The sequence below is a fragment of the Ahaetulla prasina genome, chromosome 8, assembly GCF_028640845.1.
Source record: "Ahaetulla prasina isolate Xishuangbanna chromosome 8, ASM2864084v1, whole genome shotgun sequence".
In the NCBI taxonomy this organism is placed as follows: domain Eukaryota; kingdom Metazoa; phylum Chordata; class Lepidosauria; order Squamata; family Colubridae; genus Ahaetulla; species Ahaetulla prasina.
In genome coordinates, this window is record NC_080546.1 from 75739269 (window position 1) to 75811357 (window position 72089).

The window sequence follows — 72089 nt, forward strand, 5'->3', positions numbered from 1 at the left end:
TAGCTTTGCAAGAAATATCACAGGTTGTCTACCATTAAATAATAAATATATATTAACTGTCTCAAACTATATGAGATGTAGGTAATGTTCCATAATCTCTTAAGATCAGTGGTAGGATTCAAATTTTTTTACTACTGGTTCTGTGGACATGGCTTGGTGGGTGTGGCATGGCGTGGCTTGGTGGGTGTGCCAGGGGAAGGATACTGCAAAATCCCCATTCCCTCCCTATTCCAGGGAAAGAATACTGCAAAATCCCTATTACCTCACCACTCCTGGGGGAAAGATACTGCAAAATCCCCACTCCCACCCCACTCCAGGAGAAGGATACTGCAAAATCCCCATTCCCACCCCACCCCACTAACCTGCTTTCCAGCTCCGTTCTCCTGTGCAGGGTGACAAAAAAAGACCCAGCTGATCAGCTGGGACTCGGGAGGCAGTGAATAGATCGGGGGGCAGGGCCACCCAGAGGTGGTATTTGCCGGTTCTCCGAACTACTCAAAATTTCTGCTAATGGTTCTCCAGAACTGGTCAGAACCAACTGAATACCACCTCTGCTTAAGATGCTGACCATGAGCTCAGGATGGATAAGCTGTGAAATATGCACAATCTTGAGTTGTAGGTGCTAAGTTAGAACTTTACAATTTTTCTTCCCCAAACAACACAAATTGAATGCAACAAGACCAGCTGATTGTCCCTCAACCCTTGAAATAGCTCCATTGGCTAGAATTTTATAGAAACCGTTGTACAGAAATTCCTCTCTGCTATTGCCATCACAGAATAAAATCAATAATTTCACATGAGGTCTTTGTTCCTGATTGAAGGAATTCTTTTTATTGATGGAAGTAAAGAGGTCCAGCTGTTCAAAAGAGGCAACTCAAGAGGGTTGAAGCTTTGTGATCTTGTTTCAGAGAAGTACTTTGATCTAAGCTGAATGAAATAAAGTAGCCTTTGATGATCTTCACAAGTTTGTTTGTTTTTTTGCTGCTTTTCCTAAACCAATACTCCAATTGCTTTCAGTTTCTCAGAAGCACCACCAGCAAACATGTACTTAGTATTGTTCTTGATAATTGGCTAAAAAAAAATAATCTCTGTTCATAAAAATGAAATTCAATAATACAAGACATGTTGGCATGTTATTTGAGAATTAGGACTCGGCCCTTTCTTTTACAAACTATCAACAATCTGGTACTCATTAGTAGAACCAGGAAACGTAACAGGATAGCATTTAAGCAAGTTGCTGTTGAGACTAGGAATGAGAGACAAAAAGTCAGTATAATTTTATCTAATCTTATTTCTCCTAGAGATTAACTTCTCCCACAACTCCCTCTTAAAGAAATCTTTCCTTGTTTATTATAATTACCTAGATATTTCATGACTTGTTTATTTATTACCCAAGGTACACTTTGTTATGTTTATATAAGTATGAATACAATTTGAGTTATGCATTTAATCATCTTCCTGTCTCAGTAAACCTCTTACATTCAAGTACAAGATGGCAAATATAATGCTATTTGTTTCTTTCATATTGGGAAACTTATTCTATTTAATATAGGCAACAATAACCTTTCAATCCTGTTGCCAATATGGTGTTCATAAATGCATCCCAGAATTTCCTATGGTGGAACCTATTATGTTATCTCCGGTAACATTGTACTGCAAACCAGGGCATACAAAACCTTTGCCAGACCAATTCTCGAATATAATTCATCTGCCTGGAATCCACACTGTATAATGGACATTAACACAATTGAGCGAGTCCAGAGGTATTTCACGAGAAGAATACTCTGCTCCTCTGCTCACAACAGAATACCTTATGCCACCAGGCACAAAATTTTGGGCTTGGACAACCTGGAACTATGCTGCCTATGGTCTGATTTAAGCATAGTACACAAAATTGTTTGCTACAACATCCTACCTGTCAATGACTACTTCAGCTTCAACCGCAATAATGCACGGGCAAACAATAGATACAAACTCAAGGTAAACCGCTCCAAATTCAATTGTAGAAAATACAACTTCCGCAACAGAGTGGTCAATACCTGGAATGCACTACCTGACTCTGTGGTTACATCCCCAAACCCCCATAACTTTAACCTTAAACTGTCTACTGTGGATCTCACCCCATTCCTGAGGTCTGTAAGGGGGCGTGTAGAAGGACACCAGTGTGCCTACTGTTCCTGTACTCATTTCATGTGCTCCTGTCCATGTTTATACTTATACCTGTTTATACTTATATGTTATGTTCATACTTATACTTGTTTTCTCATACACGCTTGACAAACTAAATAAATAAAATAAGTAAAAAATGTTACCACCATCATCCAGTGTTATTTATAAAGAATGGAAGGGTATCTTTCTTCAAAGCAAATTATCAAACAAAACAAATCAGAGCCCCCATCCCCCATATTGGAGGAATTCATATAAAATATTAGAGAGAAGAGGGGGGAAGGCAATGTCAGAGAGAGATAACAGGAAAGACCTCACCAGTATCTTCCAGGAAATAGATACTCTGCAACTACCCACAGCATCCATGACAGCCATGGAGTAAGGAAATTTTCACTTTCTGCAGACTTTCTTTCTAACATTTGAGGGAGTGGGGAGAGGCATAATAACTTCAATTTGGAACATGAATATTCAATATTTTATTTATTTGTATATGTGAGTACAGTAGTGGCCAAAATTGTGGAAACCTTTTGGGGAAAGTGTATTTTCTAAAACTAGATAATAACACCACTATTTTTGGAGGAGTACCATACCAATGGAAAGAGAATTTAATCAAGAATGTAATGCAATAACTTTTATGAAGGATTTGCTATTAGAATAGCAGTTACAGTATAAAGAAGAAAAGTGAAACATGTAGAAAAAATGAGATATACAAAAATTATCACCTTAGAAAAAACAAGATATACAAAAAATATCACCAGGTCAGTTAATACTTAGTTGGGTAACCTTTAGCATGAATTACGGCCTTACAACGTCTTCCCATGGAGTGAACCAAGTCTTTTAGTTCTTCAGCTGTTGTAATGTGAAACTAAAATTGAATGATTGCTTCTATTAACTGGGTTTTATTTCTGGGTCGCTTCTGACTAACAAGTTTCTTTAGTTGGCTCCATAGATTTTCAATTGGGTGAAGGTCTGGGCTATTTCCAGGCCATTCCGGTCAGTGGAATAGGATTATCTTGAAACTCCCCCCCCCAAAAAAAGTGGTGTTATTAGCCATTAAACCTCAAAAATACACTTTTCCCAAAAGGTTTCTACAATTTTGGCCACTAGTGTATGTTGCATTCATATTCCACCTTTTCTCCAGTCACAAAGTATAGTGAATGACTCTTGCTCTCCTATTTTACTTTCATCACAACTACATGAGACAATTATATCCTCTTGTCAGCATTGTCTGGAGTAGGTGAGGTGTCTCAGTCTGGAAGGCACTGGGGAAGGATGGATAATGTAGTTCCATCCCCCACCCTCTTGGTCCAGAAAAGTATGCTAAGTCTCACTTTATAATTCCCTCACATTCAATTAATACTCAGCAGAAAATTAGAGAGCTAGACTTTACCCAAGTTTCAAGACTATAACTAGTTTGAAATTTCACCGATCACTGGTGAGAATTTTTACTGCAAGGAAGAAGGAAACCAAATGAAATAGCTGATGGACAATTGCCAGTATGATTTTGTAAGCAACTTTGATAACCACAGTGCTTCAATCTGTATTTTTTTCTTCTTCCACAATTGACACAAATTAACATACTGTGTGAGACGACTTCCGGTATCCGGCGGCAACGGACATCTGGAGGTGCCTCTCCTGCCTCCAGTGTCCGAATCCGGCCGCCTCCGAGGCCCTTAGGGGCCAGGTGTTCCGAAAAGGACACCTGCCGCACGGACGGCTCGCCAGGGGTCTCCCAGCCGACATACAGGACTGGGGGGACCGATGCTGGCGCGTCCTAGGCTCGGAGGGGTTCGGAGGCCTCAGGCCCGGGCCATTAATTTGGTCGCCGCTGGGCCGCTCTGCCCGGTGACACCGGGGCTTTGGATTTATAATTGCAGCAGCCTGGTGGCGAACAGGGAACGGAGAAGAATTGAGGAAGGGAGAAGGGAAGGAGATATCGGCAAATGTGAGTGGAGTGCTCCGGAGTGCGGGGGGGTTTCTCTCCCCTGCGACTGGAAGGAGCACGAATCACTTTGGAGAGAGGAGAACTTAAAATAACAAGATTACCGGTTTTGTGGAGCTCTGGAGAGAAGAGGTGATGGAGAAATTTAGGAGGGAGGGTTTGAGGCCCCCCCTCCCTCTGGGGAACAATGGTGGCGTCCAGCTTCCGCCTTCACTATGAGAATCTTGATGACATCACTTCCCTTCGGCTTCCTGGTTGACTAACTGTACTCTGGACTCGTTGCTCCTGTGAGTGCCCCCTGGTGGATCCGGAGGAAATTACAAGGATACTGTGCTTGCCTGAGGATTTTAAAAAATTTTTTTAAATGGCAAAAGGTCAGAGACCAACTGCTGGAGAAATGGAGAGAATTTTGGAAAAGTTATCTAATATGGACAAGAAACTGGATGAAATAAGAGCAGAAATTGTGACTATCCAAAAGGATTTAAAGGACACTCAACAAGTCTCAGCAGAAAACAAGCAGAAAGTGGAAGGTCTGAGGAGAGATGCGGGCAGTGCAGAAAAGAGAGGAGACGACAGGCAATGCTGTGCTTGGACTACAGATGGATAAAATGTCTTATTTCCTTAGGTTTCAAAATCTGGAAGAAGTGGACCAAGAAGACTTGAGAGATGTTGTGACTAAACTGTTGGGAGAATTTCTTGGGAGAGGTGTTGACTTTATGAATTGGGATGTGGATCGAGCTTATAGAGTTAATTCAAAATATGCACGCACGCATGCAGTTCCTAGAGAGGTTCATGTCAAATTTGTGAGAAGAGAGACGAGAGATGAAATTCTTAGAAAACATAGGAGTGGGGCACTGACTTATAGGGGCAGGAGATAGCCATTCTGAGGCAGATTCCCAGACAGGTACGTGAAATGAGAAAGAAATATTACTTTTGTCAAGCAAATTGTACCAGAAGGAGTAGGCTTCAGATGGCTGATGCCAGAGGATTGATGATTTTCCGGGAGGGCATTACGAAAAAATTAGTACAATTATGGAGGCTGCGGCCTACGTGGAGGAACACAAAGCCCTCCTGGAATTAGATGACCCAGGAGTTGAAGAAGGGGAGGTTATAGACCATGGGGAGGAGGCGGCTGCCGCTGTTATGCCCTGGAGTTGGGTCAGGCTGAACCCAGAGTTCTGAGATCCAAAACTAGGAAGTGACAATGATATTTGGTATTGTGTTGGTTTTCCTTATTCTCCTTTGTATGATATTCTGATTATTCTTGACCCTTCTTTATTGCGTATGTAAGATTGATAAACTTAGCTACTTCGTATCACCTGCTTGCCATATGGCTGTTGTATGTGTTTAAAATTTTGAGTAAAATTCTTATCTTGTATAAGAAAAATGAAAATTTACCATACCTGATATGTATTTGTATAAACCTTTTTTGACCAATAAAAACTTTTTGGATAAAAAAAAAAAAAAAAAAAAAAAATTAACATACTGTGTGGCATTTGGTGGTCTTGAATTTGAGCAGTTGTTGAATATTTGCATAACTGCCTGCTATATCCTGAGAATTGCAGGCCCTTGGCGTACTTTTTACAAGTCCACATAAGCATCGACATGGTCACTTCAGAATTTATGCAAAATGGAAAATAATACAATTCCTTCTGCAGTTTGGAGGGGAAAAAACAATAACTGGAAGCTGATTCAAATGTTTGCATGCAGTGGAAACAGGATTTGCATTATAAAAGTTGCTTTCAGTACCAACGTTTAAAAAGTTGAATTACAGTCACTGCAAAACACTTTACATTCCAGGACACCTATGGCCATGGGAAAAAATATGACTTTAATCTCCAAATATAATGCACATATCTGAGTATTAAAAGCCTGCTATGAATAGTCAATCTAAAACAGAAAGTTTTAAAAGATGATAAATGTGAGAACAATGATGAAACAGAAGAATGCCATCAGTGGTATGAGAAAAATATTTAGGGGTATACTGTCAAAGAAATATTGCCTAATCAATGCTTGCAATGCATTCCAAAAAGTTTCTTCAGACCTCAGCATCCTTCTGTCATGGCTGTATCCAGGGGTGAGCTCCTGGGGGTTCGGCATGGTTCAGGTGATCCTCTAGTCCGGCAGTCACCAACTGTGGTCCGTGGACCACTTGTGGTCCGCAAGAAAATTTTGGTGGTCCACAGAGAAATTGTATGCATTTTTAATATTGCACTAAATCAGGGGTCCTTAAACTACGGCCCCTGGGATGGATACGTGCAATGAACGTTTGTGTTGCTGCAGAGAGTCTCCCCCTTCAGGGTCTTTTTGTGTGGGTTGGAGGGGGGGCAGAAATTCTGACTCGGGCTCTGCTTCAGCATCCTGGTACGGGGCTTTGGGCAAAGGCTGGAGGGAAGCGCCACTGGTGACGAATAGCTGGAGGGCCTTGTTCTAATGGAACTGCATCATGGCCTGGAACTGGCTGACCATCTCAGCCTGCTGAACCTCCAGGCACTGGTAGGTGGCCTTGCACTCCCACAGGTCTTCCCTCTGCTTGGAAAGCCTATGCTCCTAGTCCTCAGTTAGATGCTTCTCCTGAGCCTCCTTCTCGGTCAGATCCAATTTGAACTGAGCCGTTTTTGCCAATTCTTTCTTGTGGTGGCTGCTTAGCTCTGATGACTGCTTCCGAGGCTCTAAGGAGCCCGGGTGGGGAGATGAGGAGTTGGCCACACCCACCAATCACATGACCACCAGCCACGCCCACCCAGCTGGTCATTAGGTAGATCATATTAGTGGTCCGGGGATTTAAAATTATGAATTTAGTGGTCCCTGAGGTCTGAAAAGTTGGTGACCCCAGCTCTAGTCAAGGATTTGTAATTATATAGACTCAAAAGATCATCATGACAAACGGGGGAAAGAACCACAATTCAAATATTTAGTAAGAAACTTGTTTTCTTGACAAAGCAATAGAAGACGGGGCTTTCTGTAAATTAAAAGGCACCAGTAATAATGCTAGATACTGCAGGCAATATGGAAGGGGAGCCCTAGTAATTTCTTGTAATTTCTTTTTTCTACTAAACCAAGGTGTTCAGTGTTTTCAGTCTGTTTTCAGTGCCTTTATAAACATTTTAGTATGTGTATTGGCTGGATCATCAATCACTAGAGTGAAAGTCATGAGCTGTGGAATAATGGTAATGAAATGATAATAGCTTACTGTTCTGCCCTGGGCAACCATGTGCAGGGACTAATATAATATTGATCCTTTGAGGCAGTAATGCAATCAACTAGCAGGATTTCCTCTGAAATCAACATTTTCTGAGTTCACCAATTATTATTAGCAATTTTGAGTGCAATTATGTTAATTGCAGAAAGGTTCTTTTGAGTTTTCTAACTAGCTCTTTGCTCAGTAGTTGCTTGTTGTAGGATCAGGCATTCCTAATGATACCTCCCAAATTCAGGGACCCCACTTTTCCAATAATTTTGTCAAGCAACCATTCATCAGTGTCCTCTGTTTTTCCATATATCACAAGTAACTGCTTAATTGCCTATGCTTCAGTTACTCCCCAGTGAACCTCTTGTAAATAAAGTATATGGATTAATTATATGGATGTTATATGGAAACTACAATACTGCTTCAATGTTCATGTTATATGTAGATAGTATTTCTATTCATTTATTTCAAATACTTTTGTACTATCTTTTTCTCCCCAGAATTGTAACTTCTTAAATTTGACTTTTTTTGGATGGATGGTTTTACAAGTTAAAGATATAGTTAGACAGAGGAATTACTGAATCTGTCATCTGCACCTCTGTAACTGTCTGGTTTGGTTCTGCAACCCAAGAAGACAGACACAGACTTCAGAGGATAATTAGAACTGAAGAAAAAATAACCTGCCTACCAATCTGCCTTCCATGAGGACCTGTATATTGCATGAGTCAAAAAGAGGGCTGTGAAAATATTTACAGACTCCTCACATCCTGGACATAAATTGTTTCAACTCCTACCCTCAAAACTACATTACAGAGCACTGCACACCAGAAAAACTAGAGACAAGAACAGTTTTTTCCCCGAATGCCATCACTCTGCTAAACAAATAATTCCCTCAACTGTCAAACTGCTCTCCAAATCTGCACTACTATTACTATTAATCTCAGCGTTCCTATGACCTATCTCCTCCCACTTATGACTGTATGACTGTAACTTATTGCTGTATCCTTACGATTTATAGTGTTTCCTAGTATGATTCAATTGCTTATTTTTACCCTATGACTATCATTAAGTGTTGTACCTTATGAGTCTTAACGAATCTCTCTTTTTTTTTTATGTACACTGAGAGCATATGAACCAAAGACAAATTCCTTGTGTGTCCAATCGCACTTGGCCAATAAAGAATTCTAATCTAATCTTATTTTATCTAAACTAATCTAATCTAGATAAATCAGTACCACAGAGAACTCTTGCATGCCTAGTCACTAGCCAGTAGTGGGTCATATATGATCCTGAAAAGGAAATTTCAGAGATGATAGTAAACATATGATGCAGAAAAGGAAACAACTGTTACAGGAATATAGTAGTTCATTTGATAACATGGCAAAACTCCTGCTTATTATCTGGAAATGTGGAATACAAGTCACTTTGAATGAAAAAAAGATAGCAGTCGAATAAGACAGAACACTTATAAGAAACACCACTGGCTTCCAAGAAACTTTGAAGAAAATTGTAAAAGAAGGATAAAGTGAAATGAAGGTGCCTTATAAAAGCTTTAACAATTCTTTTTCATCTGTTCTTCACAGAACTGTCAAGAAAATAAGTTTATAAAGTTCTACCTCACATGTCTGGAAAACTATTAAACTTTTTTTTGTGCGTGATGGTGTTGGAAGAACAGATGGTATTCAATTTGAATAGAGTGTTTATATGCTTGTTGAAAGGGGACAAGATTTAAGAGCTTACTAACTTGTATAAAAGATTATTCATAGTGTTCGGCTAAAATAATGCATGTTATGAAAGCAGAAAATATGGTTTTTACACACTTTGGAATTGGCAGCCACAGCCTTTCATAAATAGTGTGTGGAAAATGATATTTATATGGTCTAATTTTACTTATGCATTTTCCTAATTAAGAGTGTGATCTTTAAATCACTTGCGTAGCACTGACACAGTCGAAATATATTGCATCATAAGAACTTTATTAGACACTTGCAATTTTGATCCTCTGTACCAGAGTTTTAGAATTGCAACTTACTGGAAAGGGCTTTAAGATCACGGCAATTGCATGTTGAAGATCTAGGAATCTGGCCTTGCTTTTACCATTCTCTCTAGAATACTTGACTGATCTGAAACCAAAGCAGCAAAGAATATAAGACATCCTAATTGAGACAATGTTTAAAACAGTTCAAAAATATAAAGATAACAATTAAGATATGAGATCTCTGGGGGCAGATGGTGGAGATTTCTACTTCAGTATTCTTTGGCATAAAGGTTTCCTTCTGCATGAAGGTCCCTACTTCTGTTTTCCTTCATTCCTTCATCAGCTGTGGTGGTGCAGTGGTTAGAGTACAGTAATGCAGGCTACTTCTCCTGACTGCTGCCTTCCTGCAATTTGGCAGTTCAAATCTCACCAGGCTCAAGATTGACTCAGCCTTCTATCCTTCAGAGGTGGGTAAAATGAGGACCCAGATTGTTGGGGAGGTAATATGCTGACTTTGTAAATCACTTAGAGAGGGCTATAAAGCACTGTAAAGCAGTATATAAACCTAAGAGGGGATTGATGGGGAACTCATCAAATTTGCAGATCAAGCTGGCAGGAATAGCCAACACTCCAGAAGATCTTGACAGACTTGAACATTGGATGCTATCTAACAAAATGAATTTCAATGATGAAAAAAAGTAAGGTTCTACATTTAGGCAAGAAAAATAAAATGCACAGGTACAGAATATGTGGTACCTTGCTCAATTGTTGTAACTGTGAGAGGGATCTTGGAGTCCTAGTGGACAACCATTTAAGTATGAGCCAGCCGTGTGCAGCAGCTGCCAAACAAGCCAAACACTTCTAGGCTGCATAAACAGAAGGATAGAATGAAGATCACGTGAAGTGTTAATATCACTTTATCATGCCTTGGTAAGGCCACACTTGGAATATGGCCTCCAGTTTTGTTTGCCACAATGTAAAAAAGATGTGGAGACTCTAGAAAGAGAGCAGAGAAGAGCAACAAAGACAATTAGGGGACTGTAGGTTAAAACATAAGAATGGTTGTAGGAACTGGGTATGTCTAGTTTAATGAAAAGAAGGACGAGGGGAGACCTGATAGCAGTGTTCCAATATCTCAGGGGCTGCCACAAAGAAGAGGGAGTCAAACTATTCTCCAAAGCACCTGAGGGTAGGACAAGAAGCAATGGGTGGAAACTAATCAAGGAGAGAAGCAACCTAAAACTAAGGAGAAATTTCCTGACAGTTAGAACAATTAATCAATGGAACAACTTGCCTCCAGAAGTTGTGAATGCTCCAACACTGGAAATTTTTAAGAAGATGTTGGATAATGATTTGACTGAAGTGGTGTAAGGTTTCCTGCCTAAGCAGGGGGTTGGACTAGAAGACCTCCAAGGTCCCTTCCAACTCTTCTATTCTATTCTATTCTATTCTATTCTATTCTATTCTATTCTATTCTATTCTAATCCAGTCTTCCACTCCACATTCTATTCTATTCTATTCTATTCTATTCTATTCTATTCTATTCTATTCTATTCTATTCTATTCTATTCTATTCTAAGTGGTATTGCTATTGATTCCAAATGGTTTAACCATGTTATCTAAAGCAAAAGCTCATATCTCTTTCTGGAGGTTCTTCCTTCTCTTCTTCTTTTAATCCTACCATTTTTTCTAGTTGCTACAGACCTTTGCAATTGATTTTTTTCCTTTCACACATCCTCCTATCACTTACCTGATGATTTTAATTTTATCATTTGCATACATGGTACTGTACCTGAGCCTTTATACTGATTTTCCTCTGAATAGCAATTTGCTTTGAGGATTATTCAAACTGAAATGGTGCCAAAGTCTCTATATTGAATAGAATAGTATCCTCCTTAATGTTGACATTTGCTCTGATTTATATTAAATCAAAGGTGCCATCCGAGTTTCAGTCTAATTTAACTATCAGTGCTGGAACTTGGGGATAATAGCTAATGAAGTAAGATTAATTCTGTATATGTATCACAATCACAACATTCAGAAATACAGAAATACATCTAGGTGTTTCGACTGCATTCATATATAAAAGACCTAGATGTGTTTTTAAATGATATACCATATTTTTTGGAGTATAAGTGTTGTGACTCCGGCTCCCAAGCCTGTCCTCATGGAAGAAGGTGACTCTGAAAGTGATGGGGAGGAGCTGACAAGGCCTCCCTCTCCAGGACCCTCCTTTCTGGCAACGCCTCAGGTTCCAGCTGAAGGCCAGGAGGAAGGCATGTCGGAGCACCCGCTAATAGGGAGTGATGAAGATCAATCTTGGATTGATCCCAGGCAGCGTTGGAGGGAGAGGCGTGCGCAGCAAAGGAAGAGGTGGGGAAGGGCCAGAGATTGCTGAGTCACTGAGCCATGCCCCACAGGGGATAAAAGTGGGTGGGGTTGCTCTGCAGGCTCTGTGATGGACAAAAACTGCATATCGTGAGTTTTGGATGGGAAATTTTTCGGAATTAAGGCTTGGACTTTGTGAATGACTTCTGACTACTCTTTGAACTCTTGGTTGCTCCAGCAATGGACTACAGATACGCTGACTCCTGTTTCTAGAGGTGATAGGAAACTTGGCAGGCATTCGGAAAGTAGCTGCCAGAATTTTTATCTGCTAAAGGGATTCAGGTCGGCTTGTAAAAATAAATTACTGGTAGACGTCGTTTGCTCGTGTGTCTTCCTATGTGAGGTGGGGGGACAGAACAATAAGATATACTGGAATATAAGATGCATTTTAGTTTTGGGGGAGGAAAATAGGGAAAAAAATCTGCCTCTGGCTACCAGGTATTCATCTGGCTAGTGTCCTTAGCCTGGTCAGCTTCAGCATATTAGTTCACTGATTGTGAGCACACACCTCATTGGGGCTGATAAGCAGCTTCAAAAGCACAGCTGATCGCCGGAGGGAGCTCCAGTGAGTAAAGCAGGCAAAGCGGGAAAGCAGCAAGACAAGGCAGCAGCTGTTCTGGGTTGCCATTTTGGGCTCTGCGCTTCGCGTTTTCAGCCTCCAAACACTCCGTTTGAGAGCCGTTCAAGGCTGTGTGGATCGCCAAAGCACATTGCTGCTGATCGCTGCCCGAAAATGTGATGTACAGAGGCCAAAAACGGCAATGCGCGAAGGCGGTGATCAGGAGCAATATGCTTTGGTGATCCCCGCAACCTTGAACAGCTCTCAAACTGAGTGTTTAGAAGCTGAAAATGTGAGGCGTGGAGTCCAAAAATGGAAGCCATTGTCTGTGGCAATTTCAGCAGCCAGGAAGAGGATGCTCAAAGGCCGAAGGGAGGGGGCCGGTGGGTGGGTGGGGCTACAATCAGAGTATAAGACGCACCCAAATTTTCAGCCTCTTTCAGGGGGGGGGGAGAATGTGCATCTTATACTCTGAAAAATACAGTAAATAACATTGTAGTTGCAAACAAAAGGTGAGAAATTGTTTCAATAATCAAAAATTGGCATGATTATCTTTTTGTATTTCATCTTTCCCTTAACCCTCAAAGGTTCTGTTTCCTCAATATACAACTTCCCCATTTAATTTCCTGTGCATGCTATATCTGCTTTCATTTAAAAGAAAACACGACCAAGGACTCTTTAATGAGTTTGGGAAAAAAAATGAATTCTTCAATGGAATTTTGTTAAAGCATATGACTGCTGGGGTAAACGTATTCTACATGAAAGATAATTTCTCATTTGTGGAAATAAACATGCCTTCTCTACTCAAGTGACATGTTTTCCTTTGAAAGCAAAAGGCAATTTCCACAGGCGAAAGCTGTAGCTTTAATGCAAATATGATTAGGTATTTCTATGGAAATAGCCAATTTTAGCCCGGAGCACTCCTACAAAATTCCAGCCTTCCTTAATTGCACCCAGAGAATCTAAATATGATCAACTTAAGTGCATTATTAAATAAATAAAATGCATTATTTGTGACAGAGTTTACACCTACTTTCAAATACAATGAAGTAAAAAACCATAATATTGTATATTGAGATGAAGATACTTTGCATGTACCCCATATTAACTCAAGTGTTTTAGCATAGCTCATATTATCCCAAGTATTGGAAATAAGTCAAATGTGTCTGGGTCTTTTAACATATTGCTGGGAATTGGTTTTTCCCTGCTGTCACTGACGTTTCTGGAAACCCAATAAATCTTCTTTCTTTGCAGTCAGCCTCCATTTTATTTAAAGCGCCTTTCTCCCGGTTTCTTCCCACACCATCCTCTGTATCTGTAATTGTGCCAGTTGGTGAAAGAGTACATTGTAAAGTGAGGGCAGGTAAGTTTTTCCAGAAGTTTTGTTGATTTTTTTTCAATCATTCTCTTACTCTTTGTAACTCACTCTGTCTCTCTAGCTTATTGACTCATTTTGCTCAAGAAAATGCAATGCCGCTTCACTTAGTGAAATGTGTTTGTGCTGTAGGAGGATGAGCCTTTGGTCAGGTTAGGGGTGGGACATTTATTACTGAACTGGAAAAGTTAGAACTGTGCTAATGGTATCAGAAATCCTGCTTGATTCTTAATGTTATCTAAAGAACTGACCTGCCCCCTTTTTTATGTTCAAAAGCTTTTAAAATGTTGCTTGAGGGTATTTTGAAGACACACCATTAACTCAGATTTTTGAAACTGTCTTTGATGATCAAAAATGGCAACTACAGGGGTATAGTACTCCTTAATGTTAAGATTAAATTACAAGGTCGTCTGCCTGAAGGCATAAGCAATTATTACTATGAGGCATAAGTACAAACCAATAAATATATATTCTGCTTCAAAAGACAGAGAAATATCCTTTGTCTGACCCTCAAGGCCTCCCATTTTCATAATGTGATTATCACTCGGGTCATATATAGTTTAGCTTTTATCCAGCGACATTTATTTATCAGAGTAGTTGTGTGCCTGTAGGATGAATAATTTACAACAGCATTTGAAGGGAAAGGGTTTTCTGGATTAGACTGATTATGGTTAGCAACTAATAATTACAATAGTTCTATGCATATTTCTTTATCACGGTAAGTGAGCAAAATAGAAAATGAGGAATCAATAGTATGGATTTTTTTTTAATATTGTGTCATTCATGTAGAATGAATACTGTAAAAGGAGCTGCAGTAAAAAGAGAACTTGGTGTTTACAATTGATCACTAAAGTTTTACGCTGCAATTATATCCATAACTGAGTTTTGTCGAAAGCAGTGGGGCTTAGGACTACATTTTTTAAATGCATTTGAATGGAACTGTGAAATTAAGTAGTAAGATCATATTGTGATTACTTGGCCATGGAAAACAGGTATGGATGTTGCCCAGGTTCATATATTAAACTAAGATGTAATATAAGTTGCCCTTCTAGTTCACGTTGGCTGATTTAGAAAAATAAGAAGGTTGGCCCTAGTTAGAACCATCTGGAACATCCATTAATGTAGCTAGTCTGGGAGATTTTTTTAAAAAAATCTCTCTCTCTCTCTCTCTCTCTCTCCCTCCCTCCCTCCCTCCCTCCCTCTCCCTCTCCCTCTCCCGCTCCATATCCATATCCATATCTATATCATCTATATCATCTATATCAGGGGTCTTCAACCTTGGTCACTTTAAGACTTGTGGACTTCAACTCCCAGAATTCCTCAGTCAGCTTTGCTGGCTGAGGAACTCTGGGAGTTGAAGTCCAAAAGTCTTAAAGTGACCAAGGTTGGAGACCCCTGATCTATATCATCTATATCATCTTTATCATCTTTATCATCTATATCAGTGGTGGCAAACCTATGGCACTCATTGCGCTCTCTATAGGCACCCCCAGCCCGCAGAGGGGAGAGAGAGGAGGAGGGAGGGAGGGAGAGGAGGAGGAAAAGAGAAATGAGATTACAAAAGTTTTTTTCTTTTTTATTGCTGCTAAATGGAATATTTCAAAAGGAGAAAAAAATGAAGGTGCATAAAAGTGCATTTATCAGATTTTTCTTAGAACAATTAGCTGAACTCTGCCTTGTTTATCATTATTTTAGGTAGTAAAACCTCATTATTCAGGTTAAATTGCCGTGTCGGCACTTTGCGACAAATAAGTGGGTTTTGGGTTGCAGTTTGGGCACTCGGTCTCGAAAAGGTTTGCCATATCATCTATATCAGGGGTCTCCAACGTTGGCAACTTTAAGACTTGTGGACTTCAACTCCCAGAATTCCTCAGTCAGCTTTGCTGGCTGAGGAACTCTGGGAGTTGAAGTCCAAAAGTCTTAAAGTGACCAAGGTTGGAGATCCCTGATCTATATCATCTTTATCATCTTTATCATCTATATCAGTGGTGGCGAACCTATGGCACGCATGCCAGAGGTAGCACTCATTGCGCTCTCTATAGGCACCCCCAGCCCGCAGAGGGGAGAGAGAGATGGAGAGAGGGAGAGAGAGGAGGAGGAAAAGAGAAATGAGATTACAAAAGTTTTTTTCTTTTTTATTGCTGCTAAATGGAATATTTCAAAAGGAGAAAAAAATGAAGGTGCATAAAAGTGCATTTATCAGATTTTTCTTAGAACAATTAGCTGAACTCTGCCTCGTTTATCATTATTTTAGGTAGTAAAACCTCATTATTCAGGTTAAATTGCCATGTCGGCACTTTGCGACAAATAAGTGGGTTTTGGGTTGCAGTTTGGGCACTCGGTCTCGAAAAGGTTTGCCATATCATCTATATCAGGGGTCTCCAACGTTGGCAACTTTAAGACTTGTGGACTTCAAATTCTGGGAGTTGAAGTCCACAAGTCTTAAAGTTGCCAACGTTGGAGACCCCTGATCTATATCATCTATATCTATATTAAACTTTCTAGACTTTATCTCAGTCTCCATACAGGCTGTAGCTGGACTCGTTATTTGTGGAAACAGCTGGCTGTCATTTTGCTCCCCCCCCCCCATCAGGACAGTCTAGTATCTGCTGTTTTCTCAGAACTCTTTGCAGGCCCCATTATAACCTCTCCAGATTGTTGGAAATGGAGGGGGGGATATTTTACTTACAAATCTCTTGCTAGCAAAGTGCTCATCAATTTTGGGTTGTTTTGCATTCTTCACTGGTGGGAGAGATCCCAGGCTGGTGTCATGGTGCTTCTTTCTTTTCCCCATGGCTTATTAGTCTTCAGCAGCCAAACTTTTGTCTGTGTTGTGGTCTATGCTGTTATCATCTCTGAAAAATATTATTTAAATAAAACGGATCCAATGGGTATACTAAAAAATTGATAAAATAAAATAAAACCAAGAGGAGCTGCTGCAAACACGTTCCGGCAGCAGTTTGCTTGGTGCCATTGGGTTTTTGTGCATTGGATGCCCCATCACCAGAATGCAAGTGTTTCTGAGAACAAATAACTATGCTAACCTTTATGCAACCCTCCCACTGCAAAATTGATCTTCCTGCATGGTTTCCTGTTGAAGTTTGAAAGTAGAGTTTTGATTTGCTTTTTTTCAACGTTGCCATTTTGAGCGCTCTTGTCCAATTGAGGTGGAACCATTTGCTTCCTTCCAGCCTAGGCCCTCAATTCATGTACTACTTTGACATGGACGGGATACAATACTTGTTTACCCAAATCAATGCTTACTATTAGTTCTAGTATTTTTAGACACAACTCCTGCAATATCACATTGAGTATAACTTTTGCTTTATTTATGTCTGACTTTCTAAGATGTGGAAATAAAATGAATACATTTCTTTTTTAATCATATTAGTTCTTCTTTTCCCCCTCATATGTTACATTTGTTTTGCATAATTGCAGACAATTGCCAATGGCACTCCTTATTTTTGCAGCAAATGGGGGAACTTGCAGGTTTTTATTTTACTTCTTAGAAGATTTCTTTAGCTGGTGAAATTAGTGAGAATGGAAATCATAAATGAATGCTATATAAGCTTGTGTTAGGGTCAGTAATCGATATGAGGATAATCAAAGATGAAATTTGTGAGAAGTCTGGATGCTGCCATCCAATTTAATATAAGAAGGAATCAAATGACTTGGCTTATATCTATAGCCCAATTAACATGCTTTAATATCTGGTTTATTACAAGTGATTTTTTTAAAAAATGTAAGGCAATTGTCCTACAGATAGTGTCTAGCAATCTGTATATTTTATTACACTATTAGTATTTGTTTTATAATAAGGAATCATGACAAAGGGAAGATAATACAAGATTGCCACTTTTCATTATATATTGGCTGGATGATACTTAGGCTATTGAGGAATATGAATTATATTAGACATTTCAGATAATGGACATTTTAGCTATTATAATTGATGAAGTAAAAGATTCAGGCAATATAAGACAGTGGAGATAAACTGAAGGACAAATTAATACTACATTAATTCTGTAATGATGTTTCTGTACAGTAGGAGTTGTGAAAATCCATCTGTGGGAATAATAAGAGAGCTTTAAAATTAGAATTTGATCCAAGGTCTGCAGTGCCTATGAGAATATGATATCATTTATATTCAGATAAGTATTTGTTTAATAATCTAATCTTAGATCATCCTTCATTTCACTGAGATCCATTTATTTCCAGCTCAGAAAGATAACCTGTGGAAGACAACACCTACATATATGTAAAACCTCAATTGTTTTAATAGAATGGATTCAGAGCACCTAACACACCCACCCTGGAAATCAATAAGTATAGGAAGTTTGAAAATGCTTTTTTGTCAACTATATTTTGAAAAAACAAGAGTTTGTTCAATAAGGCTATAAATCCTATTTATAGTCCAGGATGCTTTCTGTTCAGTTTACAGATCAGAATATAATAAGCTCAAAAAGATATGTTAGCTTGGGATATGCACATGGAAACTAAGCCACAAGTAAGTAAAAATTTAAGATAACCATACAGTTCCATAAATGTCAAAAATATTCTTGAGATCTGAAATTTGGGTACTTGGATTTTATCTTAAATGCTTCAGTATACTATTTTGTCAAAAGTACTGTATATACTTCTAAAATGTATATTTGTGCAAAGCCGTTGCTGTTAATTTTATATAATCATGGTAAGATGAGATGTAAATGACAATTTCCTTTCATTTATTTTCATTATAAACATATCACAGATGTATATCCTTAGAAACACTTCTATAAGGTAGAAAATAAAATTCAAGTTTTTTACTGATGTTGTTGGACTAGGCCTTAAGGCTCATGCTTAGATCATGAACACCATCATTCCAGACATTCTTCTAACTAAGCTAAACCAGCTAGCGGTATCTGAACACACTTGTAAATGGATCATAAGCTTCCTAAGAGACAGGAAGCAGCAGGTGAAGCTAAGCAGAATCACATCAAATACCTGTACAATTACCACAGGGGCCCCACAAGGTTGTGTGTTCTCTCCACTTCTTTTCTCTCTATATACCAATGACTGCATCACAAACAATACATTTGTTAAACACTGAAGTTCGCAGAAGACACAACACTGATCGGTCTCATTCGAGACAATGATGACTCTGTATACAGAAGGGAGGTTGAACAATTAGCCTCATGGTGCAACAATCTGGAACTGAACACATTCAAAACTGTAGAAATGGTGGTGGACTTTAGGAGAAACCCTCCCATACTACCACCTCTTACAATACTAGACAACACACTATCAACAGTAGAGACCTTCAAATTTCTAGGTTCTACCAATCTCACAGCCTAAAATGGACACCCAACATCAAAAATGTCATGAAAAAAGCACAACAAAGAATGTTATTTCTGCACCAACTCAGAAAGCTCAAACTGCCCAAGGAGTTGCTGATACAGTTCTACAGAGGATTTATTGAGTCTGTCATCTGCACCTCTATTACTGTCTGATTTGGTTCTGCAACCCAATAAGACAGATACAGACTTCAGAGGATAATTAGAACTGAAATAAAAACAATTACTACCAACCTGCCTTCCATTGAGGACCTGTATACTGCACGAGTCAAAAAGAAGGCTGTGAAAATATTTACAGACCCCTCGCATCCTGGACATAAACTGTTTCAACTCCTACCTCAAAAAACGCTATAGAACACTGCACACCAGAATAACTAGACACAAGAACAGTTTTTTTCCCAAATGCCATCACTCTACTAAACAAATAATTCCCTCAACACTGTCAAACTAGTTATTAAGCCTGCATTACTATTAATCTTCTCATCGTTCCTATGACCCATCTCCTCCCACTTATGATTGTATGACTGTAACCTTGTTGCTGGTATCTTTAAGATTTATATTGACTGTTTCCCTATGACTATCATTAAGTGTTGTACCTTATGATTCTTGATAATTCCTTGATAAAAGACAAATTCCTTGTGTGTCCAATCACACTTGGCCAAAAAAGAATTCTATTCTATTCTATTCTATTCTATTCTATTCTATTCTATTCTATTCTATTCTATTCTATTCTATTCTATTCTATTCTATTCTATGAAAACCAGAAACAAAAGAGTTGCATAAATATGCAAATATGGCATTCAAATTTTTTTTTTAATGTTATAAGGGTTATATTATTAATGTATAATGTATAAATTGTTCAAGTTGTATAATGTATAATAATGTTCAAGTTGGCTTGAAACTCAGCATTAAGAAAACTAAGATCATGGCATCCAGCCCTCTCAATTCCTGGCAAATAGATGGGGAAGAAATGGAGGTAGTGACAGATTTTACTTTCTTGGACTCCAAGATCATTGCAGATGGGGACTGCAGCCAAGAAATTAAAAGATGCTTGTTCCTGGGGAGGAAAGTTATGGCAAATCTAGACAGCATACTAAAAAGCAGAGACATCACCCTGCCAACAAAAGTGTGTATAGTCAAAGCTATGGTTTTCCCAGTTGCAATGTATGGCTGTGAAGGTTGGACCATAGGAAAGGCTGAGCGCCAAAGAATTGAAGCCTTTGAACTATGGTGCTGGAGAAGACTCCTGTGCGTCCCTTGGACTGCAAGGCGAACAAACAAGTCAATCCTAGGGGAGATCAACCTTGACTGCTCTTTAGAAGGTCAGTTCCTGAAAATGAAAATGAAATACTTTGGCCACTTAATGAGAAGAAAGGACTCACTGGAGAAGAGCCTAATGCTGGGAAGGATTGAGGGCAAAAGAAGAATGGGATGACAGAGAATGAGGTGGCTGGATGGAGTCCCTGAAACAGTAGGCGTGAGTTTAAATGGACTCCAGAGGATGGTAGAGGACAGGAAAGCCTGGAGGAACGTTGTCCATGGGGTCATGATGGGTTGGACACAACTTCGCAACTAACAACAACAAATAATGTATAACATTATTTTATATATCTCAGAAGTTGCTGCCATTCTTAAATAGCTATATCATCCCTAGTTCGTTATCTTTTCTGGTACATGTCATGGTTTATAGTTATTATTATTGAAAACTAATAATATGATTGCACAATTATATGCTCTGATAACAATGTACCTAATTACTTTCTTAATAACTGATGTTTGAATTATAATATGAATGTAAATAATGTAGATATATTAACACCATGTGCACCAGTGGTGAAAGTCACATTTTTTTTACTACCGGTTCTGTGGATGTGGCTTGCTTGACCTGGTGTGGCTTGGTGGGCATGGCAGGGGAAGGATACTACAAAATCTCCAACCCCACCTCACTCCAGGGGAAGAATATTGCAAAATCTCCATTCCCACCCCACTTTGGGGCCTACCAGAGGTGGTATTTGCTGGTTCTCTGAACTACTCAAATTTTCTGCTACTGGTTCTCCAGAACCTGTCAGAACCTGCTGGATTTAACCCCTGATGTGCACTGTATTTGGTTTATGATTAAGCTGGCAATTCATGGATGTTGCCTACAGCAGTTCCAAGATTGCATAGGAAAGAAAATCAAATTTAGAATTTATGTTACATAGCATAACTGTAGTTTGTTTCTGACTCAGATTTTAGTTTTAATCTTGATCTCTAAAATCTTGGGGACTTTGAGACAAGGTAAATCAAATTCAAACATGAACTGAACATGAAACTCAGTGAAGCTCATAGAAAATGTTCTGATCTATGCATCTTTCTGCCATGGGTATGACTGATTAGTAGTGGCAGTTTGGATTTATAATCTGCTGCCTCGGGAGATTTATATATAATTTCTCCTTCATTTCACTATTATTAGTCTCCTTTGTAGGTCCTTTGACATAACAGTAATCATAATAATTAATATCAATGACAGGTGAACAATATGGGTGTAATTAGAACATAATAAAACTGTGCTGACATCAGTATCATATGGTAATAATGAAGAGGAGGAGACCTGTACAGGTAATTGTTGAGGTACAAGAGGCCATTTAGCAAACATTTGAAATGACAACAAACCCTCCAAAAGCTACATGTGACTTCACTTCACAGTAATGATGGCTGCCATTTTGCCTTACCCATTTGTGCGTGGAGATGCAATGGTGGCTGCCAGACAAACTGCTTCATTTTGCTACCTTAAAGAGGTCTATGCAGTGCTGCAGAAGCCTCCACAGCACTGTGAAGGCCTTGTTAAGGCAACAGAACAAAGTAGTTTATTTCCAGGCCACATGGCAGCTAACCAAATGCAGCTGCCATTTTGTGAATGGGACAAAATGGCGATTGCTTTCAGAACCGTGCCATGGAAAGAAGGGAGTCATTCCAGTGCTCTGGAATGTTTTGGAGCTCTTCCGAAGGTAAGTGAGGAGAAAGGAGGTGGCCTGATCAGATGGGAATCAGAGAAACCTGGGGTAAAGCCTGGGAGAACCCTTTCCTGAATCCCACTCATATACGAACAAGTCACAGGTGGGGTAAAAATTTTATTTGAGGCTTTCCACACCAAATAGTCTTCCCCAAAAATTCCCAGTCCAATAACCATGCAACCTCTGCCCCCAACCCCCTAAGAGTTCACAATTCAGTTCAGGACCAAACCTAACATGAGTCTGCAAGGCAAGAAGAGTACACAAGGCTAAAGCAAGGCTAAGGCAAGACCGTGAGGCAAAAACAAGTCCATGAGACACAGGCAAAATCTGTGACGCAAGTCCACGGTATGCAGTCCATCAGGAAACAAGGTTCAAGGCAAAAGCCACAAAAGAAGACAAATGCAAGTTCCCAGCATCATTTCACTCCACTCGCTGAGCTAAACAGCTGCAGCCCATCAAGGGGGCAAAGCTGCCACCTCACAAGTAGTAAATTTGACTGACCTTTATTGTCCTGCCTTCTCTCAGACCTACACACTCTTGGATCAAGGGTAGGAGGAGTTCTTCCTTATCTCTGCTTACCAGTGCAGTGGCTTATCTTGTCCTCCTGAAGCCTCTGGGCTTCCTGTCTCCAACTGTGCCTCTCCTATCCCTAGTTCTGTTGTATTTGCAAAACAACGGCAAGAAGTGAGGCAACGCAGGAGAACCATTAACAGCTCTTTTATTAACTACAAACATTTAACTGAGGTGAGCAAGCGAGCGAGCTCTAAACTGACAGCCCTTTTATATTGGAGCTGTCAACAGCTCAGCCAATAGCAGCTCCTTAATTCTCCCGCCGGCTATAGCATCGGCGGGTAACCAATCGACTGCTGGTTACTGGTCATGTGTTCTCCAGCCGAACACAACTGTTCAGTCAGCTGCTCATCCAGTCATTCCTCTGGCAATTGCTCCATAGTGGTTGGTGTCACTGCTTCTGATTCAGAGCCTCTGGAAAACTCCAAACGTTCCTCTACACCAGAGGTGGATTTCAGCAGGTTCTGACCAGTTCTGGCAAACCAGTAGCAGAAATTTTGAGTAGTTCCGAGAACCAGTAGTAAAAATTCTGACTGGCCCCACCCCCATCTATTCTCTGCCTCCCAAGATCCCAGCTGATTGGGAGGGAATGGGGATTTTACGGTATCCTTCCTCTGCCACGCCCACCATGCCACGGCCACCAAGCCACGCCATGCCCACCACACCACACCCACAGAACCGGTAGTAAAAAATTTTGAAACCCACCACTGCTGTACACCCCCTCCAACATGCCTGGAATATGCCTGACACCTGGAGATGCATCTGGGGAAGTTCCAGGGAAGCCTTCACAGGTCCAGTGGGAGTGAGGAAAGGCTTTTTGGAACCCAAGGTGTAGGAACTGGAGTTTGGGGCATTTTAGGATGGGGGAGGCCTTAGGAAGGACAGAACACCTGGACCTATACTCAATAATAAATCACACCTATTTATTCAAGCGGGACTGGCATAATAGTGTTAAATTTTAATTTGGGGTTTTATTAATATTTCTAAAATTTTAAAACTAAATTTTAATTATCAGCCTTTTTGTAATTTGCTAGGTTTTAAATGTTTTAATTGTATATATTTTGTGTTTTACCTTGGCTGTACACCGCCCTGAGTCCTTCGGGAGAAGGGCGGTATAAAAATTTAATAAAATAAATAAATAAAAATAAAATAATAAATAATACTAGGACTCCAATGTCCTCTCTCATCCAGGAAGCACCCCACACTCCACTTAATGACCTATATATTTGCTTTATGTTTCATTGGGGAGAGCAAGGATGAGGAAAGTTCGTTAGATGACCCGTTTCACAAAATGACTGTCATGACATACAACTGTAATGGGCAGGCTCCATTACAGTCTTATCTTGAGGACTACCTATATCGGATTAACCAAACTGAAGAAGTAGTAGTATCTTAATTTAAGAATGTTAAGGTATGTTCAGAACTATAAGTTTGGCAAGCAGATTTCTCTATATATGAAAAGAAAAGTATTGCAATAGTTTACATTAACTTCCTCAAAAGTACTTTTTGTTATTGACAAAAAAAAATGTAATGCAAGAGTAATTCAGTCATTCAGTAATGAATGAATTATTTTATATTGCTTTTAAAATTATAGCCTCTATTGAATAAAACTGAATTATGCACTTTGAAAATTACAGCTAGTCTTTTTATAATTTCCTTAATTCTATAAAAACTCTGTGACTGAAGATTAGTGCTTGATTAGATGCCTATCAGTCAGTGGATGAAAGTTTCAAAGTCTTTTCAGTTATGAAGTTTTGCCTGAGGTGGCAAACCTCCTTATTTTAAAGAACTTTTTTAAATGCTGTTCATTATTTCTATTTCTGGTCAACGTGAAGTAGAGATGGAAAGCGCAAGGTGTGTTTCCTCCAAATGCTACTTTCGCATTATTATTTGTGACCATTTCTAGATATGGCGCTGAGAGATAAGACATTGATGTTGCCTCAGTTCTGTATACTTCCCTTCAAGTGAATGTACATGTATACAAGAGTAACAATAATTACAGAAATGAACAGATACTTTTCAGATCTGTGAGTACTGCAACTTCAGGTACAAGAAAAGTAATGGTTACTTTAAAGTGCTAGGATATAAATCAGGGGTGGGCTTCAAAATTTTAGCAAGGGGTTCTCTGCCCGGTTGCTGGGTAGGCGTGGCCATGGTGGGCGTGGCTTGGTCAGTCTCCTGCACCATGGAGGGGGGGATTTATTTATTTATTTATTTTATTTTGTCATAACAATATATACAAGCATAACAAGCATAACAAGCATAACACAAAAGATTATATAATATATAAACATATATGAGGAGAAACAAGGTAGTATAAGCATATATATATATATGTTTTCTGAGGTTTTCGTGGGTGTTTGTATGTAGGTCTTTGGTTATTCGGGTTTTCTCCCGCGTAAAATTGGAAGTGTCTTGGTGACGTTTCGACGAAGTCTCATTCGTCATCTTCAGGCTTCAGCTTCGTGCTTCTGGGAGCAATGTGTGATTGCAGCTGTTTCTTCCTTTTTAACTGCTAGTGGGGGTTTGAACTGATTGGGTGGGAGCTTGGCTGTGCTCTGATTGGATGGGGGTTTTTTTGTGCTCTGATTGGATGGGGGTGTGTCCTGTTTGGGTGGGGGCTTGGTTGTGCTCAGATTAGTCTGAGTTGCAGGGGGATTTGAGCCATAGTGGGATATGTTTCTTCCTTTTTAACTGCTAGTGGGGGTTTGAACTGATTGGGTGGGAGCTTGGCTGTGCTCTGATTGGATGGGGGTTTTTTTGTGCTCTGATTGGCTGGGGGTGTGTCCTGTTTGGGTGGGGGCTTGGTTGTGCTCAGATTAGTCTGAGTTGCAGGGGGATTTGAGCCATATGGGATCAGACCCATAGTCAGCTCCATAGGCTCACCTCTACAAAACCTAGCCAAATTTCTCACCAAACAACTACAGCCCTATGCAGAATCCATCGCCTCACACGTAAAAAACTCATTCCAGTTCATAGAGATCATAAAGAAACAAAACTTACAGCCCAGCGACCTACTCGTGAGCTTTGATGTCATATCCCTCTTCACCCAAGTGCCAATCAAAGAAGCCTTGACAGCTATCCAAAACAAATATAACCCCCCCAAGCACATCCTAGATCTGACCAACCACTGCCTATCCAACACATACTTCATCTATAACGGACAAAAATACAAACAAATAGAAGGCGCACCCATGGGATCACCCCTCTCACCTGTCATTGCCAACCTCTACATGGAACACTTTGAAACCCAAGCACTAGAAAAATCTGATCACAAACCCAAACTCTGGCTCAGATACGTAGACGACACCTTCATAATCTGGCCACACGGGAAAGAAAAACTTGACAACTTCCTCACACACCTCAATAGCCTACACCCCAAAATACAGTTCACCATGGAAACAGAAGTTAACAACCAACTTCCCTTCCTAGATGTCTTAGTCTACAAAAAACCCAATGGCTCCCTAGGACACACCATCTACCAGAAGAAAACACACACAAACTGCTATCTGCACGCACTCTCACACCACCACCCAGCACAGATCAAGTAGCCAAGACACTCATCTCTAGAACAAAACGCTTAGCTGACGAACAACACCTAAAAACTGAACTACACACTCTCACAAACGTACTAACATCCAATGGATTCCAGAGAAATAAGATTACCAAACTAATCCAAAAAGAACCCCCCACTAAAACCCAAGACAGAGAACAAGAAAACGGCACAGCCCTCCTCCCATATATAAAAGGCACCACAGACAGAATCAGCAAGATCCTCCACAAACATAACATCAAGACAGCATTCTGCACAAACCAAAAAATATCCACCATCCTAAGAAACCCCAAAGACAAAATTGAGTTAGAAAATCAAGGAGTATATGAAATCCCATGCACCGCCTGCCCCACCACATACATTGGACAAACCAACAGAAGAATAAGTGCATTGAAGAACACAAGAACTCATTCAAAAAGAGGAACCAACTTCTTCCCTGGTCCAACACCTTAAAGCCACAGGACATGATATTGACTTTAAAAAGACCAGAACTATCGCCAAAACTGAACACTTTAACAACAGAATAATCAGAGAAGCCATCGAGATAGAAAAACGCCCACACAGCATGAACAAACGAGATGATACCTCCCACCTACCAGCCATTTGGAAACCCGCCCTTATTGACAAACGAGTCCTTAACACGAGGAATGACACCAGACCCACGCTCACGAGGTCCACACAGGATGTCACCACCACACAACCACCCAGAAAACAGACTCAAACCCACACTGATCATGAAGCACGACCAAGGACCAGAAGCCAGACCGCAGCTGCAACATTAGCCATTTCAAACCCCTCCAATCCATACATGCAGCAGACTGACACCCACTACGAAGATGTAGCACGACCACGAACACGAAGCCAAAGAGCAGCAGTGCAGCTCACCAGCTCAAATCCCCCTGCAACTCAGACTAATCTGAGCACAACCAAGCCCCCACCCAAACAGGACACATCCCCATCCAATCAGAGCACAAAAAAACCCCCATCCAATCAGAGCACAGCCAAGCTCCCACCCAATCAGTTCAAACCCCCACTAGCAGTTAAAAAGGAAGAAACAGCTGCAATCACACATTGCTCCCAGAAGCACGAAGCTGAAGCCTGAAGATGACGAATGAGACTTCGTCGAAACGTCGCCAAGACACTTCCAATTTTACACGGGAGAAAACCCGAATAACCAAAGACCTACATACAAACACCCGTGAAAACCTCAGAAAACACACACACACACACACACACACACACACACACACACACACACACATATATATATATATATAATGAAGAAACAATAGGACAGGAACGGTAGGCACATTTGTGCTCTTATGCACAACCCTTAGAGTCCTCTTAGGAATGTGGTGAGGTCAACAGTGGATAGATTTTTAATAAAACTTTTGGGGTTATGAGAAGAGACCACAAAGTCAGCTAATGCATTCCAAGCATAGATAATTCTGTTACAGAAATCGTGTTTTCTGCAATCCAAACTAGTGCGGTTGACATTAAGTTTAAATCTGTTGGTAGCTCTTGTGTTATTGTAATTGAAACTGAAGTAGTCATTGGCAGGAAGGACATTATAACGGATGATTTTATGAGCTAAACTCTGGTCCTGTCGAAGGCGACGAAGTTCCAAGTTTTCTAGACCCAGGATATCAAGTCTGGTGGAATAAGGTATTTTATTGGTTACGGAGGAGTGGAGAACTCTTCTCGTAAAGTACCTTTGGACCGCTCAACTGTATTGATATCAGATATATGGTATGGGTTCCAGACAGGCGAGCAGTAATCAAGAATTGGCCTAGCAAAAGTTTTATATGTTCTGGTCAGTAGTGTGGTGTTTTTGGAAAAGAAGCTACGTAGAATTAAATTAACAACTTTTAGAGCCTTTTTTGCTATATAGTTGCAGTGGGCTTTGGCACTTAGATCGTTAGATATAAAAACTCCAAGGTCTTTGACTGGGTGGGGGTCATCTGTGAGATAATGTCCATCAAGCATGTACTTAGTGATTGGGTTCTTTCTTCCAATATTTCTTCCCCAAGCTCCGGAGGCTTTCCTCATCCTCCAGGAGGGCAAAAACGCATGCCCTGCACTTAGCTGCATCCAAAATAGGCCGCGTGGGAACTCCTGGGAGGGGCGGGGCTGGGTGGGCAGGGGCAGCCAGGAGTGGGATTTGGGGGTTCTCCAAACTGCACAGAATCTTAGCTAGAGGTTCTCCTGAACCCCTGCGAACCCCCAGGAGCCCTGATGTAAATGAATGTACATTTTATTTTTTATTTATTTATTTTATTTATTTATTATTTAGATTTTTATACCGCCCTTCTCCCAAAGGAGTCAGGGCGGTGTACAGCCAGAATAAAAACAGTACAATATACAAATTAAGACAAAAGTTAAAATAACATATTCTATAAATGGCCGAAAATTTAAAACTGTCAAATTTGACCCATAAAATTCATAAAAATACCCCAATTACAATTATTAAAATTCAAAATTTTTTAAAATTAAGCCAGTCCCGCTTGGATAAACAAGTGCGTTTTCAATTCACGGCAAAAGGTCCGAAGGTCAGGTAATTGACGCAAACCAGGGGGAAGTTCGTTCCAGAGGGTAGGTGCTCCAACAGAGAAGGCCCTTCCCCTGGAGGCCGCCAGCCGACATTGCTTGGTGGACAGCACCCTGAGAAGACCGTCTCTGTGTGAGCGTACAGGTTGATGGGAGGCATGAGGTAACAGCAGGCGGTCCCGTAAGTACCCGGGCCCTAAGCTATGGAGCGCTTTAAAGGTGGTAACCAACACCTTGAAGCGCACCTGAAAGACCACAGGTAGCCAGTGCAGACTGCGCAGGAGCAGTGTTACATGGAAGCAACGTGTGGCTCCTTCAATCACCCGTGCAGCTGCATTCTGAACTAACTGAAGCCTCCGAGTGTACTTCAGGGGTAGCCCCATGTAGAGAGCATTGCAATAATCCAGACAAGAAGTGACAAGAGCGTGAGTGACCGTGCATAAGGCATCCCGGTCAAGGAAGGGGCGCAACTGGCGAACCAGGCGGACCTGGTAAAAAGCTCTCCTGGAGACGGCCGCCAAATGGACTTCAAACGACAGCCGTCCATCCAGGAGAACGCCCAAGTTGCGCACCCTTTCTGTTGGGGCCAATGACTCGCCCCCAACAGTCAGCTGCGGTTGCAGCTGACTGTACCGGGGTGCCGGCATCCACAGCCACTCCATCTTGGAGGGACTGAGCTTGAATCTGTTTCTCCCCATCCAGACCCGTACGGCTTCCAGGCACCGGGATAGCACTTCGACAGCTTCGTTGGGGTGGCCCAGGGTGGAAAAGTACAGCTGCGTATCGTCAGCGTACAGCTGGTAACTCACCCCAAAGCCACTGATGACCTCGCCCAATGGCTTCATATAGATGTTGAACAGGAGAGGCGAGAGAATCGACCCCTGAGGCACCTTACAAGTAAGGCGCCTCGCGGTCGATCTCTGCCCTCCTGTCAACACCGTCTGCGACTGATCAGAGAGATAGGAGGAGAACCACCGATAAACGGTGCCTCCCACTCCCAAACTCTCCAGCCGGTGCAGCAGGATACCATGGTCGATGGTATCAAAAGCCACTGAGAGATCTAACAGGGCAGAGGAACAACCCCTATCCCTGGCCCTCCAGAGGTCATCCACCAACACGACCAAAGCTGTCTCCGTACTATATCCAGACCGGAAGCCGGACTGGAACGGGTCCAGATAGATAGCTTCATCCAGGTACTGGGGAAGCTGCCATGCCACCGCACTCTCTACAACCTTCACCACAAAGCAAAGGTTGGAGACTGGACGATAATTTCCCAAAATAGCTGGGTCCAGGGAAGGCTTGAAACACATGTACGTGTACAAGAATGAAGACATTACAAAAGAGAAAATTGATTTGATTAGTATGACCATCAACCCGACAGGTTTGTGGCTGAAGAAATTTTTGCTGGCTGAATGTTGGTTTTCAATAAATAGACAGGCAGAAATTTCATAGTCTATATTCTTCTCTCTAGAAAGATATATATATATATAGGAGGTCAGAGGTTATAGTGTGAGTGTTGCTGAAAAAAATGGACAGATCCTATTTAAGCTAAAATAAAACCAAAATTATGTCTTCTGTTCACTTTTTCCTACAGTTTTCCTACTATTTGGCATGTATAACATTTAAAAGGCTGCATGACCCTATTTCAAAGAGTGAAAGAAGAGTGACTTGCTTAAAAAGGGAAAGCAATCTTAGCTAAGAATTGATGTCAGCTATATTTCAGTTCACCTTTTCCACCCATGCTTTTTATCACTATAAGAAGCTTGCTTAAAAAACTGTTTTCCCTCTTTCCCTCTTTCCCTCTTCCTGTCTAGGCTTTAAGATACCATATTTTCTATAATTAATGCTGAGAAATTAGATATTTGAAATGTTTTGACTATTACGTACGTGAATCATTGGCAATAGTTTTATATCTTTTTATTTTTCATGTCAGCTTATTTGATATTGTCAAAAATCGATAAACTTTTAAAATATCTATACTACTATTATATGTATATTTATATTTATACACACACACACACACACATATTTATACACACACACACACACACACACACACACACACACACACACACAGAGTTAAACAGCCTTTATTGTGTGTATTTGAGTTGTATTAAAGTTAGGTAATGCAAATAATACAATGATAATTAAAGCATCAATTTAATGAAATGGGTTTTTATGCAAAAATCACACAGTACACAGTATAAAGTTAAAGGTAAAGGTTGCCCTCGCACATATGTGCTAGTCAATCCCTACTCTAGAGGGCAGTGCTCATCTCCGTCTCCGTGGTCATGTGGCTTGCATGACTAAATGGCAAAGGTGCATGGAATGCTGTTACCTTCCCACCAAAGGTGGTCCCTATTTTTCTACTTGCATTTTTTACATGCTTTCGAACTGCTAGGTTGGCAGAAGCTGGGGCAAGTAACAGGAGCTCACCCCATTATGTGGTGCTAGGGATTCGAACCGCTGAACTGCTGACCTTTCGATCGACAAACTCAGTGTCTTAGCCATTGAGCCACCACTTCCCTTTTAGTACACAGTATACTTTTATTTTAATGCCTAGCACAAAATATACCTGTATATATTATGGCCAAATCTAGCCACTTCACAAAGAAGTGTTGTGACAAGATCTCTTCCTCTTCTTCCAAAACATCTACAAAATATCATTCTTGCTCTTGAAGACGGCATTTTGCAGACAGATGTCTTAAATATTCCAAATCCACCCAGTTGGTCTCAACCCTCTAAGTATCCAGAGTTGAGTCAACTACAAATTAAGTGAACCCAGGTGCCTGCAACACAATTCTGGCCCTGAACTACAAGATCCTTAGCAAATTCTGAAACTTTGGGGAATTTGAATGAAATCTCTCTTACATGCAAATATCAGAATAACAAAAGTACTGCACTTTTGTAACTCAAGCTTTGCTTCTTTGGGGCATGTATGCAATGCATACTTTCATGCCCCAGCATATAACTTTTATATACTCTCTAGCCCCATTTAGTGGCCAGAGGGACAAACATACCCCAACATACCCTCTTTATATACTGTTGTTGCTCTCTAGCCCCATCTAGTGGCTGGAGAGACAAATACCAATTATATTGTTTGAAGCTGACCCAACCCCTTTATCCATCAGCCCGCACCCTCAAAACAAGTGCATGCTGGGAAGACAAACTCCAATTCCTTTAGCATTTGGAGAAGTCAGAGGCACAAAGAAGCATCTATCTTAATCTGTGGCACATGATTCAAGGACAAACCCACAAGCAACACACAGAGCATAGCTGGTGAGCTTTAGATTGATTATATTTATTGATTGTTATGTTCAGCAGTAACTCAATACTGTTTATCATGTATTTCGTTGTCATTGCATGTATTCCTATTTTCCCCAGTTTCACCATATCCTGTTCTTTCAATAAAGCATTCAGATCTATGCACACAGGATCTGTTTCATTGGAGAATAGGTGGGTTTAACTGCATGTCAAGCTGCACACAGACTAATGTGTAGTGAGGAAAGAACACATACAAAGAAGAAGGGTCAGACTTACATTGGTTTTACTCAGTCTGGCCCCCTTTGCTCCATCATCAATGCCATTGCATACTATCAATCTGATTATTAGTCTAAATTCCTTCAAAATTCCACTATTCAGTTCCAAATAAAAGAGTTAACTTGCCTGAAATAATTTATGAACAATAATTTACTGCAGTGGTGAAATCCAATTTTTTTTTTACTACCGGTTCTGTGGGCACGGCTTGGTGGCCGTGGTATGGCTTGGTGGCCATGGTTTGGTGGCCGTGGCAGGGAAGGATACTGCAAAATCTCCATTCCCATCCCACGCTGGGGCCAGCCAGAGGTGGTATTTGCCAGTTCTCCAAACTACTCAAAATGTCTGCTACCAGTTCTCTGAACTGCTCAAAATTTCCACTACCGGTTCTCCAGAACCTGTCAGAACCTGCTGGATTTTTTTCAATCCTGATTTACTGAAAGAATTTATTGACTTCCCTCTCTATCTTTGCTCATTTCCAGAGAGCCTGCCTGATATTGCATCATACTAGGTTTTTTTTCTGTCTAAATTACAGTTACTCTGCTTCATTTCCCCATCTTTTTTCTTTAAAAAAATGTCAAATGTTTTTATTCACATGTTCTAAGCTCCCCAATCAGTAGGCATTGGTTATTTGTATTGCTTGCAATACAATGTTAGAAAAATATGAATATTGGTGTATAATTGTGTTCTGCTTCACAGATTGGTTCAAAACAAGTTAGATGAGTATGCAATCATAGGCAAACCCACAAATTTTCTTATCCATGTAATATAATTAGGATTTTCAAGTATATTTTGCAGTTCTGTTTTAATCTTACTCTTTTCAAGAATCATTCTTTTCTTATTCTTATTAAATCACTGACTGTAGAATAACATGGGCACAAAACAGAAATGGACACTGACTAGAGTACAATGGATCCAGGCACATTTCCTCTATATTCTGTGGGTGAATTATTTCATATGACATAAGCATAACTCTTCTGAGGGGAAAAAAGGTAATAATCTATGAATACCACACCGGGAATGATATAATTTTTAAGCATAAATTGCCTCACCACTTTAACAATTATCAGTTAATGAAAAATTAGATTGCTGATGGCCAATGTAGGCAGTACTAAACAAAGCATATGCAGGCATCAATGATAGCTGCATTAAATGCAGATATATGACACACTGGGAATGGTTTTATATAAAATATTAATCAGACTGCATTTCTGCACCACCTACTTCTCCCATCTCAGCAAGATAGCTTAACAGCTAACAACTTGTAGATCAGCCTGACTATGGTAGAAAACCGAAGATTATTTTGACAGGTACAATATGTGTTGAATCCAGGAAGGGCTCCCAGTATATTGCTTGGCAGGGTAATTTGGCTGAAAATGAGGAAAATATGTTTTTTCTTTCACCTTAAATTTCATCTGTTTTTCCTAATGCTATATTTTAAGCATTGTGACTCCAAACTCTGCTGTGATACTTTTAAACAACATTCCTTTTTTCCCTCCTATGAATTTTGAAATAATTCAAATTATGTTATCATCATCCGAAAACTTGTAACTTGGAATAATAATAATGTTAATAATTTTGGTCCAGTTTTCACATGCCATCAGTTGTCTTATCCTCACAATTTTGTTTTCTGGGAAGCTATTGCTTTGCAAGACTCCCTTAGGAAGCATCTTTCTTGAAGATTTCTTCACACATTTTATAATGGCAAATGCAAGTTTAAACACTGAATCCAAACTTGTCAACTGGGATCATTATTCAATCACAGTCGCCTCTCCAATACACAGTGGATATCTTTTCAAGCACATTCTGGTCACACATTTCATTTTCATAAAAAAACAAAAACAAAACCCACTTACTTGCCCACCTAAAAATATCTTTCAATGGGAGACTGTCACTTCTACACCAAATTCCCTAGACATCCCCTGATGTAGATGTCATCTCTATTGTTCTGAGCCACATAAAAATGGCAATTCATAGGTTGTTGTTAGCTACATGTTATGATTCAGTGAACTGTGATAACAAAACAAAAATCTCAGACATGAGGTTTATAGAAAATGAACGTGTTTCAGGGAAAATAAAATATTCCACAAGATGACATGGATAAGGAGGAACAATATTAGAAAGTATGTACAAATAATTGGGCTACTTGAAAACCCCAAAAGAAAAATAAATCTCTATCTGCTTGAATAAATATCTAGGGGTTTTTTTTCCTCAATTTTTTTTCCTCCCAAAACAAAAATCTACTCAAGCACACCATAACATAACATAATGGATCTAAAAACATAATTATCATTTATGATGAAAATTTTGGAAAGGAAATAGGGAAGAATAGAAGGAGTATAAATTCTGAATATGGGACAGTCCCTTGTTGGAGTCATATCATCCTGGGGGACAGTCATATGTAAAAAAGATTTCACAGAAATTTGTGGAGTTACAAAAATTGATAGTATGAAAAAGAATCTTGGGTAATTATAAATTGAAACAGGATTAAACAAGTGCGTATAAGCACAAATTGTTGCAAAAATGAGGTTTAGAGAAAGATATTGTAAGTATATTGTTTCCTTATTGTATTTATCTATTGTAATACCTAGTAAAAAAAGTTCTGCCTTTAATTCTATATTTTGCATTAACATTTCCTCCAGCCATTGCTTTATCCGGTGTCAAAAGTCTCTGGTTTTCAAGCATTCCCATCAGATATGATAAAAGATCCCTAACACCGCCTCACATTTCTAACACATCGATTCTAGCCTCTTTAAATTCTTTAAGTCTACCGTCGTCATATTTTCCCTTATCCACTTCTTCTCCTTTCCCACTTTCCTTTTCTTTAGTTAGAGGTTCCTTTACTTCCATAGCTTGAGCTCTTACTGCACCTTCTTCTCTTAACTCTCTTCTAACTCTTCATCACTACCAAAATGCTGTCTATAAAACTCTTCTGCTTTATCTATCAAGTCTAATCTGAATCTTTTCTCCTGCCATGACACCATAATTCCTTCAAGTGTTAACCATCTAAAATTAATGTTTTGTCTTGTCAATTGGAAGTTAGGTATTGGTAAGGCTTGGTAAAAGTATTACATATTCTAACGGCAGCAAGACTGGCCTTTATTTATGCTGAAATGGACAGGTTGACGTTGGAACTCAAAGATAAGAGCGAAAGAGAATAATACGAAATATGAAATAAATTATACTATTGGTTGGAGAGGAGAAAGAATGTTGGGATAAAGGATTATTGATGAACTGAAAGTTTAGAAATTTATATGCTAGTTTCTTGAAAGAGATAAGAATGAAATTGTTATGGATGTAAGTTCTATAGACGTAAGAATTTTTGTGTTTGAATTGTGAAACAAGGTATATATTTGTATAACATAAAGGAATTGTATTAGTTGTAAGGTAAAATGTGACAGAAATGTCTAAACCGGAAATGTCAAACCATGTCCAATGTTTTTAATTGTATTATTAATAAAAATTAAAAAAGAAAGACATTGTATAATCTATAAGTGGAAATGAAATAGTTGCAAAATATAGTCAAAGAAAATAGAGACTAAACCAAACAATGAATATTGTTAGAATTTTTTAAAAGAGTTATGGAAGTGGTTTAAAAATAAATTCGAATTAAAAATAAAAGTGATGAAGTAATTTGGAATGAAACTAAAATGAAATAATACTGGAAGAAGTGTTTTATAGATCAGCACGAATATAGTGATATGTCAAAGAGTAATGAAGGTTGGAGATGTTTGTGTCTCCAAAAGTGGATGAAAATAATAAAATCTTTTTGAAAATTAAAAATTGATAAAGTTGTAAGAGTAGAGGAATAAATTGAGACATGCTAAAATATAAATGTGTTTGCTCATGTGTGGCTGTATAACTTGTTTAACATGTCTAAAGATTGTATCTGTGCTTGGTGATTGGAAATCAAGCTTCCCTATGCATAGCATAAAGTAGCAAGAGTGAATGCAAAATTTATAGAAGAATAATTTTCTCGTTCGCTTGTAGTTATCTTTGCAGAATTCTGATTTGAAAGATTTGACATAGGAAAATGAGTAAAAATTTGGAAATCAATGCCACTTTCTGTTAGGCAAGCAGCATATGTGCAGATAAACGATTGCTTTAGTGACAATGACAAAGGCACCAATTCTTGGGAGAAAACAATGGAAAACCACATGGATAGAAAATATAAAATATTGACAATATAGTGCCAGTTGATGGATTCCCCGGGTTGGATGGCATCCAACATGCTACCGAGGAAAAACTGAGAACCTTTTAGACTACTAATGGCTAGATTAGAGCCTAGATGCTGAGTATATATTAAGGGAATCTGGCTTCAAACAAGATGAATGTGGTTTAGAATTGGAGGAAGAAAATCAATAGCTTGAACTGTGTTGATAGTATTATTTTGATAGCTGAAAATGCAAGTATTCTGCTAGCCTAGTTCTACTAATAAAATCAAGGAGCACAGTGAAAAAATGAAACTAAAATGAAATAATACTGGAAGAAGTGTTTTATAGATCAGCACGAATATAGTGATATGTCAAAGAGTAATGAAGGTTGGAGATGTTTGTGTCTCCAAAAGTGGATGAAAATAATAAAATCTTTTTGAAAATTAAAAATTGATAAAGTTGTAAGAGTAGAGGAATAAATTGAGACATGCTAAAATATAAATGTGTTTGCTCATGTGTGGCTGTATAACTTGTTTAACATGTCTAAAGATTGTATCTGTGCTTGGTGATTGGAAATCAAGCTTCCCTATGCATAGCATAAAGTAGCAAGAGTGAATGCAAAATTTATAGAAGAATAATTTTCTCGTTCGCTTGTAGTTATCTTTGCAGAATTCTGATTTGAAAGATTTGACATAGGAAAATGAGTAAAAATTTGGAAATCAATGCCACTTTCTGTTAGGCAAGCAGCATATGTGCAGATAAACGATTGCTTTAGTGACAATGACAAAGGCACCAATTCTTGGGAGAAAACAATGGAAAACCACATGGATAGAAAATATAAAATATTGACAATATAGTGCCAGTTGATGGATTCCCCGGGTTGGATGGCATCCAACATGCTACCGAGGAAAAACTGAGAACCTTTTAGACTACTAATGGCTAGATTAGAGCCTAGATGCTGAGTATATATTAAGGGAATCTGGCTTCAAACAAGATGAATGTGGTTTAGAATTGGAGGAAGAAAATCAATAGCTTGAACTGTGTTGATAGTATTATTTTGATAGCTGAAAATGCAAGTATTCTGCTAGCCTAGTTCTACTAATAAAATCAAGGAGCACAGTGAAAAAAATGAGACTAAAATTAAATAAAATATAAAGAAGAGCAAATTAGTGAGAACAGATATCGTAACAGCCTTAAGAGTTGACAATGAAGGTAATAGTAACCTCTATTTTTTAGGATCAACCATTAATAGTAGAGGAAGTAGCACTTGATAGAATAGCCATGAAGATCTTAGAACGTATATTCAGATGTGTAATATGTCTATACTGACAAAGACCAGAATTATGAAAGTGGTGGTATTCCTTATAACACTTTGTGGTAAAACTTGAACTTTGAAGAAACAGGATAGAAAGAGTCTTGATGCTTTTGAATTCTGGTGTTGAAGAAGACTTCTGAGAATGCCATGAGCAGACAATAAAACAAATCAGTGAATCAACAAAAGAAACAAATCAACCCAGAGTTCTCACAGGCAAAAATGATCAGGATCAAATTATCAATACTTTGAATATATGATGTGAAGATGTAGCTCTCTAGAAAAGTTTACAGTGCAGACAAGGGTGGAAAAAAAGAAGATGACCATCAGCAAGTGGATAAACAGTTGAAATGGCAAGGAGTGCCTCATTGAAAGACTTGAAGAATCAAATTAGCGGCAGATTACCATAGAAAATGTATGTGGTCAATAAAAGTAGACTCCAAGTTAATGGCACATAATGAAACATAATGGATATTGATTTAAAGAAGTGTGTTGATAGATTTGATTTCTAGAATGTTAGCAAGATATGAAGTAGGAAGTTGATTGCTGAATGCAATAAAGTATATTTTTATATACTTATATAAATATATGATATATAAATATAATATTAATATAAATATAAATATTATATTCATATCTTTGCGGATGACATAATGACTCAACACCACTGACTCAACACCACTGACAATGCTGCTACTCTACAAAAAGACCTTGACTATGTGTCAGAATGGTCAAACAATTGGCAACCTCAAATCTCAACCAACAAATGCTCTGTCTTACACATTGGCAAAAAAAAAAAAAAATCAGAACACAAAATACAAGCTGAATGGATACGACCTAACAGACAATCCTCACTCTGTCAAAGACCTTGGAGTACTCATCTCAAATGATCTAAGTGCCAGAGCTCACTGTAACAGCATTGCTAGAAAAGCATTAAGAGTTGTTAATGTAATCTTGCATAGCTTCTTCTCCGGTAATATTGAACTGCAAACTAGGGCATACAAAACTTTTGCCAGACTGAAGAAAAAAGACTTACCTACAATTGGAGAATGGATTAGTAAAGTATCAAATTTAGCAGAAATGGCAAAAATTTCTGCCTACTTGAAAGACTGTACACAAGAAAAATATATTTTGGAATGGAGAAAATGGATTGATTATATTCAAAATAAGTATCAGATTAAAAAATATCAATTAGTTTTTGAGTGAAGTTAGGAATTGCTATGTATTAGTTTAAGAAAGAAGGGAATTGATAGTGTGATGGTGTGAAATGGAATATGTTTTATGTTATATTTTAGATTATGTTTGTTAGTTACAATACCCTGTATTCTGTTCTGGGAAGTCTCGGGGGGGAGGGGGAAATGGGGGAAGGGAAGATTATAAATTGATTGATTGCCATTGTACAGGAATAATAGTAGAATTAAACAAGTTGGAATGGTGTAAAGTTGGGACTGCTCGGTAACCACTCCCGAAGGGAAAGGGTAAGGAAAGAGGAGTAAAGAAGGAAGAAAGTAGGTAGGCAGGTAGGTAGGTAGGAAAGAAGGGAGGGAGAAGAAAGGATAGGAGGAGAAGAAGAAGGAGAAGATAGAGGGTTAGAAAGGAGGGTAGTGAGAAGTGGGAAAGAGGTGGGGAAGTAGGAAAGCGAGGAGAAGGATGGTGGGGAAAGTCGAAGAAGGATGAGAAGGGTAGAAAGGATTAAGGGAGGGAGTGGCGGTCGAGGAGCCCTGATTGAGTATAATTTGAGTATAGGATCGATTGTTGGATAAGTGATTGTATTGTACACTGGTCAAATTGTGGGAATTATTATGGAAAATAAAAAATTTTGCCCTAAAAAAAAACACTTTTGCCAGACCAGTTCTTGAATACAGCTCATCTGTCTGGAACCTGCACTGCATATCAGAAATTAATACAATCGAACGAGTCCAGAGATATTTCACAAGAAGAGTCCTCCACTCCCCTGCTTGCAACAAAATACCTTATGCCACTAGACTCAGAATTTTGGGCTTAGACAACTTAGAACTTCACCGTCTTTGGTCTGAGCAAAGCATAGTACATAAAATCATCTGCTTCAATCCTATCAGCCAATGAATACTTCACTTCAACCCAAAAAATACAAGAGCACACAATAGATACAAACTCATGGTAAACCGATCCAAACTAGACCGCAGAAAATACGACTTCAGTAACAGAGTGGTCAGTGCCTGGGATGCACTACCTGACTTTGTGGTTTCTTCCCCAAATCCCCAAATCCCCAAATCTTTAACCTTAGACTGTCTACTCTACTGTAGACCTCACTCCATTCCTAAGAGATCTGTAAGGGGCGTGCATAAGCGCATTAGCATGCTTACCATCCTTGTCCTAATGTTTTCTTTTATTCATATCCTTTTCATGTATTTATAATTATGTTTATACCTGTATCTGTCATAAAATACATGCTTGTTGAAATAATACATATACAGTATATATGGTGAGAGTAAATGGTGAGACTAAACCATGAATAAGCATAGATTGAATGCTTAAATGGTCCATAGAGAAGGACTAAGACAAAGCTATGTGATGTCCCCTTGCTTGTTTTAATATATATGTATGGACTAATCTACTTTATTAAAAAAAAAGGCTTATGACATTATACGTTTGTTGGATATGAATGAATGCATATTTTTTAATGTAGGCAAAACTGTTGTTTGCAGAAAATATTAAACTATGATCAATGAAGAACATGGATCTGAACATTAAAAAGGAAGGAAGGAAGGAAGGAAGGAAGGAAGGAAGGAAGGAAGGAAGGAAGGAAGGAAGGAAGGAAGGAAGGAAAAGCAAAATAGTTAGTTAGAGATATGTACAACCTTTACATAAGTTTGTCTTGGAACTGTATTTGGAAGCTTCAAATCATGCACAGTGAAGCATTGCAGGAAGTTAGGGTAGCAATCACTTGGATCATGTTATACCTTGGTTACCAGTATGTCTCCAATTACGATTCTAGGTTCTGGTGATGACCTTTAAATCACTTTATTACTTGAGGACAAATTCCTTATAGGGAGGAAGGAACTTGGGGAGTCGTATTTTATCCATCCTATTAAATCCATCAAGAGATCCTTGGGTCTTGTCCATTAAAGAGTTTGATCTGGTGAAACTCATAAAAATATTTTTTCTGCTATGGCATGGCACCCAGTCTCTGGAATATCAATTCCCCTGATATTATATTTCAGCCTCAACCCTGCTGGTTTTAATAGGAGATAAGAAACTTTGTTTTGCTTTTTAGCCTGATGCCTTGGCAACACGTGTGAGGCAGTTTCATAGTTAATTTGAATTTGAATAGCTAATTCGTTTTTCTGCTGTTGATTTTTTTTTTTTAGAAAAGGTGTTATCTTGTCTTTAATTGTTTTTTTTTTTAGTTGTTAACCACCCAGAGACATGTATAGGAGATGGGTCACCATATAAATTTATTAAATAAATACATAAATGTTTTTCCTTGAGTTGTGTCCCATTAAAATTCAAGGGATGGAGCCATCAACACACTCCAGTCTCATTAGCAAAGCAATAATGAGGAGTGTGCAATTTATGTTAGTATATTTTTTCTGTCAATTAAAAGATGACAGAAATGCACATGAATACTGCCATATGGCAGAGTCCCTAAGAATGCAGTAAAAGTAGAGGAAATTTGAATAATTAAATCAACATATTTTTTTTACAGTTTGAAGATTATATAAGATTCTGTAATAAATTGGGTGCCTGAAAAAACACTTGTCTGAAAAAAAAAACACAACTACATTTCCTATAATTTCTGACCAGCATGCCTGAGAAGCATGAGAGGATTAATTTTGAAATCTGAAGGGTGTCTTATTGGTGGAGGAATATAATTTGGATCATCATTTGTTAATAAAATCATTATCACATGATGACACATTAATTCTATGATGAAGATACATTTTAATTAGCTTCCCTCCCTTTTCCCCCTAATTTCACCTGAAGACAGAACAATACAAAGTCCAGAGATTTATATCGCAACAGATGTTCCATGCAGTGCATAATGGTTTACTTGCAGCTGTATTTTTTTCCCTCCCAATTCTTAAATGTATATCCTTGTTTGCAGAACATCTGGTCTCCTTTTGTTCCTCTGTACCTACAAATAATAAATTGTTTGGGAAGACTTTCTTTTTTTCTCCTTTTTTTCTGTAAAGGATTCATTTAAATTCTGTTGCTTATTTTATAGCTATATATTTGAATTTCTATTAATAAACTTCTGAAATATTTGCGATCATCTTCTTTTTTAATTGAGTTTGCTTTTGGATAAATGTATTACAAATTGGGCTTACCAGAGTACCATAAGTTCTGTAGAAACTTTACTAACATATGTAATTAATTAATATGTGTTGTAGATATCCCCAAAACGAAATGTATAGTTATGAATCCACCCATAGTATTATTAAATATTTTAAAATAATAATGTATAGAACAATAAAATAGGCAGATGACAAGTAATCGGGTCATACTGTATATGAGAAGGAAAAATGAAATTAACCTCACAAATAGTCAGAAACCAAATATAATCAGTGAGAATCGAGCTCATCATTCAGTTCAGTGAAGAAGAACAAAGAACTCACAACTACCACCTTCAGTTCAGTGATAGAATGACGAAGCAGGAATTTAGAAAGAGAAAGACATGATTCACATTACATTTTCCTTCAGCTATCGAAGGAAAGGGCAAAATAGCAACAAAAGAATCTTGTAACAGCAAAGAAATCCAGAATTTTGGAACACACACACACAGAGACAAACTGTTGTGGTCCGCCAGCAGCCTGTGGACCTGGAAGTGGAGTCAGACAGTGAGGAGGCTGGGGAAGACAATGGGCCAGTCAGGGGAAGGCCCGGATGAAGGCTCTGCATCGGAGACAGAGATGGGGCCAGGGCCATCAGGGAGCAATGCGCGGACTCTGGAGCCTCCAGAGGTGGACAGCAGAGAGACAGAGGAACAGGAGGAGCCTGTTCCTAGTGCACGCATGAGAAGGGCTGCAAGAAGGGAAGAGCAGCTGAAGAAAAAAAGACAACTCGGGAGTAAGGCCAGAAGATGATTGGCCCCTCCCATAAGGCTTAAAAGAGCAGCAAGGAGCCATTGGGTTCTTTGTAGAAAAGCAAAGTTGATTCCTGTGCTTCTTGTCAGCGTCTCTTGAACTTTGTGGGGTTTTTGCCAAGAAAAGCCTTTGGCATGTTGCCAAAGACATCAAAAGTTGGTGATAAGGCCAACAGACTGGTTATTAAGAATTTTGCTTTGGACTAATCTGAGAATGAATTAATTCTCAGCTGTTTTAATAAAATAAGTTTGTTGAGGACTGAATTGTGTTTGGTAGTCACAACACACACAGATAGAATAGAATATAATTTTTTATATTCTATTCTAAGTGTGATTGGACACACAAGGAATTTGTCTTGGTGCATATGCTCTCAGTGTACATAAAAGAAAATATACATTAATCAAGAGATATATACACAGAGAGAGATATGAGAAGAAGAGAGACAACACATAAGAAGCAACTTTTTGCATAGACAATGTTGAATTAAGATTACAGAATAAAATAGAGAGGTAGTTTTTGGATAGAAGAAAGGTGGTGTCGTGTCCCCCTCCCCCTCCGATGACTAGGGGTCTAGGAAGTCCGTATCAAGCATGGCCACGAAGCCTCTGCAGCTTTGCCAAATTCCTTTCAGTTTTCTCAGGGCAGGCAGGAATCCAAGTTGTGACTTCAGCAAACTAGATGAGACTTTGCTTGACTCAAGGAATGCCAAAAGCAGGTCCTTTATATAGGCAGTGGGGTGTGGCTCCATGACTCAGCATTTATCCAGGCCTGCCCCTCCCTTCCTTCTGCTGATGTCGCCTCTCAGATCTCCGGAAGCGATGATCCTCCCACTTTGAATTCCCTTCAGCTGTCTCTACTGTTGGCATCTGAGAAAGGGAGGGATCAGAGGGAGCAGGTCCGGGTAATTGCACCACTTGGCTGACTTCCTGCTCTGACGGCTGCATCGAAGGAACACACACTCTATGAGTAAGCTGTCTTGGGCTTATCTGTTCATTCCTGACATCCTGTCTGGGCATGGGGCCAGGGCCGGGGGCTGGAGGAATGACAGGCCATTCATCTTCGTTATCAGACTCAGAGTCTGATAGCAGACCCGGAATGAGACGGGAGGGGCCCAGCTGAGGAGAGGAGGGAGGACGAGGCACAACAGGTGGTGAATAAAGATGGGTGTTAATGCATACATTTCTTATCATTTAAGGAAGAGTGGTTGACTCATTGAAAGGTATATATCTATTGCTTAACAATAGGGATTGCCCAGAAAGAATTCATGGCTCATAACATTGTTTTTTGCAGTTACCCTTCTGTTAGCTTTGCCAGACTCGGCTATGACAGGAGCTTCTGGTGGCACAGTGGTTAGAATGTAGTATTGCAGGCTGACTCTGCTGACTGCCAGGAGTTCGATCCTCACTGGCTCATGGTTGACTCGGCCGTTTATTCTTCCAAGGTCAGTAAAATGTGGAGCCACATTGTTGGGTGCAATATTCTGACTCTGTAAACCAGTAGTAGTCAACCTGGTCCCTACCGCCCACTAGTGGGCGTTTCAGTTTTCATGGTGGGCAGTAGGGGTTTTGTCCGATACTGAAACACTTTCCCTTTTTTTAATTTAATTGACTTTTCAAAAAAAATTCATAGCATTATTTAAAAACATTTTCATTAAATTTTCATAAAATTCCCTGTGACAATTTAAATTTCTGAAAATATACTATTTGTATCGCCTGCGCATAAGTTTAGTTCATGTTACATAAGTGAAACTAAATGGCGCTATAGTGCAACCGCAAACAAAAGAGCCTCATCCCAGGATAGCTCGTGCATCTCCCCACACACCACCCAGCTGTAACAGACCAGCAGAGCTGGTAGCTGGTGCCCCCCCCCAAGCCCAATCCACGATGCACACAAGGCATACGCAGATGACAATACACAGCGCATTACTGTGGAATTATGGGCGGTTAGAAAATTTTACTACTAACAGAGATACAAAAGTGGGCGGTAGGTATAAAAAGGTTGACTACCCCTGCTGTAAACTGTTTAAAGAGTGGTTGTAAAGCACTATGAAATGGTATATAAGTCTAAGTGCTATTTGTCATGTCCCTGTGGCAGGGGAAATAGAAGGGGAAGAGAAATGGCCGACAGAGAGTGAGAGAGTGGATCCATTGGCTGTGGGGAAAAACTGGGGAAGAGCAGGGGAGAGGTAGAACAAGGGAGAGGGGATTCAGATGAAGACCAAGGTCCACCCCCTTCTCATCCTAGGCAGCACAGGGAGGAATGGAGAAGAGAGCAACGTGGGTTGCGTGGCTTACAATGGAGGAAAGGGACCCAATCCCCTTTACAAGACACAGTGCTGCTGGAGTTTAAAAGGAAAGGCAAATGGGAGGGGCATTTGTCAGGAACAAACACTGAGTTTATCTGGTGTTTCTTTGAATCCTGGCATCCTCCCAACTGGTTTGATTTATTGCAGTGCTACTTTACTTGTGGAATTCCTTATTTTGCTTGTCCTGCTGGATTAATTACTTTGCCTTGCCTTTGGATTTTTTGTTAGAAGTTTTCTGCTTACAACATTTGGGACTGAAGTATTGCCAGCCAAAGGTTGATGGACGAGTTCTCTCCAGGCCGAAGAGTTGAAAGGAACATTGGGAGCACAGTTGGTGACAATAAAGGGACTCATATCAGTTCTCTGGCCGTGTTGCCTTTGCGTCATGCCCTGGGTCATCACACTATTGCTATTTTTCTCACAATCATAATTGGGACCATAATTTCAACCAATAAGCTATGCGGCCATTAATCAAATCAACATACAGGCAGAGATGATTGGACTACTGTATTTATGTAGTTGTTAAATGAATTGTGTGATTGTTAAGTGAATCACATGGTCATTAAGCAAATCTGGTTCTCCCAACTGATTTTGCTTCCTGAAAGCTGGCTAAGAAGGTTGCAAATCACAATCATGGGGCCACAAGACACTGCGATGGTTGTAAATGGAAGCTGGTTGCAAGTGTCTGAATTTTGCGATCACATGACTGTAGGGGGGTATTGCAACTTTCAGGGTGGGTTGTAAGTCACTTTTCCTGAGGTCATCGTAACTTAGAACTATTGTTAAATGAGCAATCATAACTCAAAAACTATCTGTTGTAATTCAAATAGGATGAGTAGAGGGAGATGCCTACATAGTCTTAATTTAGAGAAATAATATCTGGATCCATTTTGCTATTAAAATTGCTGAACCCAAGGTCATGGAAAAGGTGTTTTTGGCTGTTTTTTGGCCCATTTTTTGGCCAGTTTTGGGCTGGTTTTTGATCCATTTTCAGGCTGTTTTTCATGCCTGAGAAACAGCCTGAAAGCATCCAAAAAACATCCTGAAAATGGCCTGAAAAAAGGCCCCCAAACAGCCCCAAAATGGCCTTTTTTGGGCCATTTTTCAGGCTGGTTTTGACCATTTTTTGACTATTTTCAGGCCATTTTGGGGCCATTTTCAGACTGTTTTTTCAGGCCCAAAATGGCCTATAATGGACAAAAAAACAGCTTGAAAAACGGCCTGAAAATGCCCTGAAAATGGCACAAAAATGGGCAGGGGCGGGACCAGCCAGTGGTGGGAATAGTCCCAACCGACTGAACCTCTGCCTTTGAGACAAGTGGCTGGGAGGCGGGGCTGGGTGTGATGAGTGACATCACCCACCCAGACACATGACCAACCAGCCATGCCTACACAGCCAGAGAACCAGTTGTTAAGTTGTTCAAGTCCCACCACTGGTTATCAGGTATCCCACTTCAAATTGGGATCCTTTTCTAACTGCCAAATTCCTCCATAAGGTTCTCAAGTTTACCTTAAAAGGATGTCCCCCCCACCCTGCAATGAGTGGTTCTTATCTGTCTACTTGAGTAGAGTATTACATTTGCACAATTATTAAATCAAATTGGGGAAATAATTTAAAAGAGGGAGCAAATCAGATGATAAAAGCAGCATACATTTCACACCTCTGAGGTATTTTTTTTTTTTACAAACCATCCATTCTGAAGAACCCAAATAACAATTCTGTTGATTTGCTTTATAAGCAACTCACGCAGACACTGCAGATAGGATACTGAAATATCTACATTAATGTGTTGCTTTTGTCACATTGTATTATTAAAGATTGTTTAATTGTTTGACAGGTTCAAGATGAATAGCCAGATAAACCTTTAGTAACTGGATTAAATCTAGCAGAGGGCTAGATGTGTTGTACACATAGGTTACATTATATATGTATAATATGTAGGTCATATTGTAGATATATTGATTCAGACATGAGCCATAAAAAACCAGTCTGATAAATATGCATTAAAACATTAAAACAATAGAAAGAAATATAAATTGTGATAAGTAATGTAGCAGAATTTCAAATTACCATTATATATGTGAATTTAGGTCAGAATAATTATTATACATATTATTACTAGATGAAAAATAACATAGACGTATTGGTTCACCAGAGGAAGAAAAATCCACAGCTGTATTTTATCAGTGACAAAAAGAAATGCCTAAATATTGACATTTTCAGATTCTTTTGTCTGAGATGATGTCATAAAACTCTTGAAATGGAGAAGTAGCAAGGAAGTCTAAAATTTAGGTCAGATGTTACAATTATGTGATCTGCAGTTTTAATTCAACCTTGAAATGCAAACTGTAGATCAAGTACATTTGTAAATAGTATTGTAATTAGTATCAGCAAACATTCAGAGATATAGAAGAGGATGGCTTTATACATCCTTGAAAAATTAATACCATTGGTTCCAATTGTTTTATTTCAAATGCCAAAAAAATACCCCCAATAACCAGAGTGAGATTAGAAGTAAACTTTGCAATCTTTATAGCAGCAAAACCAGAAAAAGAATTTGAAATTTTGCTCATTTCCCTATTGAGAGATAGAATAGAATAGAATAGAATAGAATAGAATAGAATAGAATAGAATAGAATAGAATAGAATAGAATAGAATAGAACAGAATAGAACAGAATAGAATAGAATTTTTTATTGGCCAAGTGTGTTTGGACACACAAGGAATTTGTCTTGGTGCATACGTTCTCAGTGTACATTAAAAAAAAGATACCTTCATCAAGGTACAACACTTACAACGCTTAATGATAGTCATAGGGTACAAATTTAACATTTAATGATACAACACTTAATGATAGTCATAGGGTACAAATAAGCAATCAGGAATTTAGATAAATTATATTACCAAATTTGTAAATTACCAGGTTTCCACCTATAAGTTCATTTGCACAATGTTTCCCAAACTGTTGGAGAAAAAAACAAGGACACCATTGTATGAAGCAAATACTGATTTATTGACAGATAGCCACCAGAGGCCAATGGGTATGCCAGGAGAAGTTGAGTCCCCTTTATCAATATATGAAAATAATACCTTTCATTTGATTAGTTGCATTACAATTAATCAGAAAATATAGGTCACTTTGTTAATAAAATTGATAAAAAATTAACATTATTAATTAGGTTAAAGTTTATGCATAGAAAATATTCAAGAAGGAATAGGTTGGATGCTATTATTCCCCCCTACACATTACTGAAACAATTGACCTTAGAATTGGCCATTACTTTATTTTTCCCTTAACCACAATCTGAAAAACCTCGGTTCCCAGAGGTAGCCATTAGCATTTTCCAGCTGTCTAATTCATTCCTTGTGGCCATATGGCATTCTTTTAGTTAACACTTTCACTTATCTTATTAGGGCATTGTGACTTAAAGCTTAGCTATGTATTCCAAGTGCTGAGTTTACAGTGAGGTTTATTAAATCATCCACTAATTTGTAAACATACATTTTAAACACAAAATGTGAGATTGAGCCACAATTTCCTAATATTTCTCCTTCTTGATACGTTTCAATCTTTGCAACTTTCTAGTGTGTCCATTTACAAGTTTATTTGCATGCTTTTTGTTATCTTAAGAGTAGATTCTTGTGAAATCGGTTGCCTGGGAAAGTACCTAGTATAATATGAACACCTGGAGCTATTCTTGACTGACTGATGTGTTACAGATCTCATAAACTCACCATATAACTTTTATTCCCAAAGTTAGCCAAATAATACTCCTTATCGTTCTTAACGCCAACATGAAAATATTCAAGGAGAATATTCAAGAATACTCAAAGAGGGAAAATGATGAAAACAATGTGACACTATGATGTCCTCTTTTTATGCACATATGAAAAGGAGCTTGTGTAGTGATGATCCAAACTTGCTTTTGTTTGTTTGATAACAATGGATATTGTAGATTTCTCTGTAATATTCCAATATCATATCATTTTGAAACAGTTAATAAAACTATTATTTAGTTCATGTTGTTTTTCAAGTTAGAATCAACAAACGTATTTCTTTGTCTTTGGTGTAGATCAAAAAATACTTTTTTTTTTCTTTTTTAAGAAAAGAATCTTATTGTAACCATTAGGAAATAACTATGAATTTGCTAAGTGCTAAGTCCTCATAAAGCTAGTCCTATTTTTGGTTCCTTTTTGTGCCTGCTAACTAGAATATCAAGCTCTCACATCTACCTGAGAATGATAAACAAATGAAATCTTTGTTTCAGTCTAATAGACTTTGTCTTAAGTCTGAAACAAGTTATTAGTTATCTTCTGTTCCAAGATATTCATCTCTATTCATCTTTGCTAATAAGTTTTTTTTTTCTTGCACACTTAATCTTCATTGACTTCTTTGTTGACCTCTTTCTTTTTCTGCTCTTTTTTTCTGAAGGTTTTTGTTATTCTTAAGTTTAAGATAATCAGAAACTCTTTCATTCCTTCCACTTGTGCACATAAATGCTATTTTGGATGCATAACAATGACCTCTTAGAGAATAAGTTGCAAATATTGTTCTTCTTTGTGTCAGAGGCTCACTCACTTGGCCTTTGAGTGGAAAGCCAAGGACAGCACTGAGGGAAGTATTGAGAGAAAAACTAAGTAGAACACAATTAAAATTCAGATCAATTTAAAATTAAGTCAATAAAACATAACATTCAAGATGCATAGAAATGGCCTTCTGAAATTTTCTTTCAAATTTGCTGTGGAAAAATTTGGATGGAAAATTTCTTCAGATTTTTCTCCAGTAGAAGAAGAGGTTCTCTAAGAATTTCTTAAGGACAGAATTTCACCATTGTCAAATCACTGCCTTAGCATTCTCTCAGAGATCGGATCAGTGACAGTCGTGGGATTTTATTTTTTTTTTACTACCGGTTCTGTGGGCGTGGCTTGGTGGTCATGGCATAGCTTTGTGGTCATGGCATAGCTTTGTGGGCGTGGCTTTGTTGGAATGGCAGGGGGAGGATACTGTAAAATCTCCATTCCCTCCCCACTCCAGGTGCAAAATCCCAATTTCCTTCTGATCACCTGGGACTCAGGAGGCAGAGAATAGATGTGGGTGGGGCCAGTCAGAGGTGGTATTTACCGGTTCTCTGAACTACTCAAAATTTCCGCTACCAGTTCTCCAGAACTGTTCAGAACCTGCTGAATACCACCTCTGATCAGTGGCAATTCTCTTCAATTTCAAAAAGAAGCCAGCCTTCAGGGTTTAATGTATGTATTTTGTTCCTTCCTCTAGTAGGAATATATGCACAGGTTTGGTTGCTCAGCTGTGCATTTGCTATATGTTTCTACATTCTGCTTGAATCTTACTACTGTTCTTGAAGTTGGTTATGGCTGAAATGGCAGTAAGCCTGGCAAACTAGGTTAGACTAGTCCTGAGATACAGAATATAGGCAGACTTTCTCATCCTGATGCATTCCAAAGATATGGTGTGTTGGGAAATGTATATCCAATACAGAGGTGGTATTCAAGCAGTTCAGACCAGTTCAGACGAACTGAGAGCAGAAATCATGGGTGGGCCTGTCCACCTGCCCCTGCTCTATGCCATCCTATTTAGGCATGTTTTTGAGGCCTGGCACATGCACAGAAGGCATGCATGGGTGGCGAACCGGTGGTAACAAAATGTGAAACCCACCGCTGATCCAACATGTGTTAAATGTGTTCTTTTGAGGCTCTATAGAAAACCAACGCCTTATACTATAGTTACTGTGCATGAATGGGATACAACTTGTTTTTCAACCTGCTTCCACCACCGAGAGAGGCAACATCCTCCTATCTTTTTGTCCTGTATTTAAAGTAATGTTTTCCAGCCTATATTCCAGCCACAGTGGTCTGCCTACTGTGTTTCATTTCATTAGCTCTGCTTCAGTTGCTTATGTGTGCTGTGGAAGGCAGAGCTCTCTTTTCTAAGGACTGTCCACTGCCTTCCATAGCCATTTTTATCCAGAGCTGCTGGGTTTGACTATGCCTTTTTAAAGAGAAAGTCCCACATACAACCGTTTTCAGGGCAAGTGATAGCTGACCAAAGTATATTGGAACTAGTGGACTTTGCACCAACCGAGTGAAATGATATATACATATACATATACATATACATATACATACATACATACATACATACATACATACATACATACATACATACATATATATATATATATATTTTCTGAGGTTTTCACGGGTGTTTGTATGTAGGTCTTTGGTTGTTCAGGTTTTCTCCCGTGTAAAATTGGAAGTGTCTTGGCGACGTTTCGACGAAGTCTTATTCGTCATCTTCAGGCTTCAGCTTCGTGCTTCTGGGAGCAATGTGTGATCGCAGCTGTTTCTTCCTTTTAACTGCTAGTGGGGGGTTGAACTGATTGGGTGGGAACTTGGCTGTGCTCTGATTGGATGGGGTTTTTTTGTGCTCTGATTGGATGGGGGTGTGTCCTGTTTGGGTGGGGGTTTGGTTGTGCTCAGATTAGTCTGTGTTGCAGGGGGATTTGAGCTGGTGAGCTGCATTGCTTGGCTTCGTGGTCGTGGTCGTGCTACATCTTCATAGTGGGTGTCAGTCTGCTGCATGTATGGATTGGAGGGGTTTGAAATGGCTAATGTTGCAGCTGCGGTCTGGCTTCTGGTCCTTGGTCGTGCTTCTGGTCCTTGGTCGTGAAGCACGACCAAGGACCAGAAGCCAGACCACAGCTGCAACATTAGCCATTTCAAACCCCTCCAATCCATACATTCACATGATGGGAATCGAAAAATTAAAATAAAAGTCTTCTTCCCAGAATCACTTATCTATATATTTTATACCCATACTGTATTATATACTAAGGAAGTAGCATCCAAATATAATATAGGCTTCTAGCAATGTGATTGTTGCCATGAATAAGTCATGAAAATATTTGAGATTTCATTAGGCGTTTTTGTGTGTTTGTTAATGGTCTTCATAGTAGATGCTCCTGGGGAAAAAGCTGATTTAATCACAACATTAGTAAACTCAATTATTCATTCCCTTTCTTATAATAATAACATTTTTGTGTGTTGTGGGGGGGGGGAATCAGAAATACTTACTCTGGATTTCTAAGATTCTTTTCAAATAATTACATTACAAATTATGCAGTGAGAGATCATTTATAATTCTTCACAGTTCAGGACTTTTGTCAGAGTTTTAATCAAGCAGCAAATGATGTATTTCTTAGCCTACCTCCAATTCAAGTTGGGAATCTAAATTTGTATGCATTATAGCACAATCCTTTTCATGAGGTGAAGCAAAGCACCGGAGTCATTTATCTTTCTCATTCTCCATGGCAAGAAAGAGAAGAAAAATCCAACAGCAATTTCGAAGTCAAAATACACCATGATGCCTAAATAAACAAACATAATTAGAACATAGGCAAACCAGAGAGTTTAGAATTAGTATAAGGCACTGGTAGAATATATGAATAAAATGAACTAACAGTAATAGCCAATCCAGTGTGCCAGAAATGCAGTTTTAAATGCACACGTCTATGTCAATCTAGGAGCAGATTAATTTTTCAACTGGGAAAAGCCACAATTTTTCTTCATAGTTAGAAATAGCCTGAATATCCTTCATTGAATAGACGAAAATCGGGGTAATGCTGTGTTTTAATGAGAGCCATTTGAATTGTGCATTCTGAATAGAAGAGCGATCTGAATACGTTGAGAGTTAGCTCCCTTAAATCAGTGGTAAGTTTCTAATGGTTCGCCCCGGTTCAGGTGAACCAGTAGTAGTGGCGGGAGGCTCCGCCCACCCACCCAGACATTATCAAAAACACCAGGATTTGAAACCCACTACTTCCTTAAAAAACAGCGTTCCGTGCGCCTTTGGCATTGAGTCATGCCAGCCACATGACCACAGAGACGTCTTCGGACAGCACTGGCTCTTCGACTTTGAAACGGAGATGAGCACCACCCCCTAGAGTCGGCAACGACCAGCACATATGTGCGAAGGGAACTTTTACCTTTACCTTACTGCCTTAAATGTAAAACCAATATCCTCAAGTGGAGCACTTATTAGTGGACAACAGCATCCTATGTGAATTCCAAAGGTGCTTTTTCAAGAGACAACTGGACTTTCTAGTTTTTCTTTGAAGAGGTTTCACTTCTCATCCAAGAAGCTTCTTCAACTCTGGCTGAATGGTGGAGAATGGAAGGCTTTATACTCCTCTTTCAGCAAATGTGGACTTTGCTGCCTTCTATATTCAGACTGCTGAATATAGTCCTGATTGATATATTTTCCTATGTTATGCCATGCATTTATGAAGTGGCACAACATAAGATAACAAATCAATCAGGACTATATTCAGCATCTGCATTTAAAAAACAAAGGCCACTCTTTTGAAGACAGCAAAGTCCACATTTTGGACAGAGTTTGGTTTGAAAAAAGGGTCAAAGAAGCCATCTGTGTCAAAACTGAGCAGCCCTCTCTCAACAGAGGGGGATGGATATGACATCATCTATCTCCAATCTACAACACAGTCCTTTCAGTAGCTCCAAGAAGGCTCCACACCCATTTGCACCACTCAGGTGAGCATGATGACACAGGTAAACCTCCAGATGACCTTAACGACTCGCTAAAATAATGCAAATGTCCAGCTGTCTGCAATAGCTGTATAAATCCTTCCATTCTCCACCATTTAGCCAGAGCTGAAGAAGCTTCTTGGATGAGAAGCAAAGCATCTTCAAAGAAAAACCAGAAAGTCCACTTGCCCCTTGAAAAAGCACCTTTGGGACAACCATGACCTGGATGACTGAGAATCTCCAAAGACCCTATGTGAATGTGTAGAGACATAGAGCCCTGCCTATCTGCTGGGATGTCGGCTACTACTAGAAACATGTACAATAACGATTTATTTTTGGCCAACAAGAAAGCCAAGAAGGTGGCTTCCTTCCAGCAGTTGAAATTTTGATCTAGAAACAGAAGAAGAACTGTGCACTAGAAACTGTGTTAGGAATTAAATCATATACAGTATTGACTTAGAAATTATTTGTTTAAGTTTTAAATAAGTTCTGTCCAGCCATACAGCCTAAACTCATAACATCCAAAGAGAAGTAAGGTCGGAGTGAGCAAAAAGGTGGGGTTCATGCATTATTTACAAAGTTGTGAAGTGTTAATATAAGTGGGGGGTAAGTGTTTGATATGCTTATGGTTATGGCAGGTTGCTTCACTGTTCTGGTTAGTCAAGCTAAAAATGATTTTGTAGACAGTCAGTCAGACAGACAGACAGACATTTTGTCCCAGTGAAGAAAGAAATTTTTCCTTATACAGAAATTTGGATTCCTTAAATTAAAGTAATAAACACTGGAACAATCCTTCAATGATGGTAAGGATTCTGGCTCTAGTCTTATTTTGATTATAATCAACATCATTCTATATAAATCTTATGATTAGCTTGACAGCCAAATAATATTTCCCATCTCTTTATAGAGTTGCTGAGGCTGCTTCGCTTTCTTATTCTTGTCCATTCACTTTCCTGAATGTGAACAAAATGCCCTGCAATACTTTCAATCTTGTTTATCTGCTTTTGAAATTTTATTTATAGCCCCTTCGTGTCTTGTCCTTCATTATAGCAACATCTGGAGTACAAAGAGGTATGGAAAATAGGGCAAACTGCCTATTTTCCCCTAAATTTTGTACATATTTCTATGGCTGTTGCCATAATCAAAAATGTTAGTCGATCATGAAACATATTTTTAGTATTCTGAAATTATACTGTTATCATAGGAAGGTCACATTTTTAAAGAAAAGAAGGCCAAACTTGCCTTCTTTATTTTTACTATTTAATTATCTGATATGATTGGGCAAGGAACTCTATAGAAGAAAGTACCTTCCAAGATGTTTGCAATCTAAAATTAAACACACAGGAAAAAAAGAAATAGAAATTAAATATATGCCTAGTTACATAAAAAAAACAGACATTGTAGTGAATACTGATTTGCAATCAGTAGGGAAAATAAGCTTTGATCATAGATTAACATTTTTACCGGGTAGGCACCATATTTTTGTTAAATGATTTTTCTTTGGTAGAGAACCATAATATCAAACTAATGTCATGAAAACATGCAAATGGACAAAGGTGAATTTTCTACCAGGTTTTTTGTATTATTTATTTATTTATTTTATTTATTTATTTAAATTTTTATACCGCCCTTCTCCCGAAGGACTCAAGGCGGTGTACAGCCAAGGTTAAAACAGTTAAATATACAAAATTAAAATACATATTCAATAATGGCCAAATTAAAACCGTCAAATTGCGGTTTTAATTTGGCCATTTAAATGATGTTTCTGTTTTAAAAAATTATGTAAACAATTTTGGGAACTTCCTTCCTTCCTTCCTTCCTTCCTTCCTTCCTTCCTTCCTTCCTTCCTTCCTTCCTTCCTTCCTCCCTCCCTCCCTCCCTCCCTTCCCTTCCCTTCCCTTCCCTTCCTCCTTCCTTTCTTCCTTCGAAAAAAGGTATGAAACACTTATAATGTTTATTGTTGTATGCTGAATTATGGTAGGACCAACTTTCAGAATCCTTAAAGGCTACAACCCATCCCACCCCAAAAAAAATCCCATGGATTAAATGTGAAACAATATTATGTTTGGCTCATAGATTTTTGACAGAAAACAGAAGTCTAATCAGATAAATATTGTGGGAAAAAGTTTCATACATCTAAGTTTTTATTAGCTTAATGGCTACAATAGAGATGGGAGTTGGGATCAAATGTAAAGCAGAACTGAAATTTATTTTTTCTCTTTTATGCAATTTCCCAACAAAAATCACTCCTCACTGGACCAGCCTGGATATTTACACCAAGAAGAAACTATATTAGAATAGTTGTTTTATTTTATTTAACAGGATAAATCACAGCTTAGAAGGAGGTAGTAAATCAGATATCTAACTTGTACTTTGTATTATTTCACAATTGACATACTGAACTAAGTTCTCTTTCGAACTACCATATCCAAAAAATGTAAAAGAGACAGCGATCCATAGTCTTCTGTAGTTAATCATAAACTTTTATCTAGTGGCGTGTCTCCTCTTGTATGAAAATACTTTGTTCTGTCACCAGACAACAGTCTTTATGTGTCTATTGTCTGAATGCATATAAGTTATCTCCTTAACTGTGCCATAGATCAGTGGGTGTTAAAAGTATTTACTTTCGCCTCATGAAAAAGGTTATATTTAACTATTATAGTTCTTTGATTATTATATACTGCAAGTAGCTATCTTAATGACTGTCAGCCCCAGCTGATGTGTGATCAGTCTACATCAGGGGTCTCCAACCTTAGTAATTTAAGGCTTGTAGATTTCAACTCCCAGAGTTCCTCAGCAAGCTTTGCTGGTGTCATTTGTCATTTCCATGTGTCATTTAAAACCTTTACTGGAAGCTTTTACTGGAAAAAAGCACATTAATGTAGCTTAGGGTTTTTGATTAGATTAGATTAACAGAGTTGGAAGGGACCTTATAGGTCATCTAATCCAACCCCTCATTCAAACAGGAGACCCTACACCATTTCTGACAAATGGCAGTCCAATCTTTTCTTGAAAGTCTCAAGTGATGAAGCTCCCACAACTTCCAAAGGCAACTTCTGTTCAACCACTGGTTGATTGTTCTCACTGTGGGTTAAACTATGGAATCGTTGATGCTCACTAAGCATGGTTATTGCTTGCTGATCAGTTGTTGCTGATAATCACCAATCTCTTTCCACTTATGACTGTATGACTGTAACTTTGTTGCTGGCAATCCTTATGATTTATATTGATATATTGACCATCATTTGTGTTGTAAATGTTGTACCTTGATGAACGTATCTTTTCTTTTATGTACACTGAGAGCATCTGCACCAAGACAAATTCCTTGTGTGTCCAATCACAAGTGGCCAATAAAAAATTCTATTCTATTCTATTCTATTCTATTCTATTCTATTCTATTCTATTCTATTCTATTCTATTCTATTCTATTCTAATGTTACCTAGTTGGGTACAAGGACTCCACATATCCAAATTTAAACTGGTTTAGATTTAACATTTATAATAACTAGCTATTAATTCTCTGAAACCCTATATTTGAAACACTGTCGCTGCTTCATTTTTTTTTCCTGCTGCATAATATTGACATATTCAGATTTTGTATTCTATCTAAGCTTTTCACCTTTTTGACCCACCTCTTGTCACCACTATTTATTTTACCACCTTTTCAACCAATCAGATTGTCAAGCTTAAATCTTTCATTCCTCATATCCTCGCATCCTGGGCATAAACTGCTTCAACTCCTACCCTCAAAACGACGCTATAGAGAACACCAGAACAACTAGACACAAGAACAGTTTTTTCCCGAAGGCCATCACTCTGCTAAACAAATAATTCCCTCAACACTGTCAGACCATTTACTGAATCTGCACTACTATTAATCGTTTCATAGTTCCCATCACCCATCTCTTTCCACTTATGACTGTATGACTATAACTTGTTGCTGGCAATCCTTATGATTTATATTGATATATTGACCATCAATTGTGTTGTAAATGTTGTACCTTGATGAACGTATCTTTTCTTTTATGTACACTGAGAGCATATGCACCAAGACAAATTCCTTGTGTGTCCAATCACACTTGGCCAATAAAAATTCTATTCTATTCTATTCTATTCTATTCTATTCTATTCTATTCTATTCTATTCTATTCTATTCTATTCTATTCTATTCTATTCTATTCTATTTGAAATGACTCTTGATTTTTACCCCATCTATCATGCACGTAATTCCTAAATTGCACATTTTTGCCAATGTTTCATTAAGGTTTTGTTTTCCTAGATTTTTTTTTTATCAATTTTGACTTTACCTAGTTTTCATATCTGTTGGCCTGCTTATTTACTAATGAGGTACTGCAGTAGACTGTTCCATGCTTGTCTGTCAACAGCTTTTCAAACATTATATGATGTTTTTTTTAATCTGTGTCATTATTGTAAATTGCAAGAAATCTCAAAACTGACTTTTATCTTAGAGGGCTCTAAATGTCCTATACACCTGTGATCAATGGCATAATAGAAATATGTTCACTGAGAATATTTTCATCCCATGAAAGTCATTTTCTTTTCTTACTTTAATCAACGAAATCTACTTTTATGTGAAAGATGCAAAAGATGTTTGTGTTCAGAAGATGCAAGACATTAAAATTTACAGTATTGTGTGGTTATATATAAGCATCATATAAGGATCTAAGAAAAAGAATGTCTCAATTTTGGGCTTATGAGAACTGTTTCTAAATGCAAGATACCTCAATGCTCAAATTGAATAAACAATTTAGAGAATCTTAAAGCATTGAATCTACCTCAGAAAACAAAATAGTTTTGTCCTGTTTGATACCCTAGATAGGAAAGCGCTTAGGAAGTAAGTAAACTTGGGAAAGGCAAGTTTAGCTTGCCATTGGAGAAAGAAGTTATCCTGCATCTCTAGTTCCAGTGCTTTGGGATAAATGTTAAAGAATCATCCATTTATCCACACAATGCAGAATAAGGAGAGAGAACACAACTTAAAGGACTGATAGGCCTACCTTTACATTGGTATTAGTGATCAGTATTTCTCTGTTTATCCAAACTAACTCAAAGTTTTGATATAAATTGTACATGAACAAATGAAGAAACAGATTATCTTTTGCTTGCAAATTTCTAAATCCAAAAGTAGAATTAATTTCCTTCCTTCCTTCCTTCCTTCCTTCCTTCCTTCCTTCCTTCCTTCCTTCCTTCCTTCCTTCCTTCCCTCCCTCCCTCCCTCCCTCGCTGTGCATGTCAACATGCATGCAATGTCTAAGTTCAATGACGCTAAATTATGGTTCACATTTTTCAATATTTAATGTTTTATTATTGCAACAATTTATTTCTATGCCTTCTGGAGAATATGGGATTTATACAATTTTAGTTTTTGGCATAGGCAAATTTATACATTAGAACTGTAATGATGCCTGTATGTTATCCTCATTAAAATTATACATAAAATAATGTATTAGGATAACTAAAAACACTTGTGATTACCTAGTTTTCATACATTTAATTCAATAGGCCATGTATAAGTCCAATTATACTCAAATGTCTTTCTAACATCAAACATTTTTTTTCTGAATTTCAGACTACAGTCTTCCAAAAAACCTTTGTATGACTTTATAGGTGGGGAGTTGGGAAAGAGGAAAAAAGGGGAGAGATTTTTGTACAAAACAATCTTTGCTCAGCATGAACTCTAAAGTGGAAAGGTAGAGAACAAGATATCTTTGCAAAAATCACACACACACACAAATTGGAGTAATTTTCCTTGAGTATATTCTTGGTTTGGGTTTTTGATTCTTAACTGGAAATGAAATATGCTCAGAGGTGGTATTCAGCCAATATGGGTGAACTGGTAGTGGCGACCTGCGGGTGGGTACGCCACCCCCTACCCACCTGAGTGCAATCCCATCCTACAGTATATCGATGTGTTTTTGACGCCGGACACATGTGTGGATGGCCCGCGCGTGAGAATTGCTGCGTTGTTTGACCTTGCATGCATGTGTGGACGGCGCACAAGAGTGAATTGTTGTGTTTTGTGACACTGCATGTATGTGCTCACATTTCCGGTGCTGGGCGAACCGGTTGCTATAGTACAGGGCTCTCCAACCTTGGCAACTTTAAGACTTGTGGACTTCAACTCCCAGAGTCCCTCAGCCAGCTTTGCTGGCTGAGGAACTCTGGGAGTTGAAGTCCACAAGTCTTAAAGTTGCCAAGGTTGGAGACCCCTGCTATAGTATGTGAAGCCCAGCTCTGAATATGTTCTAGTTGGTATTTTGTCTTGAACTTAATTCACTAATTCTCTCCTGAAGCTCTCGTCCCCATTTAAAAAAAAAAATTAGTATCTATTTGAAATGGATTACAGCCAGACATCTAACGCCTTCATTGTTTTTCATTAAAAGATTTGGAACACAGCATTGGTGTGGGATGTTATTTGCGGCTGTTTTCCTCGTTCCAATAGATGTCACATATGCATTGGGAAATATTTTGGGAGGACAGACAGTGTGGAATGGAATGTACAAAAAGAAAGTATAAAATAGCTGCTTACCTTTGATTGTGTAGTGATGACAATGCTCAAAGCAGGTTTTACTTGTGCTATTCAACAGTGTCTAATGATGTTACTTTAGAACTTAGATTAGAAAATGGATGTTCTGTAAAAACTCTGATGCAAAAATTGCTTTTTGTGAAAGGATGAACCACTCTGGACAAATAATGCTTTCTATTCACTCATATTAAGTTTTAGCTTAAATGTTTAATAGTATGGTGGCAAGGAAATTCTAGCACATTAAAAGGCAGGACAGTTGCATAGAACCTTCAACTAATTCATACTTATGATAACTGCAATATTTCTGTAATCAGACCATTTTTATTCAACTACGTAAATACATTTTAGCTGGTGCATTTGTTAAAAAATGCCAGCCTAACAGTGTTGACAGACACTATATTTAAATAATTGTACATATTTATAATTATTCAGGTTTTTTTCTAAACTCTACTTCTTTTGTAAAGCATTTAAAAACTTACACTGGAGAGAAGCAAGAATTACTTTGTTTTTGAAAACTTGACTTTTTTCTCCCCTTCCTGTCAGATACAAGCCTTGGATGCAAAATTATATCTCTTATAGAGACCATATCCAAAAACAGCGGGATGTCTTCCTCTATACACAGATGTCAGTTTAATAGCTCTGGAAACAGTATTATCATAGGTGCATGGTGGCCAAGAATGTATAATTATTTATATCTAGGAAGCTGGCATGGACAATGCAATATACGGTTTTTTTGTATTGCTGCACACAGAGGCACTCCATATCATATGTCTGCAGGCAAGGATAATCTCCAGTTCTTATTCTTGCCAATAAAACACAGGAGCAATTAAGTTGTTCAGCACAAAGCAGAAACATTTTCTTTTGCGAGCATATCCTGCTTTCCTTCCTAATATGCTTTACAAATTAGGGTTTTTAACTATGTTCCGGAATAGTCAAAAATGCTGTAGGCGAGCATTATAAGTTTACAAATAGAGGTGTGTTTTTCAGAAAACATTACAAAATATTGAGAAAGTGGTTCCAAAGGTGCTTTTTTAAGAGGTAACTGGACTTTCTGATTTTTCTTTGCAGATGTTTTGCTTCTCATCCAAGAAGCTTCTTCAGCTCTGACTGGATGGTGAGAACAATCCTTCCATTCCCCACCATTCAATCAGAAGATGTTTCTTGGATGAGACGCAAAACATCTGCAAAGAAAAACCAGAAAATCCAGTTGCCTCTTGAAAAAACACCTTTGCGACAACCGTGACCTGGATGGCTGAGAAGCTCCATAGATATTGAGAAATCTATTGCAATATCCTTCCTGTAAAAGACTACTTCAGCTTCAATCGCAATATTACAAGAGCAAAAAATAGATTCAAGCTTAATGTCAACCACTTCAAACTTGATTGCAGAAAATATGACATCTGTAACAGAGTTGTTAATACTTGGAACTCATTACCTGACTCCATCGTCTCTACTCAAAATCCCAAAATCTTCAACCAAAAACTGTTTACTATTGACCTCACCCCATTCCTAAGAGGACTATAAGGGGCGTGCATAAGAGCACAAAAGTGCCTACTGTTCCTGTCCTATTGTTCCCTTCATTATATCAAATTAATATAGTTGATGCATATTTTTACACACACACACACACACACACACACACACACACACACACACACACACACATATATATATATATATATATATATATATATATATATATATATGTCTTTGGTTGTTCGGGTTTTCTCCCGTGTAAAATTGGAAGTGTCTTGGCGATGTTTCGACGAAGTCTCATTCGTCATCTTCAGGCTTCAGCTTCGTGCTTCTGGGAGAATATTATTTTACACGGGAGAAAACCCGAACAACCAAAGACCTATATACAAACACCCGTGAAAACCTCAGAAAACATATATACACACACACACACACATATATATATATATATATATATATATATATATATATATATATATATATATATATATATATATATATATATATATATATATATATATATACAATATATATAGAAAACATATATATATATACAATATATATAGAAAACATATATATATACAAAATGAAATAAAAAAAAGTATTTAAAGAATATAATTCATTGTTCTTTAAATGACAGAAAATAGTCAAAATATTTGATAAAGGTAAAGGTTCCTCTCGCACATATGTGCTAGTCGTTCCCGACTCTAGGGGGGCGTGCTCATCTCTGTTTCAAAGCTGAAGAGCCAGCGCTGTCCGAAGACATCTCCGTGGTCATGTGATCAGCATGATTAAATGCCAAAGGTGCACAGAACACTGTTATCTTCCCATCAAAGGTGGTCCCTATTTTTCTATTTGCATTTTTTACGTGCTTTGGTGCTGCTAGCTTGGCAGAAGCTGAGACAAGTAACAGGAGCTCACCCTGTTCTGCGGCACTAGGGATTCGAACTGCTGAACTGCCGACCTTTCGATTGACAAACTCAGCATCTTAGCCGCTGAGCCACTGCATCCCATAAGAAACATTTGATATATACATATAATACATAAAAAACATTTCATACATATGCATAAATATGTCTCAAACTCCATTTATTTGATTAGTAATTGATGGAAAAGTTCAAATGACTTGAAGTTACTTTGAAACTTGTGGAAGAATACAAAGCAGCTGCATGATTTGGAAGATTCAGGCAGGGTGGTGGGGAGGATTTTGCATCTTTTTTATTTGTTAATATAAATTTTATATTAAGTTTTAATTTAAAATGTATATTAAATTTATATTTAAAAAATAGAGAAGGGGAGAGAGAATTCTGTGAGTTGAAATCTATGCAGCTGAAAATATTAACCCTGTCTGATGATTGAGTACTAAAATTTATAACAGCTTTAATGAGCAGAATTAATACCCTCAGATTTAGTTATCTAACAAGAATAAAAATGAGCAGTTCTGTGGTCAGATTTTCAAAATGTGATCTGGGATTGCTAAGAGACCTCACAATGGGTTCCAGAGATAATACAACTTGAGGGCCACAATTTTCTCCTCTTAGTCTAGATCTTCATTCTTTGTATCAATACTATTCATATAAATTTACTATTTACTATTTACTATTACTATAAATTTACTATTCATATAAATTTACGGGACCGCCTGCTGCTACCGAATACCTCTCATCGACCCGTGCGCTCTCACAGAGAGGGACTCCTCAGGGTGCCGTCGGCGCGACAGTGTCGTCTGGCGACGCCCAGGGGAAGGGCCTTCTCTGTGGGGGCTCCCGCCCTCTGGAACAAACTCCCCCCAGGACTCCGTCAACTTCCGGACCTCCGAACCTTTCGCCGCGAGCTTAAAACTCACTTATTCATCTGCGCTGGACTGGCTTAGTTTTTAAATTTATGGGTTTTTAATGGGTTTTTTATCCTAAATTTTTAATCTTAGCCAATTTAATAAGTTTTTTAATTGTATTTTAATTGTATTTATAGTGTATTGTGTATTTTTTATCTGGCTGTGAACCGCCCTGAGTCCTTCGGGAGAAGGGCGGTATAAAAATTTAAATAATAAAAATAAATAAATAAATAAATAAATAAAATAACCCTCACATCCTGGACATAAACTGTTTCAACTCCTATCCTCAAAACGATGCTATAGAGCACTGCGCACCAGAACAACTAGACACAAGAACAGTTTCTTCCCGAATGCCATCACTCTGCTAAACAAATAATTCCCTCAACACTGTCAAACTATTGACTAAATCTGCACTACTATTAATCTTCTCATTGTTCCCATCACCCATCTCCTCCCACTTATGACTGTATGACTGTAACTTTGTTGCTTGTATCCTTACGATTTATACTGATATTGTTTCCTGATTGCTTATTTGTACCCTATGACTATCATTAAGTGTTGTACCTTATGATTCTTGATAAACATATCTTTTCTTTTATGTACACTGAGAGTGTATGCACCAAGACGAATTCCTTGTCTGTCCAATCACACTTGGCCAATAAAAAATGCTATTCTATATACCCTAGTCATTATCTGAACCCTCATCAGTTGTTGCATTAACTAATAGCATTTATTTTAAAGACTGCAATTAGATGAATTTGACTTTGCTAACTTTTGGAAAATTGGAAAATCATAAGAGATTCAAGATCTACAGCACTGTATTTACCAAAGAAGATAAGCAAAAGAAACATCTGGTGAAGTCTACAACTCCATTTGTTTGTTTGTATCCTGCCTTTATTGTTTTTACAAATAACTCAAGGTGGCAAACAGATACAATACCTGTTCCTCTTCTTATTTTCCCCACAACAACAACCATCTGATGTGGGTTGAGGTGAGATATAGCGACTGTCCCAAGATCTCCCAGCTAGCTTTCATGGCTAAAGGGGCACTTGAATTCGTGGTCTTTGGATTTCTAGCCTAATTTTACTACATTTCCAGACATTTTCTGTGTATCATGGAATGGATGGACAAAGTGATCAATACTAAGATGACGCCTGAGATATTAGCATTGTAAGAGGAAAGGAGGCAAAACACTGGCAAACAAGAAACTATTCTAAAAGATTCAGTCAGCAGGCAGGATCCAGCAAGGTAAAAAAAATAAAATAAAGCCCCCCTGATTCATGATCTTATACAGGAGGGGTCGGCAGACTTTATGGGCATCACGGAAACCTGGTTGGGCACGGAAGGGGGAGTTCCCCTTGTCGAAATGTGCCCACCGGGTTTCCGGGCATTTCATCAACCAAGGGCTCAAGGAAGGGGTGGGAGAGTGGGGGTTGTTATTAGGGAAAGTCTAGAACCGAAAGAGACTACTGTACCTCAGATAGCCGGTTGTGAATCCCTCTTTGTAAAGTGGGGTCATAGGGCTCAGATGGGTCTGTTGATCGTGTACCTGGCTCCTTGCTGCATGACAACAGCCCTGCCCGAGCTGTTGGAGGTGCTTGCCGGGGTGGTGGTGGAGACCCCCAGACTTATGGTCTTGGGGGACTTCAACTTGCCATCGACCGGCTTGTGATCAACGACGGCTCGGGAGTTCATGGCCTCCATGACGGCCTTGGACCTGGCTCAAGTAGTTGATGGCCCTACTCACATTGGGGGAAGCACACTGGATCTGATTTTTATCTCTGGACAGTGGTTGAATGATCTGGACTTAGGAGATTTAGTCATTGAGCCTTTGTCATGGTCAGATCATTCTCTCCTTTGCCTGGACTTTCGGACCACCACTGAACACCGCAGGGAAACAGGACCAATACGTTGGTTCCGTCCCAGGCGCTGATGGACCCAGAGAGGTTTCTGATGGAGCTTGGGCAGTTCCCCGAGGATCTGGCCCATGGCATGGCTGAAAAACTAGTCGCGGCCTGGGAACTGGATCTAGACCATGTCATGCCTTTGTGGCCTCTGACCCGGCGTAGGTCTCAACCAGCTCCTTGGTTCTCCGAGGAGCTGAGGGAGATGAAATGCCGGAGAAGACGCCTAGAGAGTGCCTGGAGATCCAGCCGTTCAGAGGCTGACCGAACACTAGTTAGGTCATATAGTAGGACCTACCTAGTGGCATTGAGGGAAGGAAAGCTTTTATACGTTTCCTCCCTCATTGCGTTGGCAGATAACCGCCTAGCCGCCCTGTTTCGGGTGACCCGCTCTCTCCTTTATCAGGAGGAGCGGGAGGACCCCTTACAAGGGCGGGCCGAGGAGTTTAGTGGTTATCTGTACGATAAAATCGTTCAGCTCCAGGACGGGTTGGATCAAGATTGGGTAGATCCAGGGGAGAGGTCAGAGACTCGTCTTGTTGAGACTGTTTGGAATGAATTTGACCCTGTGACTCCTGAGGACATGGACAGGTTGTTGGGGAGGTTGAATGCCACCACATGTTTACTGGACCCGTGCCCCTCCTGGCTGGTGCTGGCCATGCAGGAGGTGACACGAGGCTGGCTTTGGGGGATTATAAATGCTTCTTTGTTGGAAGGGGTTATCCCTCCTGCCTTGAAAGAGGCGGTGGTGAGACCCCTCCTCAAGAAGCCTTCCCTGGATCCAGCTGTTTTAGGAAACTATCGTCCGGTCTCCAACCTTCGTTTTGTGATGAAGGTTGTAGAGAGTGTGGTGGCACGTCAACTACACCAATACCTGGATGAAACTGTCTATCTAGACCCGTTCCAGTCTGGCTTCCGGCCTGGATACAGTACGGAGATGGCTTTGGTCGCGTTGGTTGCTGATCTCTGGAGGGCCAGGGACAGGGGTTATTCCTCAGCCCTGGTCCTATTAGACCTCTCAGCGGCTTTTGATACCATCGACCATGGTATCCTGCTGCACTGACTGGGGAGTTTGGGAGTGGGAGGCACCGTTCTCCTCCTATCTCTCTGACCGGCTGCAGACGGTGTTGGCAGGGGGAAGAGATCGACCGCGAGGCGCCTCACGTGTGGGGTGCCGCAGGGGTCAATTCTCTCGCCTCTCCTGTTCAACATCTATATGAAGCCGCTGGGTGAGATCATCAGTGGTTTTGGGGTGAGGTACCAACTGTACGCTGATGATACGCAGCTGTACCTCTCCACCCCAGGCCACCCCAACGAAGCGGTTGAAGTACTGTCCCGGTGTCTGGAAGCCGTACGGGTCTGGATGGGGAGAAACAGGCTCAAGCTCAATCCCTCCAAGACGGAGTGGCTGTGGATCCCGGCACCCCGGTACAGTCAGCTGCAGCCACGGCTGACTGTTGGAGGCGAGTCATTGGCCCCGATGGAAAGGGTGCACAACTTGGGCATTCTCTTGGATGGGCGGTTGTCTTTTGAAGATCATTTGACGACCATCTCCAGGAGGGCATTTTATCAGGTTCGCCTAATTCGCCAGTTGTGCCCCTTCCTAGACTGGGATGCCCTATGCACGGTCACTTATGCTCTGGTTACCTCTCGCTTGGATTATTGCAATGCTCTCTACATGGGGCTCCCCTTGAAGAGCACCCGGAGGCTTCAGTTGGTTCAGAATGCAGCTGCTCGGGTGATAGAGCTCGTGGCTCCCATGTAACACCGCTCCTGCACAGACTGCACTGGTTACCTGTGGTCTTTCGAGTGCACTTCAAGATTTTGGTTACTACCTTCAAAGTGCTCCATGGCTTAGGACCGGGTTACTTACGGGACCGCCTACTGCTACCGATTACCTCCCACCAACCCATGCGCTCCCACAGAGAGGGACTCCTCAGGGTGCCGTCCGCCAAACAATGTCGGCTGGCGGCCCCCCGGGGAAGGGCCTTCTGTGGGGCTCCCACCTCTGGAATGAACTTCCCCCAGGACTACGACAATTACCTGACCTTCAGACCTTTTGCCGCGAGTTGAAGACCTACCTATTTATTCGCGCAGGACTGGCATAGAAATTTTAAAAATAAATTTTTAGCAGTTTTAATATTTTGATTTAATTTGGGGTTTTTTTTTTTTAATAGTTTTTAATTTGGCCTGATGTTTAATAAGATTTTTATAATTGTTTTTACTATGTATAGTGTATTGTTTTTATTTTGGCTGTGAACCGCCCTGAGTCCTTCAGGAGAAGGGTGGTATAAAAATCTAAATAAACTAAACTAAACTAAACTAAAAATAATTCTGTTTTTGGAAGAAGTCCTGGTGACATTTTATTACTACTAAACTCCAGACAAAGGTCCACCTTCTCATTGCACCCAGTTCCTTGCATGCTGCAAATGTGTCTGTAACCCAATTCATTGGGATTCTAGTGGAAATTGCCTGAACTTTGATATATGAAATTCCTTTTCTGTAGACTGTTTTTTTATTTACTGTCAGTAAACTTAGTTTGTTATACTAATGCAACTTGCTTGCCTGCTGTCTGGTAAAACAGACTGAATTCATCTTGATTTCCTATTTTTGCTTGCTACTCTGCCATAAAATGGGGAAGTTATAGTTAGAAGACTTTTCAATGTGTGTGTAGTTTGTTAGCATTTTTAAGAATATCTAAGCTTGCAAATAGGTGTTTTTTTTAAAATCAGTGACCAAATGTTGATTTAAATTATTCTTAATCAATTATCTTTCATTCAATGGTGAAAAAAGTAAGGTTCTACATTTAGGCAAGAAAAACAAAATGCACAGGTACAGTACATGTGATACCTTGCTCAATAGTAGTAACTGTGGGAGAGATCTTGGAATCCTAGTGGAAAATCATTTAAATATGAGCTAGCAGTGTGCAGCAGCTGCCAAAAAAGCTAACACAGTTCTGGGCTGCATAAACAGAGGGATAGAATCAAGATCACGTGAAGTTTAATTTAATAAATAAATAAAAAATAAATAAGTGTTAATACCACTTTATCATGCCTTGGTTAGGCCACACTTGGAATACTGCATCCAATTTTGGTCACCATGGTGTAAAAAAGATGTTGAGACTCTAGAAAGAGTGCAGAGAAGAGCCAAAGATGATTAGGGAACTGGAGGCTAAAACATATAAAGAACAGTTGCAGGAACTCAGTATGTCTAGTTTAATGAAAATAAGGACCAAGGTGACATGATAGCAGTGTTCCAATATCTCAGGGGCTGCCACAAAGAAGAGGGAGTCAAGCTATTCTCCAAAGCATCTGAAGGCAGGACAAGAAGCAATGGGTGGAAACTAATCAAGGAGAGAAGCAATTTAGAACTAAGAAATTTAGTGGCCAATAAGGCCCCCCTAATACATGATCTGATTCAGGGGGGTGCCGCGGATATTATAGGCGTTACGGAGACCTGGTTGGGCACTGAAGGGGGCGTGCCCCGGGTCGAGATGTGCCCACCAGGTTCCCTTGCATTCCATCAGCCGAGGGCCCAGGGTAGGGGTGGGGGGGTGGCGGATGTTATTAAAGAGAGTCTAGAGCCGAGGGAGACCACTGTACCTCAGATTGCCGGGTGTGAATCCTCTTGTGAGGTGGGGTCATAGGTGTCAGATGGGCTTGCTGGTCACGTACCTGGCTCCTTGCTGCGTGACAGCCGCCCTGCCCGAGCTCCTGGAGGTGCTGGCTGGGTGGCAGTTGAGACCCCAGACTTTTAGTCATGGGGATTTTAACTTGCCATCTTCCGCTCGCCATCGACGGCAGCTCGGGAGTTCATGGCTTCCATGACGGCCTTGGACCTGACCCAAGTAGTTGATGGCCCTACTCACATTGGGGTGGCACTCTGGACCTGATTTTTCTCTGGTCAGTGGTTGAGAGATCTGGACTTAAAGGAAATAGTCACTGAACCTTTGTCATGGTCAGATCACTCTTCTTCGCCTGGACTTTCTGACCGCCATTCACCACCGCAGGGAGACAGGACCAATACGTTGGTTCCGTCCCAGGCGCCTGATGGACCCGGATGGGTTCCGGACGGAGCTTGGGCAGTTCCCGAGGATCTGGCCCATGGCATGGCTGAAAAACTAGTCGCGGCCTGGGAACGGGCCGCGCGGGGCCTTAGACCGTGTCGTGCCTTTGCGGCCTCTGACCCGGCGCAGGTCCCAACCGCCCTTGGTTCTCCGAGGAGCTGAGGGAGATGAAATGCCGGAGAAGACGCCTAGAGAGTTCCTGGAGGTTCAGCCGCTCGAAGCTGATCGACACTAGTGAAGTCCTATACTAGGACTTACCTAGTGGCATTGAGGAAGGAAAGCTTTTATACGTTTCCTCCTCATTGCATCGGCAGATAACCGCCTAGCCGCCCTGTTCGGGTGACTCGCCCCTCCTACACCAGGGGAGCGGGATGACCCGCTGCAGGGACGGGCCGAGGAGCTTAGTGGTTATCTATACGATAAAATCGTTCAGCTTTGGGACGGGTTGGATCAAACTTGGGTAGATCCAGGGGAGAGGTCAGAGACTCGTCTTGTTGAGACTGTTTGGGATGATTTTGACCCTGTGACTCCCGAGGACATGGACAGGTTGCTGGGGAGATTGAATGCCACCACATGTTTACTGGACCCGTGCCCCTCCTGGTTGGTGCTGGCCACGCAGGAGGTGACACAAGGCTGGCTCCAGGGGATTACAAATGCTTCTTTGTTGGAAGGGGTTATCCCTCCTGCCTTGAAAGAGGCGGTGGTGAGACCCCTCCTCAAGAAGCCTTCCCTGGATCCAGCTGTTTTAGGAAACTATCGTCCGGTCTCCAACCTTCGTTTTGTGGTGAAGGTTGTAGAGAGTGTGGTGGCACGTCAACTACACCAATACCTGGATGAAACTGTCTATCTAGACCCGTTCCAGTCTGGCTTCCGGCCTGGATACAGTACGGAGACGGCTTTGGTCGCGTTGGTTGATGATCTCTGGAGGGCCAGGGACAGGGGTTATTCCTCAGCCCTGGTCCTATTAGACCTCTCAGCGGCTTTTGATACCATCGACCATGGTATCCTGCTGCACTGGCTGGGGAGTTTGGGAGTGGGAGGCACCGTTCTACTCCTATCTCTCTGACCGGCTGCAGATGGTGTTGGCAGGGGGAAGAGATCGACCGCGAGGCGCCTCACGTGTGGGGTGCCGCAGGGGTCAATTCTCTCGCCTCTCCTGTTCAACATCTATATGAAGCCGCTGGGTGAGATCATCAGTGGTTTTGGGGTGAGGTACCAACTGTACGCTGATGATACGCAGCTGTACCTCTCCACCCCAGGCCATCCCAACGAAGCGGTTGAAGTACTGTCCCGGTGTCTGGAAGCCATACGGGTCTGGATGGGGAGAAACAGGCTCAAGCTCAATCCCTCCAAGACGGAGTGGCTGTGGATCCCGGCACCCCGGTACAGTCAGCTGCAGCCACGGCTGACTGTTGGAGGCGAGTCATTGGCCCCGATGGAAAGGGTGCACAACTTGGGCATTCTCCTGGATGGGCGGTGGTCTTTTGAAGATCATTTGACGACCATCTCCAGGAGGGCATTTTATCAGGTTCGCCTAATTTGCCAGTTGTGCCCCTTCCTAGACCGGGATGCCCTATGCACGGTCACTTATGCTCTGGTTACCTCTCGCTTGGATTATTGCAATGCTCTCTACATGGGGCTCCCCTTGAAGAGCACCCGGAGGCTTCAGTTGGTTCAGAATGCAGCTGCTCGGGTGATAGAGCTCGTGGCTCCCATGTAACACCGCTCCTGCGCAGACTGCACTGGTTACCTGTGGTCTTTCGAGTGCACTTCAAGATTTTGGTTACTACCTTCAAAGTGGTCCATGGCTTAGGACCGGGTTACTTACGGGACCGCCTACTGCTACCGATTACCTCCCACCAACCCATGCGCTCCCACAGAGAGGGACTCCTCAGGGTGCCGTCCGCCAAACAATGTCGGCTGGCGGCCCCCAGGGGAAGGGCCTTCTCTGTGGGGGCTCCTACCCTCTGGAATGAACTTCCCCCAGGACTACGACAATTACCTGACCTTCGGACCTTTTGCCGCGAGTTGAAGACCTACCTATTTATTCGCGCAGGACTGGCATAGAAATTTTAAAAATAAATTTTTAGCAGTTTTAATATTTTGATTTAATTTGGGGTTTTTATGTTTTTTAATAGTTTTTAATTTGGCCTGATGTTTAATAAGATTTTTATAATTGTTTTTACTATGTATAGTGTATTGTTTTTATTTTGGCTGTGAACCGCCCTGAGTCCTTTGGGAGAAGGGTGGTATAAAAATCTAAATAAACTAAACTAAACTAAACTAAAAATAACTCTGTTTTTGGAAGAAGTCCTGGTGACATTTTATTACTACTAAACTCCAGACAAAGGTCCACCTTCTCATTGCACCCAGTTCCTTGCATGCTGCAAATGTGTCTGTAACCCAATTCATTGGGATTCTAGTGGAAATTGCCTGAACTTTGATATATGAAATTCCTTTTCTGTAGACTGTTTTTTTATTTACTGTCAGTAAACTTAGTTTGTTATACTAATGCAACTTGCTTGCCTGCTGTCTGGTAAAACAGACTGAATTCATCTTGATTTCCTATTTTTGCTTGCTACTCTGCCATAAAATGGGGAAGTTATAGTTAGAAGACTTTTCAATGTGTGTGTAGTTTGTTAGCATTTTTAAGAATATCTAAGCTTGCAAATAGGTTTTTTTTTTTAAATCAGTGACCAAATGTTGATTTAAATTATTCTTAATCAATTATC